The following is a 72,089-nucleotide window of genomic DNA, read 5'->3' on the forward strand; positions in this document are numbered from 1 at the left end:
GCAAATACTTAAAAATATATTTTAAGATGCAATTCAACTAACGAGGCCAGAAAAATTGTTCTGTTTACTGGCTGACCAGTAAGAATCTACACTTTTATTCACTGCACCAAATCTTTCACAGTGCAGGAAAATAACACATAACAAGGTGATGTGATTTACAAATTGAACATTATCTGCATCTCCAGGTTGGTATAGCAGGCTGGATGTATCAGACATGCTGTGATAAAAACTTCCTAATTACCACTGACATCTGTCAGGCTGTCAACTACCTTTTAAAAATCCTTAGGATTCAGGCTTTTTTTAATAACAGTTTGCAAGGGAATGTTTGCCTGACCAAAAGATATCACAGGATCATAAATGATGGCGTTGAAAGGGACATCTTGGATAATCTAATCCAAACACCTGCTTCAAGCAATTATAGTTTTATATTAGTCTCTTCATAAGTGTACTTAACCTTCCCTTAAAGACACCTAATTAATTATTTTGCCTCTACTCTGGTGACAAATTGTTATACTGTCTGATCAACCTCAGTGTTAGAAAAAAATGTCTATATACCCAGGCTAAATTAATTATTCTTCCAAGTACAGTACTGGCCATTACTTCTGTCTGCTACAAGTTCTTGCATTTTTGTCTTTCCTGGTTTCACACATCATGATGGATCCATCTCTTATAATTTCTCTGGTTTTATACTAAAAAATCTAGTCATGATTCTCACAGTGTCATTTAATGAACATGTTATTCTATAACTCTCTATGTTTTTCTATATTTCAAGAACAGGTACCCCACTACTCCTATATAAACTGACAGTGATACTCTTCCAGATCTTTGAAAAATGCCTTTGCTTAGATTTCTTTAAATGCACATGTATTCTTGTTTGTAACAGCTTAAGATAAGATTTCATTTTTGTTTGCATTAGTGACAGAGTCATGTCTTTCTTGAATGTATTTTATTTTATGCCTATAGTCCTCCAGTTTCTCAGCTTTTTATGCTGTGAAATAATAGGATGGAAAAAACTACTGGAAAAAAAAAAAGGTTTTGCTGTTGTCTTGCTTTGCTTTTTATGTATTATTTCTTGACCCTGTATTTTAATTGCTAAGTTCATGCATCTGACAGAAGACTCTGAATGTAGAATCTTTCTGAAAATTTCTACATTTAGGTCTACTTCCTTAAAATATCAAAGCAGAGCTAGACTATGATCTCAGGGATGGCAACATCTCTGACATTCCTCACACAGAGTAAGGGGAAAATCACATCTATTTTTTGATCAAGTTTGCTACAGACAGTAGAAACCTGCTGTAGTGATGGAAGTTTTGCCTCAGTCTTCAGAGCAGCCAAGATTTCATATAATATAGTTTCCAAAACAGCTGGCAGAATTCTCTGTGCTATAGTAATTGGGTGATAGATAGCACTGAGCTACTGCTTTGATAATAGTTAGAGAGGGAGGCTGTGAGGATTTTCAGTACTAGGCAAGGGAATGAACTTGGCTTTAACTCCTGTAAATTATTGCTGTGTATTTTAGCTCTACACATTTTGGCTACCAATCCAATGGGGAAAATTTACCATGCTAAAAATAATATATTTTGGCAATCTCTAGCTCACTGGTGATAGCTGCAACTTTTCTGTGCAGTGAAATCTATTCTGTGAAGAAAAACTTTCTGGTTTATACAGCCAGAACTGGACAAGGTGCCTGTCTCCCCACTGAGGTCTGCAGGCACTCACCTGTTGTCCTCTGTGAGTGCACAAACATGTTTTTGAGAAGGGTATGGTGACAGCAGGAATAATTTCATGTTTTTCTTGTCAGTCACCTGCCAGCTCAGCGCACTGAGTCAGCTCACTGAGGAGCCAGAGGCAGCACAAGTCGGGCTGGCATGGGGGCACAAATGCCACTGTGCATCTGGGACACGGCAGGGGCGAGAGGCAAAGGAGAGAGAGGATGCTCTGCTCAAACCCAGCTAGAGTGTGGGCTGGGTCAGCCCATCTGCTCCCAGCACACCTAAGGATAGGACAGCCTTACAGAAAGAGTGAAAAATAGTGCCTCAGGGCTCCAGCTGCATCTGATGAGCTTTGTTCTAATGGACAGCACTAGTCATTGAGTATAAACTTGTAAAATCAGGTAACAGAGCCTAGAACTTTATAGCTGTGCATATTCATGGCTGATGAGGTCACTTCAAGGGATGAAAGATGAACATCTCCACTGACAGAGTTTCTGATACAATAATTCACAAAGTGCCAGGCAGGTGGCACTGCCCTGTAATTGGTATTTTCCCCTTTCTCTTTGCAATATGTATAAGGGTAGTCCAAATTAATGAAACTTATTTCACCCTACCATGCAAGGTCTCATTTGTTTTATGGTTTGTGGCACTGCTGATAGCCTCAGATTCCAGCTAGCAGAGTTTTCAGGGACCCTCAGGAGCTGTAGTACCGATTAATTGCTTTGTGTTTCTTGTCACTGATGCAGATTCTCCAGACTCAGATTCTTGCAACAGTGAAATAAAAATGTGATTGTACTTCTCTCCAGTCAAAATATGTTAGAGTAGTAGGCAAACAGGATCTTGGGAGCACAGGAGCTCCTAGCAAGGCATAGCTTCAAGTATTTATTGTTGTTTCTGTATTTTCACACTTAGCAAAGCTCCTTGCACATTGCTGACCAGAAGGATGAAGAACTCTGTTTCTATGTTCAGTGTGCAAAAGGAAGTTCTTGCCAAGTTTAATTCTCAATCTCAATCTGCCTTTTCCATTATTTCAGTCCATGAACATGTTTCTTATTCCTGTGTAAGAATGAAGGATAGTTGTGTGCTATAAAATACAAGAAAATACATTTTCTTGTATTCTTTCAGTGCTTCTCAATCTGCACTCACCACTCAAGTATATTTAGGTGAAGAAATAAGTGCAGTCTTTATACCTTGGATGATCTCCATACCCAGACATCTATTGCACGAGATTCTTTCCTTTCCAATTTCTAATGGAAAGACACAAAAAGGTAAAAAAAAATTAAGGTTGTCCTGAGTAGAAATCACTAAGATCTGAAACATAGAACACAGTAACTGTAATTTTCAAGAAGTGTTATGGAGAAAATGGAGGTTTGGATCAGAGTGCTTTTGGCAGTAAACATGCCAAGTAAAAATGATTTTCAGCTTGGTTTACTCAGGTGGAAGGAGGGGAGAGAGGAGAATTAGCCTGGATTTACAGAATGCTGCATTTTTGTTCTGAAATTATTTTTGGATTAGTATCTGGACAGATTCTGTTCCAACAGAGAGACTCTAAAAGAAAAGGATTATGGCGTCTTAGAAATAAAATTAGCAAGATTTACTTAGATAACAGTTGAAGAAAGTAGAAGACATGGGAAAATTAATTTTTTTCCTATTTTCAGTAATCTGAGGCATCCCTGAGACACAGGAGAGTAAGAAGTAGAGTTGTTCTAAAAATTAGGTAGTTTTTGTTTAACAGTGTATCAATTAAAAAAAGCCTGAAAAGAGAGAAAAATACAAAAATTGACCTTTGCAATGGCCATTACAACATTGTACATAGCATTGTGAGAAACAGATTTTCCTGATGATCTTTTGTAAGATGTCAGTTTTGAAAAATACAGCAGGTATTCAGTAGTTATCTCAGAAAATAGAAGATGTGTCATCATATGTCAGAGCCCCTATTTACAATGCAAATTAGAGAAGATAATTTGACATTGATGAGTGTATGAATAAATCCTATGAATTCTACAGATTCTTTAATCTTGAGGTCTGAAGAAAGAATACAAGGAGAAATTTCTAGGATAGAAGGCAGAAGGATTAAAACCTTCCTTTACTAGTTGGTCATGGTAACACTGGAGTATCTCAGAAATGACAGAATGCTTGGAACCCTTTTAACTACCCAGGTTATCTCTCGGTCCAAAAATGCAAAAAGGTCTAACCTGGCAGGGCTTCTACATAAGCAAGCAGAGAATTTACCAATTCAGGGAAGAATAAGCAACCTTGGACCTATAACAACCTGAGTGTGAACAAATAACTAAAAATAAAAGCAAAGTGAACAGACAAAGAGCTGCTAATTTTTACCTACAGAAGCACAGCCTCACAGAAGGGCAGGGTAAAGTGTTAAGCAGTCATCATTAGCACTCCACATTCTCTGGGGTACCATTGCCAATACACCAGCAAGGCTTGGTCTGGTGAGCAACAGCAAAAGCTGTGAGGCACAGTAATCTTTTCAAAACATTAAATGTTTCAGTAAAAGGAAAGCAAGACAAGCAGAAAAGGCAGGGATGCAGTCTGTGCCTATGGAGTCAGATAGGCATGGCTTATCTCATGGCTTATGCCAAAGCTTCTGGACGATCTCAAAAAAGGAGTGTCTGCCTCTCACACCTCACTCCCCGAGTGGTCTCTTTTAACCCAATTTTCTACTCTTCCTTTTTCTGTCCTTCACTTTCTCCACTCTTGGTTAAAATAAAAGTTTGCTAGCAGCAAACTTTTTCAACCTACATGACATGACTGTCTTGAAATGCCACTACATGGACAATCTGAAGCTAATGAGCATTTTCCAGTGTGCATTTTCGAGCAGGTAATCTTGAATTAGCCCATTGTAGTTTTCTCACCATGGTATAAGGATGTCTAGTTGCTTCCCATGAAGGCAGGCAAATTAGTAAATAAGGTCTCAGGGAAGAAAGCACTGCATCAGCAGGCAAAAACAGGTCCCTCAGGAATCCTAAAAACCAGGCAGAACTTCTTTAAAGGAAAACAATGAACTAGAAGGAACACAAAGAATAAGAAATAGCCAATCTATTTCCTTAAGGGACAGCACAAAGGAAGAATAAAGAGATACAAAAGAGAAACGTACACTCACAGAATAAAATGCCGAATTTAAAGTGCCTTGTGGTAAAACTAATGCTTTTTCTTGATTTGTTCCGTGACTACTAAAGATACACTTAGGGGCGTTTTGGTGGGGTCTTTTTTTGAATTCTCAAGCCTCAGAACCAGAACAGTATTATACTTTCCCTGCCTTCACTGAGTTCTTTCCTGAAAGCGTTGGAGCTCTGATGGGAATGACTGAGAATTCAGACTTCTGAAGGCAAGCCCCAAATTCTGTCTTCGCGGACAGCCAGACTAAGTTTCAAGGAGACCAGGGGAGTGCTTAACACTCCCCCTCGCCCCGGACCTCCCTGGTCTTGCGCTCCTGCAGGATTCCTCCCCTCGCCCTCGGCAGGGGCTGAGCTGCTGGAGCTGCGGGAGGCGCTAAAGCTGCTGGAGGTGCTGGAGGCGCTAAAGCTGCTGGAGCAGCTGGAGGTGCTGGAGGTGTTGAAGCTGCGGGAGGTGCTGGAGCAGCTGGAAGTGCTGGAGCAGCTGGAGGTGCCGGGAGTGCTGGAGGTGCTGGGAGTGCTGAAGCAGCTGGAGCAGCTGGAGCAGCTGGAGGCGCTCGGCTCCCGTTCGGCGGCGCTGCCCGGGGCCCGCCCGGCCCGGTGCGCAGCTCCCCGCCCGCGGGTGGAGGCGGGCAGCCCTCCCCGCCCTCCGTCCCTCCCTCGCCGCTCCCGCCCCGTCCCCCGGAGCCGGGCGGGCGCTGCCGCCTTGCCGGGCCCGCCGAGCGCCGCGGGGAGCGCAGCGGCCCCGGCCCGGCCATGGGGCTGCGCGCCGCCGGCATCCTCGGCTGCTGCTGCTGCCTGCTGCCCCTCGTGCTGCCCGCAGCCCCAGGTAAGGACAGCGGCACCCTCTGCTCCGCCGCCGCGGGAAGGGAGGCGACTTGGGAAAGTTTGGGGAGTTTGCCGGGGCCGCGGGGCAGCGGCGGTGATGGGAGCCCTCCCGGAGCCCTCCCGGAGCCCCCGGGCGGCGAAGGTGTCCCCAGCCCTCGCTCCAGCTGGGGATGCCCGTGTGGTCGGGAAGCTTTTCCCTGGCGGCGGACGGAGCGCGTTTCTCTGGCGCCGGCGCAGGGTGTCCGTGCCTAGCGGGGATCTTCAGAGGGATGCTCGGTGCGAATGCTCAAGCAAGCAAACAAAACAAAAACTGCGACTGAGATCTCTTCTCCTTAACTTGCGTTATTTATGCATGATTTAATGGAAATGGTTGTTTTCATCCCGTGTAGGGTTGAAATGAGTTCAGCACTTTTATTGTAAGTAGTTTTAAATGGATTTATTTTTCTGGCTGAAAGTACTTCTGTGTTTCAAGTAGTTGTGAAACAATGCATTTGGAGTGGCATGTCGTGAAACAACATCCGTGAATCTGCTCTGGCATTACCCCTTTAAAATGGTGTGTAGGGATATTACATACACTTTTGGTGTGCTAAAGTAACTTTGTATTCTTTTGCCATTAATTCTCTATGTCATTTCACTTACGCTTTAGGAACATTCTATAACACGTTCCAGATTAGGTTAATTTAAAATTTTACAATGCAAAAATGTGTCTGAAAAAAAAAAGAAAAGGAACATTTCACAGTCTGGGATTTTTCAAAACATTGTAATGTGCATAGGATGAGATACACGCATATAGGGGGTTTTTGTGCTCATTTTTCTGGTTTGATGTTATAAATCTCTTCTTCCAGGCGTGATCTGTAAAGCTGGCTGCCATCCAGAGAATGGATTCTGTGAATTTCCCAGTGAATGCAGGTAAAAAGATCTGTCAGACTGGGGTATTAGCACAGGAGTGTTCAGCTTAAATAATTCGTAGTCCTGGTAAGAGAGATAGAAACTGAAATGGTTTGGTCTCTGAAAATATGGAACTGTAATGAAACAGCACTCTATTAGGATACAGTAACTGGAAAGCATGGATATTTAGATACCTGTTCAGTTTACTTCTTCCAGGATGAAGTATTTACATTGATTAGTTGGGGTTTTTTTCTTGCTGAATGAAATTATTTCCTTCACATAAACGGCTTCTAGTGTCCCAGAAGCACTGATGGTATGCTTTTGTTCAAATAGCAAAATTTCTAATTCAAAAGTTTATTTGTTGCACATTTGTGAACAAAAAAGGGGGGCATCCTTGTAATTATGTTTATTAAAAATAAACTCTGTTTCTGTCTTGTCTTTTATCTCTTTCAGGTGTCAGCCTGGCTGGCAGGGTGCACTCTGTAACCAGTGTGTTCCTTTCCCCGGGTGCTTGCACGGCAGCTGTGCCAAGCCCTGGCAGTGCATCTGCGAGGAGGGCTGGGTCGGCAGCCTCTGTGACATAGGTTTGCACATCCTTTTCTCTCCTTGAATAAGCGAGGGGAAGCAGCCCCACCTGGTGTTGGAGACACGCAAAATCCTTCTGGATAACTAATTTTAAAATATTGAATGTTAGCTCCAGATAATGAGGAGATTCTGGGCAGCAGCACATAAACCTCGAACTTCCATAATAATTTAGGCAGAAGCAATGCAGTATCTTTTGTAATTGGGCATATATGTGAGCCAAGTATAAATTCATTATATTTTAAACTGTAATTATCAGGGTCGAGGCCAACAAACAACTGGTCCCTTCTTGTCATGTAAGCTCTTCTAATCAAAATACAAGTTATTTTGTATATATTAAATAATTTTAAATATTTATGTAGCACATTATATATATTTTTATATATATATATATGTATATGTATATGTATATGCTATTTTCTTAGTACTTCTTGAAAGGAAAACATTGTGCTTATTTTTTCCTTTACTTAACCTGGTGATGATTCAGTGCGGTAACATTACTGTAACTGAGAAAAAGCTCTTCCTGAACAGAATGTCATTTCCCCCTCAGGTCTGAGGGAAAAGCACAGCTCTGTGTGCATTCCCTCACCCTTTGCCAGTCAGAATCAGCCAGCTTAGCATCAGCAATTGGCCTTTGCTGAGGTTGTTTATTTTGGCTGACAAAGGCAAATGTTCAGTCAGAGAGATCTGATGGGATGGAAACCACATGAGCATCCAGGAGGATGCACTGCTCAGCCCACACAGCTGCAGCTGGGACAGGACAGGTGTCCAGGGCCTCATTTCCTCTTCATGCCTTTCAGGCTTTTGTTGGTATATGGCTCATAATTTTTAGAGCATGCGTGAGATCTCCAATACATACCCAGAGTGGTGATTGATGACAGATTGAACAGCATAAGATTTTCAAGGTGACTAAAAGAATCAGAAGGTTTTAGGGAGGTCACATCCTTGCAGTGACATGGAATTTGGTGCAAGGTTCTCAGGTGTTCATTTACTCATTTACTCACCAGGTTTTGCCAGCCTCAACTCTCTGCCTGCATCCATGAGCAGAGAGAGGCTTCCTAAAGTCACTCCTGGTGTTTGCAGGAGCTGTGGTAGCAGTGCTGACATCTGTGGTGCAGATGTGACTCTAAACTCTCACATGTTGTTCTGGACACATCTCACAAATATGTTTGTACCTGAGACAGACACTAGATTCTCATCACAGTTAACAAGGAGGAATGAGTCTTTCTCTGATCTACAATCAGAGATTTCTAAAGCTGCACAGATCAGCCCCCCTCTGCCACCTTAGGAGGCTCAGTTCTGTTGCTTATCAGCAAATACAAAGTTCCACATTTTCAAAGGTAGCATCACCTGGTTTGATAATGCCACTGACTGGGTGGCTGTTTTTAATACAGGCAGCCTGGTTCTCAGTTCAGGCCAAGAATGACCTTCCTAGTAATTTAGAGACATGCAGGTTATGAGTTGGGCTTGATCCACTCTAAACACGTAGGGCAGAATCAGTGGTAGCATTTGTGACTATTATTGCAGTCACATGGACAGACAAGGCACTTGAAGAAAGACACCTGTGAGTTGGTCTTGGTGTTAATACTGCTGGTTAACCAATTTGGAATGGAGTCTGTCCAACTGGCTCCATGATGCCATGGCATCTTCTCATCTTATGGAAACACAGCCTTGAAATCCAGCGTGTGCACCCCTGGAACCAGGCTGCACAGCACAGATATACACTGCACAGCTGATACACACTGCGCAGTACAGGGACCACATCAAACACCGACCATAACAAAGGGAAAATCAATTGAGTCAATTTGTTTCCGGGGGAAAAATGAGAGCCCAGTCAGAGTGTTTGATCCAGCTTGCTAAATCAGATCTGTCAGCCTGTCACCCCAGGCTGTGCCCACACACTCGTGTTAGCAGGTGCATGACCTCCTGCTGGAATCCTGGCCTCAATTGGGCTGAAAAGCCAACATACAGTGTGAGCTAGGAGTAAATTGTCCTACTTGTCACCAGAGTGCTTTGCCAAGGCCACATGTTGGCAAACTCATCAGAGAGTACAGGTGGAGTCTGTAATGCCTGTGCTATGAATGCATGAGACAGAGCTTAAAAATTGTCCTGTGACAAACTACAACTGAGCATATCTTCCTCATAAAACACTCAATGATTGCTTTATGCACTGCAGCATGACAACTTAGTTTGATGGAACTATTGATTATGGGTAATATGATTGAGGCCATCATAATATATGTATAAATGTGACATCCTGGTTTTGCATTGTCATCTGTTCCCACTTGGTGGTTGTCCTTTTGAGACGTAAAATACAATAGAGAAAATGGGCTAATTGAGGCTAATTATGTATTATATTTTAAAAGAACCTGGTACAACACCCTTTTAAGATGTATTTTAAAATTAAATACCTGACATAAATTATTGACAGTAATGTATATATGTATATATACACACATACCTATTCATATATGTATTTCAGAGAGTTTCCGTGCTCCTGCATCAAAGTTCATGTTTTCTCCTCCATCAAAGTACATGTTTTATTAGCTGCCTTTAAAGTCTGTGAAAATAGCTGGCAAAACACACTGCTTCAAAAAACTTCCAAGATTATTTTGGTCCTTGTGAAAATTGTAGTTTATACTAAAAGTGCATGCTAAGTGGTCTTGCAATGAGAACAGGCTAATGCATTAGGAAATAGAACCTTTTGTCCAGGGAAGATTGTATTTGAAAGCTAAGGCTGGTGTTTTCTGTGGTTAAAACTTTGCAGTACCTCATGATATCATCTAAATTTCATGTTATGCTGTGGCATTATTTAAATGCCCTTAAATCCCTTTTCATCTTCGAAAGTGTGATATGTGTATGTGAGGCATCAGATACCTTCCAGTCAGCACTTCTCTGCAGCTGCTGCAGTAGCTTGCTAAAATATGCACTTGTTTGTTTATTTAGTTGTAATTATTTTAAAAATTCAGTAATCATTTGAGTGGGAAGTGGCTCAGCAGGGCAATTGCAGAGAAAATGAGATGTGTGACTTTGGGTCAAGACGTCATACAGTTCTGTATTCTGGTACAGTTATATAAGGGTTGAATGTAGCCCAGCCAAAAGATGATATTTTAAGATATTTTTTTTGCAAGTTGATGATCTCTGTTTTTATGAAACATTTGTTCATTAGCATATAATGATATGGGCAGGGAACAGGGAGAATTCCCAGTTCCTGATTGCTTTATCAGAATTCTGCTCATGGAGAAGCCAAAATTCTGAAAGTATGACTAAGACTATCTAGAAGTTCTTTGTTCCACACTAATATTTTATTTCTAATACTACTTACTTATAGAATGGAGCAATTCAAACACATTTTGCAAGCAGGAGCTAGAAAGAGCTAGAAATAAGCTGAAATTGCTTGCAATAGTCGAACAATCTGAATTCCATTTTTACAAAGGGGGGAATAGATCAGAATTTATAAAATGCAGGGTGAAGTATTGCTAAAGCTATATTTTATTTGAAGTATTGTATATCATTCACAAACTCTTTCTCATTAGATTAATCAAGGCCTGTTGGGTATTTTTTAACAGATATTCACCCATGTTCAGCAAAACCCTGCACCAATAATTCAACGTGTATAGAGACTGGTGATGGAGGATATATTTGTCTGTGTGCCCAGGGATTTACAGGAAAAAACTGCCATCTCAAGAAAGGACCCTGCATTATTAATGGGTAAATGTTGATTTCTGACATGCATTTAAAATCTACACTTCTATTATTCAGAATTCTTTGCTAAGTGGAATTATATCTGTGTCAAAATACACAATGCTTCTGATAGTTGCTGATATTATCAAACTTTACAAATCGGATCTATTAATATTTGAAAGATTTAAGAGATTATCAGTGTGGCTTTCTGTGCGCAATCTGAGTACTAAAAGTGCTATTTGCACATTTTATTGTGGTGAATTTATGATGCCTGCTCATGATTTTTGTAAAAAAACTTGAAGTGACTCCCATCCTGTGCTCTCACCTCTAATGAGGGCTAATTTATACACAGCCCAATAAGAGCAGTAGCTAGCACAGAAGCTGTCTGCATGAAAATACCTAGCCCACCAGCTTGCATTTTTTTCTTAACCAACATATGCTAATGTGCTCATAGTTAACTGAAGGAGACAATCTCACTTCCATCAGAGCAGGGAGACCATTACTCTCTGTTCTTTAAAAGAAATGGGACATTAGGAACAGCTGTGCAGTAGGTTGAGGGAGGTGATCCCTCCCCTCTGCTCACTCTTGCTGAGTGAGGCACATCTGGAGTGCTCAGTCCAGTTCTGGGCTACCCAATACAAAAAGGACACAGCCATCCTGGAGAAGTCCAGTGAAGGGCCATGGATATGATTAAAGAAGGGGAACATCTCTCCTATAAAGAGATGCTGAGAGCTGGGTCATTCAGCCTGGAGAAGAGCAGGCTCTGAGGAACTTGTCCATTGTGTGTGAGTACCTGATGGGGGGAAGCAAAGATGACAGAGCCAGACTTCTCATTGGGGTGCTCAATGAAAGCTCAAGAGGCACTGGGTACAGGCCAAAGAACTTCCACCAAAATCACTAGTAGAACTGCATGGGAAAAAAAAGAAGACTTTCAGTGCTAGAGAAAATGTGAATGTGGGTTTCTGTTCAAATCTAGAAGCATCTGCTGTCTTCTAGCTCATCAGAGTTCTGATCCCATAAACATGCAGAATGCCTTTATGGTGGATACAAACTTGGTAAAACTATCACCCTAAAATCACAGTTTTCTTTTAGGAGATTGCCTTCTTGCTCTCTAGCTCTATATGGATACCCTCTGGTTCTCTTTTTGCTCAGTGATAGATAATGATGAGTATTCAGATCTACCTTATGACTGAATCTTCCTGAAGACTTGTAAATTCTTGTTTAAGGAACATTAACATCTCTCACTCTCTCTGGCAAGAATTGCCATTCTTTCACAACTTCAGTAGAATTTTTTTGTCATCACTTTTATTTGGGGGATACTCTCACAGTTTTTTCTGGGTTTACTTTCAGCCTCTAAGATAGCTACTCTGATTTGCCTATTTTTCTTAATTGACAGCTGGGAAATTTAAGCTCCTTGAAAGAGCCATGGCTCAAATCCAAGCTACTTGCCTAGTATTGGAGATATGAATAGGTTTTTCTGATTTTCACCTGTAGACCAAATATTTCAGTAATTCAGTGTGGATGTATATGCTTATCCCATATGCTTGTGATTATCCCAAAAAACAGGTGAGTTCTAAAAATACAGCATCAACAAAATAATAAAGATTAGTTCCATGTAATTCCTTAAACACCTTATGGTTTTAAATTGCTGAAACTCCTTTTTTTGTGTTGGCACTCTCTTTTTGGACTGAATGATGATGAACTAGCCTGGAAATTGTGAACAATTTTTCTGAAGAAAGCAACATAAGTTGCTTTCTTTCTTGAAGCAGTGATTCTTTTTCTCTAGGAAGCTGTCTTTTTCCAGAAAATGAGCAGCAGGCTCTGCAAATCTGCATTTAGTTCAAAAAGACAACTGTTGTCAGCATAAGCACTCCGTGTCTGCTGATAATTCACATTCCACCAGAGAGTGCATCCCACATTGTAAAAAGAGACCTCATCAGATGGTGCCATTTCATTCACCTCTCATTTCCTCTTCACCTCAGTGGTAATGTTAAAAATGTTGATATTACTGAGCATTACTGCTGGCTTCTTAATATTCCCAGGTGGAACCAGAGCAATTCACAAATCAAAGTGGATTTTCTAGTCTGCTTACATGTATCTGCAGTAGTGACCTCTCTGTGATGTTTGGAGGTTTCTGCCCTGAAGCAGAGCAGTGAGTGGTACTTTCTAAAAGAAACCAGACTATCTGGGAAGCAAAGAATGGTATGGAATGCTTCCTACAACTAACCCTCAATGTACAACACCTTGCTGTATGCCAAAAATGCAAAGTAGAAGAATTTATTAAAGGAAATTAATATTAAGGCTTTATTTATTTTAACATATTTAAAATAGACAAATGCAACTCTGTTAGTAAAAAATGAAGAAAATTTTCATAATTCTGCATTTTTCTCCTTAACTGTTTTTTATTTCAATATTTTACATTTCTGAAAATTTCAGAAAACGGAAAAAATTCAGAACTTATGTTCTCCAACAGTTTCTTCCCATTTCCCTAGAAAGTACTGAGATTCTACCCGGCCATGAAGGTTCAAACTTCTACATATTTATGTTGGACAAACCAGCTTGTCCAATTTTCCATGGGACCTGTAAAGCTAAGGGAAAGTGCTAGGTTCTCCCAGACAGCCATAACCACTGAAGGACTGTATAACTCCAATTTCCATATTTTGATTAAAAAGACATAGTGACTGGTTAATATGTTGAAGTTCCTTACCTCAAGTTATCACTAACCATGTCTATGTCAAAGCCCAGTTTTGCTTTCCTAATACTGCTCCCAGACTTCCAATATGTTCTTTTAGTGCATTTTTACCAAGAACGGTACTAGAGGACAGAGCAGTTACTGTGGAAGCTGCAGAAAACAGACAGATGATTCCTCTGCCAGAATGTTCAGACTCTCCTGATGGGTGGCTGCTGAGTGTTTCGGTCCCCAGTGAAGCCAGAGGTGCTTGGAGCAATCTCTACCAAAGGTAGTCCCAGAGCAGTGGTGACAAACCCAGCCTTGTTGTGATCAGGGACCGTTTGTAGACAGGAGCTTACAGCCCTTTCACAGTCATCTCAGCCAGACATCAACAGATCTTGTAAATCTCTGTGTGCCACCATGGAATTCCACAACAGCCTGTTGCTACTGACTGCTGCACATGTGAAATGTCTGCATCTGAAGCTGTGGTCTTCATCACCCCTGGGACTTTGCCCTGGAATTGGGGGGCCTGAAATAACAGCTTGGACTTTTCAACTCTCAGGCAGTACTGTGCTGTATGTCTTCAGGGATACATAAGTATTAAGAAAAGTTTTGTTGTCAATGAGGCTTGTCCTAAACTTTGCCAAGTATTTTTCATATTTTACAAAGTGAGTTTTAAAAGCTTGGCTGATGTGTGATGAACTGCCGTGAAAGTTTGAGGGTTTGAGGTTCATTTGTAAACCTGGGACTCAGGGACCCTTGTCAGCCAGCAGGGACAGCTAAAGGAGCAAGAGCACTTAGCACAGATCCCCTGAATTAACACATTTGTGCCAGTCAGTGGTGGCCTCATCTTTTGGCATTACACTCAGTAAGGCACAGTTGCATTGTAAATATAGAAAAGATCTATCAGTTAATTTATGTCACCTAAAACATATTATCAGGCTGCTAGATGGGAAGTATTAAAGAGTTTGTAGAAATACTTGGTTTCATATGGTCCTGCTCTCACATTACAGCTGTCTTTGCCCAGGCTGAAATTCTCTCATTGATATTTTTTTGTTATAATTGTATCGATCAAAAATTTCCTCTGAACAGCTGTTTATAGGAAAGTATCTATTTGCTTCTGAATTGTTTGTGTCATGGAACAGACAGGCAGAATAAAAACAATCAGCTTTATGCCTAGCTGCTGTGACACTGTTTTTTTCTGCCAATACAATATATAGATTATTTTAGGAATAATCAGCTAGAAAGGAAGCAGCCATGGCTTTTCGTGTCTTTGTTCTATCTTGTGTGAATAGTTGCTTAGCTAAATAGCTCCAAGCATATAAAAATATATAAAAATAGTGAGAAGCTTAATTTGAATAAATGTTTGAAATAATTTAAAATCCCTTCACAGCTCATTGGGTTGAATCTATATACTGGTGTACTAATCCTGCCCAAAGGGTCAGCAGAAGATATTATAATCTGTATTGACAATGATGTTGAACAAACTCATTTTTTATTCAGCTTCACTGACTTCAGTGGATTTGCATTTGGAATTGGCTCTTCTAAAGAAAAATAGCTCTTTTTATTGTATAAATTGTTTCCTAATAGTTTCTTCCTTTGGACTTCAATTTTGTCTCTCTGTTTGTCATGCGTCCTAGTTCTCCCTGCCAGAATGGAGGAACATGCATTGATGACAATGGTTTTGCACCCCATGCTTCCTGTCTGTGCCCTTCTGGTTTCGCTGGCAACTTCTGTGAGATAGACAGAGACGACTGCGAATCCAGCCCGTGTGAGAATGGAGGAACCTGCACAGATGTCGGAGTGGGTTTCAGCTGTTCTTGTCCCCATGGCTATACAGGGAAGCTCTGCAGCAGCCGTGTCACTTTCTGTGCAAGTGGCCCGTGTGAGAACGGGGGCACTTGCAGTGAGCATCCCCAGGGAGGGTTCGAGTGCATCTGCAAACCAGAATTTGTTGGCGTGACCTGCAAACATCCCAGCAAAAACACAAGCCTCTCTGGAATGAATATGGAGACAAAGCATATGCAGAATTACAAGCCACCCTCAAAAGCTCACCACAGATCAGTGCACCAACAACAAGAAATCCTGAAAATAACAGTGAAAGAAACAATTCAAAATGCAGATCCCTTAATGAGTAGAAGCCAGGTGATATGTTTTGTTGTGCTGGGCTTGCTTACGTGTCTTGTTGTCTTGGGTACAACTGGGATTGTTTTCTTTTCAAAATGTGAAATGTGGCTTGCTAATGCCAAGTATAGTCATCTCCTGCGCAAGAAAAAGAACTTTTTTCTGAAGTCTAACAATGGGGAAAACCTCTCAGTTAATATTATCTTCCCAGAGAAGATCAAATTGACTAATTACACTAAGAACTACACTGCCATCTAGGCCCTTGAAAGCCAAGCAGCATCTTGCAACTTTTCATAGCAATATGTAAAATTTATTGCCTGTGTTTGGCCTCAGTATTTGTGTGTATATTTGCTGTAAATTGTTCTGAGTGACAATGAAGAAATGTAATGGATCTGTCTTGCTAAGGATTTTTTCATTCCCCAAAATAAAAGGTAAAAAAAAAAAAAAAAAAAGGATTAAAAAGTAAGGAATGTTATTTTAATTTCTCTTCAAGGCAGCTACTTTTTGTAAAATAAAAAATAACTTATCACTGCAACTGTATTGCAGCTTTCTTGTCTTGTGCATAGTTCATTTGGCAAGTACAGTACTTGCAAATTACTCAGTAATGTTTTTTTTTCTATTTAATAAACAGCAGTTAAGGGCTATACTGGTTTATTTATTCATTTCTAAACCTTACTCTACAGCAAGGTCTGCAACAAGTGTCCATGCTGAACTCATTTGATATCTGATAAAATCTTTAGAAATTGCAACCAGCAGGAGCAAATTCACACTGATATCTCACCTATTCAGTCAGTGTTGCTATTTTTACATGCTTATAAGAGAGATTCTGTAGAATCTTAGAGGTCTTTGGGATATTAACTTCAGGTTAAAGGTCTCTCACTTGAAAACCTGCATCTATAAATTGTTCTATTTATCTATTTTAAAATGTTAAAAAGGTGTTCGATGTCTTTCTTTTTAGAGACCTAGTAGAGATTAAAGGATCAGATTCTAATTTTTCTATAAATATTCCTTAAAGACCTCTGCTGAGTGAAGTATCCTTCATGACTGTGTCATGTGGAGAAAGGAAAAGATGTCACGTGTCACCTGAAATAGGACAGCTGCTTTTAATTCTTCACTCCTGCTTTTTCTGTCACTTTTCAAGGAGAGGGCAAGGTTTTCAAGAATCAAAAGCAGCAGTGGCAAACAGGCAAGGGGTCATGAAAGCCATAAAATTGTCAGGGGCCTGGGGGCAATGATAACTCTTAACCTCCCTGAGGGGCCTCGCATGGAGCTCTCACCCACCTCCTGCCCGTGGGACCATTTTGGGTCAGCCCAGCGCTGCTGGTTCTGTCTGAGCTGGGCTGAAACTGTGCCTGCACTTGGTGCTTGGACTACCTCCTGTAGGTAGCCCAGCTGCTGAAAGGACCCTTTGGACCTGTGCTCCAGCCCCGTCTCTGGCCCTGTCTGCTTTTGCTGCTGCCAGGAGCCCTCGGGTGGCCCCTGGAGCTGGTTCATCACCTGCTGTGTCTGGAACTGCCAATGGGCCCCGTTACCAGCTCCAGCTCCCGCGAGCCTGTGGGGCTGGTGAGGCCACGGGTCTGTCTGTCCCACCCTGGGCATGACCCTCCTGGCCCTCCCAGCTTTTTTCCTAAATGGCCAACCTGACACTGACTGCTTCCCGTAAGAAAAAAAAAAAAAATAAAAATACCCCCCAAAAAACCCCCCATGAAAACCCAAAAAACCCCACCAAAACAACCAAACCAGTCACTTCCCACAGCAGTGCCTAAAGGTGTCTTTAACTGCAGTTTTGTAACAATTTATTTCCCCAGCCACCCTCAATAGGATTGATTAGCAGCTTCTCAGCTCTCATAACTGTGCTATTCCCAAATCCATTAACAGCTGCTCAATTTTAAAAAAGCCTTGAAGCATATACATGGCATTACAGTAAGATTTTTTTTTGCTAATATCTCTCTGAATTGCTACAAGTATGTAGCAATATTGTTGATAATATTTGCACATATCATAGTATTATGATGTAGTGCTAAGAGGAAAAATGGTACTCAGGTATTACTGTGGAAAGTGGTGAATTCCAGATAACTGAATTTAAATGAAGAAGATGCTCCTTCTCAAAGCTCTTGTTAGAAAGACAAACATTTATCAAACCTAGCAACTTTTCAGTCAGCTGTAGGGAAGTTTGAAGACTGAGAAACCCAGATGAATGTAAAACTGGGTAAGCAGAGTTGAATTTCAAGCCATAAAACATGAGTCTTAGGAGCTGACACACTTCTTTTAAAACAATATGTTTTAAACATATAATTCAGTATTGTTCATTTTAGCTTTATTAGAAATATGTTAGGGTTAATTTGGAGATAACCAGAAACATGCATAACTCCATTGGGTATCTTGCAGCTTTGATGTAAAACCAGTTACAACTTTAGGTACCTGCTGGGAGTCAGTGGTTAAATTCTTGAGCTGCCTGTACACCTTCCCCACACCTTTGAGCAGAGGCTTCCTTATCCCTTACAGCTCAGTCTGCTCCAGAACAGAACAAGGCTTTAAGTAATAAAGCTTTGTATTTTAAACATACAAAACTTAGGAAGTTGTAATTCATATTTATAAACTATCATAATTTTTATTTGGCCATGGTGACCCAATGGGCAGTTCCTCCATCGCAGTGAATTTCTTCATATGTAGACAGAAGAGCATTTTTGAGAAAAGATCATTTGCACAGCATGGAAAAAGAGTAGATTTCAGCTCTTAGTATCCTTCCTATCGTTGGTGGTCTATTCTCCTGCTACCTTCTCCAAAGAGAAAAAGGTTACCTTAAGCATGAAAGTCTGGAGAAAATAATATCTTTCTTTAGCTCCTTCGTTCCAGGAAAGAATTAAACATGTATGTTTGTATCTCATATTTGTGTTGTTGGTGTAGTGAATAGCTCCAAAGCTTTATCACCACACAAGTGACAGACAACTAGGATGATAAAACATATTATGGATAAATAGCCTGCAAGAGGTCTCCAAAGCAAGAAGTTTAAAATAAGCATTGTGCATAAACACTGATGTAAGAGCAAAGAGAAGATAGAACATTGACACCAGGTCAATTCTATGTTAATTCCACATATTTTTCATCAGTGGACAGAAAACAACATATCTATGATACCCATTGCCATGGTACCAACCTATGTTCCCATGTCTCACATTTTGATTTCTGAATGTTCTCCTTTAATCAAGCAACGATGCCTCTGAAATTCAAACTCACCTCCCTGCCTTTTTGCCTGTGTAAACCAAGAAATAAATGAGGACAGCTAGGCTGAGGGATGAGTAAGGACAGTGGGACACTTTGTTAAGGGCATTAGCTCCTTCTTGTCCCCAACACATGAGGGAATGTATTATTATAATTTCTTTTATTTTAACCACCTCCCTTTGAGCCATCTTAATCTCTGTGTTAACAACAACAACAACAAAACAACAACAACAACGACAAAACAAAACAAAAAAAAGATGTTCCACAAATATCTGTTTTTTTGAGATAGGCCATGGATGCTTTTTGCTTTTCCAGTTTGGTTTGATTGTTTTGAACTTGTTTGGGTGAGTTTTGGTTTTGGGTTTTTTGAGGAGAGGAATGTTGGTTTGGTTTTCTTCCGGGGAGGGGGGAAAAACACCATGATGGGGGAGAGGTCTGTCTGCTGCAAAAGTAGAACATATGAAGAAACAATCACTGAATTCTCAAGAAGAATACGTACGGTTTTTTTTTCCTTTTACTGCCATTCTTGATGTTGGCCCATAAACCAACAATTGCTTTGGATCAATGAGGATTACATCTGTAAGTGCTAAACCATCTGCTGATGATACTTCCACAGCAGCCCAGCTAGTTGGCTCTTCTAGGTTGATAACATGAGGGTTTGTTTCAAAGAAATATTTAGATCCAGGTGGACCACAGTGTTCCTATTTAAAACAGACCTTCAGCTTTTGAGAGTGAAACAGTGTTAAGGACCTGGCTGCAGGGATATGTACAAACCATCCCTGAAAATAACAGGGCAGTTTGCACTGGGCCAGTACAATACTTTTCACAGCTATGTCATTTCCTCTCTAAGTTCTCAAATTTGCCTTGGCAAATTTATTTACTATCACAGCCTGAAGGGCAAAACAATTTGCTATAGATATGGCATGCTCTTTGTTTTTATAAATACAAAAGCTTCCTGGCAGAACTACATGTGTATGCATCCAGAGAACATGAAATCATTGCGCATGTACTATACATACATTGTGAATTTTCCAAAACACATCTCATTTACTATGCATTTCTTGTGAATAAGGCATGGACAAGTCCAGTGTTCCTGGAATTCACACAGCCTAGGAAAATATCCAGTTATGCCTGGCTTAGGTGGAAGAAATGTCTTAAGAGAAGACTTTTGTAGTTGCTCAATCCATATTGGAGTCAGCACTTGAGGTCCGCAAAACAGGGCAGCTTTGTTGCATCTCTGTGGCCATTAAATGAGAGAAACCCAGAAAAATTTACTGGGATTTTGTCCTTTTCAACATCATGTAATATTTTGAAGTTTCTCCAAATTTTCTTATAGGAGATGAAGGTGCCTTTTAAAATTATTATAGTGAAGGTTGTTGTAAAACTTTGCAAGAGGAGGACTAAGACTTCATGTAAAGGGGATTATTTCAGTTTCAAATATAAACTGAACTGTTGATCTGGGATTTGAAGAACCATTGAATTGATTAATATTTGGTTATTACCTCTAAGACTCAAAATGATAACTTTTCTTGCATTTCAGTCCCCTGTAGGTCCCTGAGATGGGGTGTGCTGAAGCTCATATCTGGGGGTCTCAGAGTGGGTACACAGTGAAGAATGTGATCCTTGTCCCTAGCAATTGAGACAAATTGTACAGGCACAGAGTAGCCTTCTTATATTTTCATGGTCTCTCAAAGTCAAGTCTGAGCAACTTCAAAGAGGCTAAAATATGAAAGTGGGAGAGGAAGAAAAAATAGAAGAGGGAATTAGCCAGGATTAGTGAGAAATTTTTATTAGACCAGAAATGTTTTTATAATATGAAGCTTGGAGCAAAAATATTGTTTTATTCTTTGTCTTTCCATCCACTTTCCTCTCTCAAAACAATGTCCTTACTATTTGTTCCAGTCTTCTACTGTGTCTGCCCGCTTGATGGCAGCATGTGAACGCAGAACCGTTTGACTCTCCTCGAACCGCTCCCTTCGCGTTCCACACCGGAAAGTTTGTAACCCGCTCCTGGTGACTGGCTATGGGAAAATGGCAAAAACAAAGAACCAGAACATGCCAGTAGTCCTTCGCCTCTAGGTAACCACTGCTTCTGACATGGTGAGCTACAGCAAAACCACATCTGCATCAGCAGAGACAGACAGCAGTGATCCTCCAGAGAGAATTGCTGTTCTCCTTTGGAATTAAACTGAAAGTAGAATTTGGCCGTCCTTCTAACGTGTCCATGGCTTTTGGTAGCCCAAAGGCAGACACTGTGTACTTTTAAAGGGTTCAAGGGCACTGTTGGCAAGTGCTGGATGGGGCTTTGAGCAACCTATTTGTGTCCCTGACCACAGTACAGGAGGTAGAACTAGATGATCTTTAACGTCCTCCTCAATCCAAACCATTCTAGGATTCTGTGATTTATAAAGAACACTACATTTATGAAAGTAGCTTAAATTAAAAGTCACTGAGAGGAAATTAGGAATAATGAATGAATAACCAAGAAATTATTTTATATAAATTCAGCTAAATGAAAATATTTTGGTGTACTGGTATGCTCCTAGACTCTCTCATTTTGCTTGAATATTTTTTTAACCCAAAAGGGCATGCACAACAACTTCATCAATATTCTAATACCCATTCTTATGCTTCTCACACTGTATGGTGAGATATTTATTCACATGTCTCTGCTTTTTTGGCTTTCTAAGGTGCTCAAATTGGAAATGAGAAAATATGTGCTTTAATTTTTAAAAATCTTTTTGTACCAAATTGAAAGACAGAACTTCACTCATATTTCCAGAGCAGATGCAGGCACATCACAACTTGCTGGGAGCTGTGCATCTACAATATTTCCAGCAAGAAATAGTTAATATTTTAAAAGGCTAAATAAACCTGGAGTTATTCCATTCTACTTTCCAGTGTTTAAATTACTGGAAGTATTACATGAGTCCTGCATTTTATCATGGGCAAATGTGAGCTTTGAAGGGATTCAGGCCTCTACTCTCACCTGTGCCTGTTTTTCTTCCTAACTAATGGGACTTGGAGGACAAAGGAGATCTGACTGATGTGATGGCTGGGAGCCTGGATTGCTGGGAGATATGAAAGGCAGCCTGTTTCCAGGGAGTGTTGGAGTAGTCCCTGTAGTTTTGAGCCCAAGAAAGTTTTTGATGCCTCCTTGCTGAGAGAGAACAAAGATTGCCTGGAAGCCAGAGATGAAAGCGAAAGGATCACGTGTGGGCTTACTGTTGGGAAAGAGCCATAAAGGGACCAAGTCTGATGTGGAGCCCTGTCTGAGGCAGTTTTTCTTTAGACAACTGCAGGGCTGTTATATTCTAAGAGATTAGCTCAGCAGGGGAGATCTTAGTTTGTGCTTTATAGAGCACGTGTGAGGTTGAGGGAGCTGAGAGGGAGAAGCTGCAGCTTTATCAGGTTTGCTGTGCACAGATGCCTGCAGGCCCAGCCCTGTTCTCCCCTTCAGAAAGATGGAATTGTCCAATAGTTTCAATGAAACTGCTGCTGGTACCTTGGGGTGTCGTCTTCCTTTTGAATATCAGTCCTTTTGATATTTTGCTCATTACTGCACAGATTCTGCATTGATCTTGGCTGGAGATTTTCATTTTTCTATCCTACGGTTATGATCTTCATTAAAAAAAAATAAAATAGTACTGATGAGTGAAAAAGGGTGCAAAAAATTCAGGCTGCTCCCCAGCCTCAAGACTTTTCCTCTCCAGAGAAAAGGTTAGAGATTGTTAGCCCTGTTGGCCAAGTTACAAAATTGTGGCATGCAAATGGCTTTCCAGTAGCTCCCTCCAGTTCCTAAGCAGGTGATCATATCCATTGATATCATTTCCAGAAGCATGGATCTGGGGAAAGAGAGCTTCTTTAACATTATGCACACAAGTGTCTCAAATCCATCTGTCTTTGAGAGCAAATGTGGCATGAATAAAAGCAAACAAACAGAATGGTGGTAGAGCATTTAGAGTGGAAGATCATGCCCAAATTGATGCAGCCATAATCCACTAACAACTTTAGCAAAGGGCTTCATGTTCTACTTAGCAGAGGCACACAAAAAAGGGAGAAGAAAATGGAGAAATAGCCAAGTTTAAAGGGACAATGGAATGGTGAGTCCAAGCATTTGCTTTGAGGATGTGAAGTAAAACAGTGGGATGGTCTCCACAGAATCCCAAGACAGAAGAGGAATGAAGGCCACCCAGTTAACCTGGAAACAATGAAAGTCCTCAAAGTTCTTGTTGTTCTAGCAGGCGCGACTAGCTTCAGGCAGGGGAGTAAATCTAAGTAGGTGGCATAGCTACAAGAAGCAGGGAGTTCAGGCTTTGTTCCTTTCTTCTGTTCCCCCTGAGATGTGCTGTTTAGATTTGCCATACTCTACCCAATTGCTTACAGGCGGCAGGGCATGTGTGACCACTACAAGATGGTGAGGAATTGGGCATCCTGGTATGGATGAGTGAACACCATCCATTGCACAGTTTAAACAGAGGCAAGAAGTGAGGAGGCTGAAATGGGATTGATGGTATTCATCAAATATGATATTCAGCCTGCCTGAGGTCCTTGCGCATGAAAAGGTCAACTTGGAAGAAAACATATTTGCAGTTTAATTCAATGATATTCAGCAAAAACTAACCTAAGTAGTTGAAGAGCTGTCTGTTTGTATCCTGATGGTGCCTGTACTTGGGCAAAAATAGTGTCATTCCTTTGGGTAGGACCATGATGTAAGTCTTCCAAAAAAGCAATTGTAGCTGAAAAGGACTCCTTGCTGTTCTTTCTTCTCTCCAGTCTTTGGAAGGACTTGATGTAGAGGAGACAAAATGTTATTGAAGCCTGTGGTACAAATGTTGGAGCATTAAACTATCAGCTTAAATAGGTCTTCAGATGTATTCACATAATAAACACTTACATATGTTCTGTCTCTTGTGGGCAATGCTGAGTTTGCAAATTAGTGAGTTTCCACTGAGAAGTTCCAGCTAAGGCTGCCCACAAGCTTCTGCCCAATCAATACTCATGTTTTTTCTACAGAAATACATTTGTCCTAAAGTTCCAGTGAACCCAACTGATTGTACATTAAAAAAAAAAAAAAAAAAAAAAAAAAAAAAAAAAAGGAACATTTTGAACATGGACAGTGTTTGCTTGAATGTTTGCAAGGTGCTTTAGCAGACTATGGCTGTGGCAGTGAGCAATGCTGTGACTAGATGGTGCACTTGCCATATTATACATAGAAACCATGAATAGAGTGGTGATAGCTGCTTCTTGCACAGGTGTTTGTGAAAGCTCTGATAGTGATTACTGTGTGCATGTCTGTCTTTGGGGGAGGATAATTACAGCTATGGGATAAGGGGGAACTCTGGATTTTGAGAACATATATTAAGTATATACTGAGTATATATTCAGTATAATAAGTGCAAACAACCTGCAGAAAAAAAAAAAAAAGAAAAAAAAAATAACACAATGACTAACAATGCATTCACAACACACTATAGTATTTCCATCCAGTCATCCAGCAAGTCTTATTCACTGGTGTTTATGCTGTCTTGTTGACATTTATACTGTAAATCCTGCCTGCACTGAAACACGTCTGACAATCCTTTCAATGAGCCTGGGCTAGGGCTGAAATAGCAATGCCTGATGAATATCATCAGCATTCAGTTTTCCCATGCTTAGTCTCTGGCTCAGACTAATGTTGTTTTAAGTCTCAGCAAAAAAACAGCTTGGTTTCCAAGGATGAGAAGATATAGTCTCTTCTACTTGTTATTTAAAAATAATAATCTGACAGTCATGTTGAAGCATAACAGCACTATTCTGAGGGCTGCACATACAGACTTGATGTCCTTTTGACATGAGTTTATTGGGCTGTCATAAATTTCTAGTTATTAATGCAATAGTTAAAACAACAAGCATGAGGGAAGAAAATACCATCTTTATTAGAAACAACGATTCCATGTAAATGTGAAGCTTTTTAAAAGCAGAACACCTCCTGCAGGTCCGAGATCAACCTTTGAAACATCTTGAGTTCTAGCGGAAATACATTCCCTCACAGCTAACTTGTTGTGCCTCAATTGCCCTGGTTACAGGCTGCATGAAGATACCCAAGCCGGAGAAAATAAAAACATAATTGGAGTTGTTTTGTCTTCCACTTTCAGTGAAGTCAGATTGCCTTGTGTTGGTTGTGAGCTGCCAGTTGCACATGGTTACAGGATGCAGCTGGCTGCAGTGTCCTGTCATCCTGCAGGAGCATGTGGTTCCCTGAGTCTGAGGGGTGATGGACATCAGAACCTTACTCTGAATTAGTTCCAGTGTCAGAAATGGGGATTGTAAGATTGTTAGAGTGAAAAGCTTCATAATGTATATTCAAAGCCTGCCTGAGATCTTGCTCGTGAAAAGGGCAAGCAGTGAGAAAATACATTTGCAGTTTGATTCAATTTTTGTATGTATGTGTGTGTGTCTGAATAAAGATTTCAAGATAAATCTATTCTGAAATTAGAACTGAAATGGGAGCCACAGGGGGCCAAGGGTTGCATTCTCATTTCACTGGCTGCATTCTTCTCAAAGTACAGTGAGGATGTCTTATGGTTGCTGGGATAGGAATGTATAGTTCTCCCACAAAGCACTGTGCATCACCCATATAAAACTTGTCTTGCCTTGGCACACCGCTGCTGGTGCAGCTCCAAAAGTTCAGCTGGAGAAGGGCTCCAGCAGTTCTTTCATTCTATCCATTCTAATCCAATTGTCAAGGATTTTTCAACAGGTTCACTCTGCAGAATCAATCTGCACTTTGTGATAGCATTTTGACATGAGGGAACACCAAAGGAGGGGTGAATTACACTCTTTTGTACATGCTAAAAAGTGGAAAAGAAAAAGAAAGAAAGAAAGAAAGAAAGAAAGAAAGAAAGAAAGAAAGAAAGAAAGAAAGAAAGAAAGAAAGAAAGAAAGAAAGAAAGAAAGAAAGAAAGAAAGAAAGAAAGAAAGAAAGAAAGAAAGAAAGAAAGAAAGAAAGAAAGAAAGAAAGAAAGAAAGAAAGAAAGAAAGAAAGAAAGAAAGAAAGAAAGAAAGAAAGAAAGAAAGAAAGAAAGAAAGAAAGAAAGAAAGAAAGAAAGAAAGAAAGAAAGAAAGAAAGAAAGAAAGAAAGAAAGAAAGAAAGAAAGAAAGAGAAGCCAGAGAAGGATCCTTCATCAGGAGCTGTAGTTAAAGGAAAAGGAGTAATGAGTTCAAACTGAAAGAGAGGAAATCTTTAGTTTAGATACAAGGAAGAAATTCTTCCCTGTGAGGATAGAGAGGCACTGGACCAGGTTGCCCGGAGAAGCTGTGGATTCCCCTACCCAGGAGTGTTCAAGGCCAGGTTGGATGGGACATTGAGCAATCTGGTGTTTGCTGTCGCGGGAGATGTCCCTGCCCATGGCAAACCATTCTATGGATCTTTCCAGAACAGCTAAGTTGCTTGACTGGAAGAAGGCTGAAGGTTTTTCACCAGTCACAACAAAGCTGGATTGTTGCACAGGTTTAGGTTTTGATCTCTTTCTATGAAAAATACAGACATTGTTTTCGGTTGTAGCAATTAGAAACATATATGGTCTAGGCAAAGATTGACATGTAAACCACATTTTAGTGTGCACTCCAGTTTTGACTCTCATTCTGAATTCAGGTCTGAGTTCCTTCTTTCATTAATATCACTGAAATATTTTTAGAATAAAAGCTTCAATTAACAAATTTCACCTCATTCTTTTGGAAGTTCTGTGAGAGGCAATCATTTTTATTTTCCTCAAAATTAAAGAAATTATGCCTTGCCAAGGCCCTGCCTTCTGGCTCTAATTTCTGCCATCAGGTCCCAGACTTATAGGTCCTTATAGGTCCATCTTTTCCATGGGCTTGGTTAGCTCCATGAATGATACAGCACTTGCAAGGCAACTATTAGCTGTCTTCAGTGGAAAAAAAGTCACTCTTGACCTCTCTGTGTACTATCTTAAAAGTGCTCTTCTCCTTAGTGCTTACTGACCTATTGAATGACATTTGTTCCGGAGTGAAGATTTTAAATTTCTGAAGTTTAATTCCTGTTTTTCTCTTTTGTGTACTCCTTTGGTGTCTGTGGTCAGATGGTAAAGCACACTGCACAACAACCACTGGTATTGCTTACAGCTGAGTAAACCCTCTCTAAGCTTACTAAACCAAATGAAATTTTGCTATGTTTTCCAGCAGAGACATAGACTCTGTTAGCATAAAATAGTCAAAGGGTAGTTGATGATATGTATTTACCAGTGCAGGAGTGAGTTTGAGTTGGTAAAGCATATGTGCTGAGGAGGCTGAAGAAACAGAAGGTTTCACAGGAGCAGGGAGGTGACTTTAACTGTCATGTTATGACAGCATGTGTTCATTACTTTTCTGGGCATGGCCCTTTGTTCTAGTGCCTTGCTGGATGTGTTAAATCCTACGTAGCACTGAAGCTCTGGGGACTTAGAGTAAAGAAATAAAAAATAAAATAAAATAACATAACATAATATAACATAACAAAAAAATGAAATGAAATGAAATGAAATGAAATGAAATGAAATGAAATAAAATAAAATAAAATAAAATAAAATAAAATAAAATAAAATAAAATAAAATAAAATAAAATAAAATAAAATAAAATAAAATAATACACTATGTAGTGCAGGCTGGATGTTACGCTGTGTCTTCAGAAGAGCATGAATAGGAAGAGCAGGGTAGCTGTGTCAGCTCAGCACTGCCCCTGTGGCTGTGCACTCATTCCCTAGCTGGGTTTTTAGGTCAGGACAGCAGTGCTTTGATGGAGCTGTGCTATTTCTGCTGCCACAGCCTGTGCAGTCAGCACTGGTGCTGCTCCACTCCTGCAGGTACTGCAGCCTGCCCAGACTGCCTGACTGAGGGAAACAGAGTCATTCAGCTTCCTTGAAAACCTCCTCCCTAAAACTGCCCTACTGAGGGGACAGGCAGCCCCAAGGGACAGGCAGCAAAAGGCCAGAGAAATAACTCAGTTCTTTCTCATATTCACATTCAGTTATCCTTTTCTCTTTTCCCACAACTTATCATTTAAAGTAAACTAAGCCAGTAGTAGTTAAATCTGAAAATCTGTGAAGTTTCTGTTCACAGGTATTGGTATCATGAAAAATGCAAAGTAAGACATGTCTGTTTTGACTGCCAATAGACTGCTTCTACCTACGTGATAAGACTTAAACTGTGCAAGCTGGGAGAAAAGTGTATTTCTCACTGCGTGGAAGCAGCAAATGTTGATGGAACAGAGCACTACTGAAGAAAAAGCACTCTTCATTGCTTAACAGCTCTGTAGAAGGTCATTGAAGGAACAAAAGAGGAGGTGAGCTCAGGTACAGCATCTCTATGAAAACATGTCATGGTAATGAATAGTAAATGGATGAAAATACGGTAGAAATACATCTGCATCTCTGGATATGCACATGACCACTGCACAATCAGAACTCAGTTCTGCACCTGTCTTTTGTCCACTCATTAATTTCAGTTCCTTATATAGGATCAAGTCCAGATAGTGCTTCCTTTCTTCTAGAATAAGTCTATAAAATTACACAAAAAAATAAATTTCTTTTACTTATAGGTAAAATCTTAACAATGCTACCAAGAAAGGAAGGTCAGTAACAAAACTGCATTCGTTCAGATGAGAGTAGAATAACAACTACTCTCATTCTCTTGGGACTCTGTCTTGCAAACCTTTGTGCTGATGTTATTTATAGAAAAGATTATGAGAGACATCAGTTGCATTTACCACCTGTAGGGAGAGGATGCCAGTTTGGATATCCACAAACTGAACTGAAACTTTCCTTTGAACTCAGACTGATTTTGGTTCTCTTGAATTATTATGTTTTCTTGCAGTGCCAAATGCAAGAGATAGTGCAGGAGAAAATTAAAAACACAACCTGATTTTTTTAGATCTCCATCCTGTTCTCGTGGACCAGAGATTTGGCTGACTATCCAAGCATCTGGAAGCTCCATAAAAGCATCTTCAGAGGTTTTAAAGTCAGCTTTTTTACAAGATGGTTTCTAATGGGCTGTGAACCCTTCTATAAATACCAGCATCATCTGTGTGTACATCTGCGCACATAACAGTTGCACTGAATCTACCTAGAAACAGGTGTCATTGATCCAAACACAGTGATAGTTGTGTAATTTTTTTTCATTTGCAATAAGTCTCTGATTGGCAGTGTTCCCAAAGAATGATTTATTTTGCCTTCTAAAGAAATAAAAATTTTCTTTTGCTATAACTTTGGGCTTGAGTCCCTGATGGTTTTTTGAGAAAGGGGCAATAGTACTGGGAATTTTATTTAGAAAATGTACATATGCAATGAACAAAAATACTCTGTGCTAATGACAACCACTCTTATAAGAAGAATTTGAAGTACATGTGGCTGTTTCAGCACTCCCCATCTTTCATTCTATTTAAAAGTCCCTGGCAATATGTTCGTCCCCTGGACAGAGGGAGAGGACAGACATTATTTAGCGAAGGGGCGGTTATCTGATTTCACTGACATTTAGAGAACATCAGAATCACAACAAAGCTGGGGTGAGAAATCTTTTGGCAATTACTGCAGACATACAAATTCAGTGCCTAATACTGATGACACAGAACAGATTTCCCTGTTTGTGTTGTTGAAACTTCAAAACCAACTCAGAGCTGAGACTCTTTTTCATATATGCACATACCTGGAGAACAACTGTGACAAACTTAGCTGCAGCAAAAAGGGCACAAGTGTCCAGACTACAGACTTTATTTAAGGATATCTTGATTTTATTTATGAAGGGAAATTTTCTGGTTCTATCTTATCCCATCTTACTACTAACCAGCATGTAGGGTCTTTTACTTCTGTTCTGTTCTACAGGAAAATAAATATGATTTACAGCAATAAAATTTTGTTCTCTAACTAGTCAGGTGAGCAGAATTACATGCAGAAACCCCCAGAAAGGAGGATGCATGCAGATAAACTACATTCCTCTGTTACATTTGTGGATCTTCACTTGTAGCTGGTCACAGAAGTCTTCAGCCTTGACTCTCTCATCTTTTACTTAAGATTAGTTCAGTGCACCTTGTAAAGGGCCTAGTTTAAATATTCCTATTTGTTGCTGGAATTTGCATGAAATTAGAAACACCATTAACTGATGGCAAGATTAAAAAACAACATCCTGTGTCTTTTCCTGTGACCCAACCCATTTTACAGGATTGGCAGTTCAGCATTTTTGTTTTCAGGTCTGCCCTTGGTGGTATCAGGAACTCACATGTGTCAGAAAATGATACAAGGAGAAACAGCCACCAAGGTAAGCCCTAAGCAGTTCCATCACCTCCTGAGGAGATGCTGTGAGGACTGCAGGAGCTGGGAGAGGGGACTGAAGGGTAGTAATGTGGCACTCAGAATGCACTGAAGCAAGGGATTAAAGCTGATGGCCAGAAATTCCAGAGATAAAGAGTATTCCAGAGGAAGCTGAAAACCTTGTTCAGTCACCCTGATTTATACAATATATGAACTTTTAGGTGTACTTTCTGAAGGCTGAGCTCTTGCAAAACTGCAAGTCTTCTGTCATAAACTTATGTACTTGGTAATGTGGAGCTATCTGTGCCATCTGGCAGCTGTCAGCTTTCTCTATTCACTTCCCCCCTACTAATGCAAAACACAGAAACTGGACCTTTTACATCTTGCTATGTGAAAAAGTTTGGTGTCTAGAGGCTTTTTGAGGCCAAACCATTGCACTGTTCTGGTGCCTGCTATTTGGGCATCCATTGCAAACATTAATAATAATTTATCCTGGCTGGCAACAACCATATATATTCCTTCTTCCTCTAAAATTCCTTTACAGCAGTGTGTTTTCCAAGAACTTTGCATATGTCCTCTTAAACACCTGAAATTCACCTCGTACATTGCTTCAGAAGGATTTAAAAAACAGCTGGTGTTTATCTCATTGCTATCTCCATTTTTAGCTGCAGTTTGCTGACCTCCATCATTTTATCAAGGATCACATTCTTCTTTTTTTTCCTTTTCGCCAGAACACTTACAGCCATTCTCAAATCTTTTTTAGTCAGCACTGACACTTTGCTACAAGACACCTGTGAAATTATTAATGTGCTTGTTTTCCTTTTGTGTTGTGTCCTGTGAGGAGAGGCACTGGGTCAGGGAGGCCCTTCATGTGCAAGTGGAGAGGTTGTGCCTGGAGGGGACAGGAGGGCAAGGCAAGGCAGCAGACAGGAGGAGCTGCAGCAAATAGCCAGGAGCTTGCCCTGCAAACAGACTGCTGAGGAGGCAGTGAGAGACAGCAGCCAGACCTCCATGGGGAGAGAAAGACTGGAGTGGGCACTTTGGATTTGGAGTGGATGGGAACAGCTTGGAGAAAGGGTTGTGCCCCAAAGGAGATGGCGAGCAAAGGTCGTTTGGTTTAAAAATGCACTTAGTCTGTTCTGCAAGTAGATTTCTGTTTGTCAGAGTAATGGAACATTATAAACCTATGTTTTGCAGATTAGAGGTAATATTTTTCTCTTTTATTTGTTTGTTTTGTCATTGTGGGAGTGCAGATTATAAGGAAAGGAAGTCTAAACACGCTTGTCATCAAGCTGTGGTAGTTGTGGGGATGATCCTGCTCTGCAGTGATTTCTCTGGTGATATTGACAACTGCAGGCTGGATGTCAGCTACATAAAATGTTCAAGCACTTTCCTGAGGGTGGTGAGGCACTGGAACAGATTGCCCAGAGGAGCCCAGAATGTTCCACCCCTGGATGTGTTCGTGGCCAGGTTGAATGGGACTTTGAGCACCTGGTCTAGCAGAAGGTGTCTCTGCCCCTGGCAAAGGGTTTGGAACAAAATGATCTTTAAGGGCCATTCCAACCCAACCAATTCTACCATTCTATTTTTTTCACTAGATCAATAAAATAATAAAACAGTATGAGGAGCTGTGCAGAACAACATGCTCTGAATTGACATTTCAATTGACATTGCTGGGATCATCCCTGCCTAGAAAAGATGCTCTGGCTTTGCTCTCTAGAGGCTGCTGTAAAGTCAAAGGCTTATGATGTTCATAATGTAAATCAAAATCTCATGTATTTCACAGGCTGGCCTTACAGCACCTCTCTTTGCCCTGAGGTGCTCAGCTACCTGGAGAGACCAGCTAAATGCACAACTGAGCTCACTCTAATACCTGGCAGAAAAAAAAGGAATCTCACTGTAATTCTTCTCTGCAGCTACACATTTCAGATGAGAATAGTGTAGGGCAAACAATAGCAAACAAATCCCTGCTGCTTTTCAGCAGAAAGGTAAGATAGTGCATGAACCTTACTTTTGGGGAGTTTTGTGCCTTTAGATTGGAAGCAGTATTACTGAAGCACTCCAGAGTGGTGAGATTTTCTGTGTCAGGATGTCACAGTGCTGTGAGCATGCATCGTAGGCAATTGGTTGCCAATCCCCAAAACAGTGCCAACTTCAGAAATGAAAGATGTTGGTGGGGGTGCTGCTAACCACACATCTTAGGTTCCAAAAAAATAACATATTACCTGGGTGAAGTCCATCTGCTGAAGCTGTAAAATTCTGAGCTCTCAAAGGCCATAACAAACCTCACTGTGGAAACTTGATTCTCCGCTATTCAAAGAAATTTTCCCTGTTCAGCACCTTGCCAAACGTCTACAAAGTTCTGGCTTTACAAATTTCTCCTGAGCTCTTTCTTGGTTCCATTCCACTTTTATCCTACTCCTCCAAGGTCACCTCTACTTGTAGCATATCCCATTTTCCAATTTTTAAATTGATTTTTGAATAGCTGTCCTGTGACTGTTGCTTTTTAGTTGTAATGTAGCGTCATCTGTATTTCTGGACCAAGATCAGGGTCCCATTGTGACACAATGTGAGCAAACAGGGCAGGAGACAAATCACTGTCCCAAAATCATATAGCCATAACAGAGTAAAGGATAAGAAAAGGGGAAGATGAACCATGATAAGGTGGGTGAGATCTGGTTAACAGTTGTTGTGACTCACAAGTCTGAGCTGGATAATTGGAGCTGCTGTCTTGCACCCAGAGTCTGGAGGCACAACCCCAGCCCTGCCTGCTGACACGGTGTGGCAGGTTTGTAAGCATCCCCAGGGCTGGCTGCAGGCAGCATTGTTTGAACCAAGATTGTGAATATGTCAGCTCTGGTTCCAGGGCTCCTCTACAACACTCCTCTGTGATTGTTTCCTCAAAAGCAGAACTAAGAGAATTGAGCTCGATAGAAACTATTTTATTCCGTTTCATATGTTTGCAGCTCCTACCTCCCAAGAATCTGTTCAGCTTGCTAAAAAATGAAATTGCTACAGATGGATATTTCTTTCAATTACTGTAGAAACATGTAACAAAGCCTCTGGCATGCCAAGAACCAAGCATCAAAGCTCAAGAGCTTACATATTCTATTAAGTGGTTTAATATTGTAGAAAAGAACAGAAAAAATACAGTGTTTTGTCCCTTGTGGCCTTCTTTAGGAGACCTCAGGGAACCAAAAGGTTGCAGTTTTTCTGGTCTCCCTGCTCTAATATTAAAGCACTTAATAGAATATGTAAGCACTTGAGCTTTGATGCCTGGCTCTTGGCATGGCAAGTACAGTTCCTACTGGTTTGATGATTTGGGGTGGTCTGTGGGAGATTATTCCCCCTCCTGTTGAGATTCCACAGGAAGCACAGGACTGGTGCACAGACTCTTCCTTGTTGTCCTGGGTGTAGCTGCTACTTGCACTGCTACCCATATCCTCAAAAAACTTTTCACACAAAGGGAATAGTTGCAGCAAAGGTGAGAGGATGAGCTCACAGCTCCCATGCTACAAGATTTTCGATTGCTCAGACCCATTTGGGGCTGCAGACTGAGACACACACAGCACCAGGAATAGGAAAGAAGCTGAGCATTGTCATAGAACTGAGGTGTCCTGCAGCTCAGTAAACACAGATCATCTTATTTGTCACCATGGGCTGACCAAGAGGCTTTTTCATCACGTTCCCATCTACCAGCACTACACTCCTGTGCTAGCTGTGCATGCACTAGAACTGAAACAGCAAAAAAGTCACCCCAAAACCTTATTTTCACTTAATTTTCCAGGCACATATGATCCAAATTAGAACTGAGTAAGAGTAGGAAGTCCTGTTCCATGGGAAGTTGTTCCAGACTTCATTGGAAAAGATGAAATGCAAAAAAATTAGATTCATTTAGACAGTAAACTGTGTTTTGCAAATTACTTTGTTGGCTTGAAGGTCTGGTACACTGTGCTCAGTTAGCTCAGGACAGATCTCCAGCCATGCACCAGCCATGAGACTCCAGGTTGTGCCACAAGGTTCAGAAGTAATCTGGATATTTCCAACAGAAAGGAAACCTCTAACCTCTAATGAAGAATGAGCAGAAACCTGGATAGTAGGGCCAAACTGCACTTCAGCAGAGAAAATGATGTTGTGGTAAAGCACTTCTGATTAATACAGCAAAAAGATAAATAGAGCTGCAGCCCTTATGGGGAAATTGGCTTATAAGAAAATTAAATAAAATACCTTATTGGAATTAAGTATTGTGGAGCAGATTGAAGGTACCCAGGACAGGGGTGAGAAACAGGTTAATTTGGGTAAAAGAAATATTTAATTATCAGAATTTGAAACAGCTTCAAAAGTTCCTATTCAGATAACTTGAACTATTCTCACAGAAACATTTGTCTTACAGAAATCTCAGATAATTTTGACTGAAATTTGTTTTGCCTGTCTCTTATTTTTTCAACATGGTCTAAGAAGTTCTGATATGATTTCGATAGTGTATCTTTGATCCATCTCTCCTTTTAAATTTGGATCTTTCTCTCCCTCTTACTGTTTTTGTGTTGGTACAATTTCATGCATTTGGACACCTAACAAAGACACAAATTGGTCTGTGACCTGAAAATATGCCAAGATTTTCTAATTTTAGCAGCAGGAAAAAGGAACGAGTATTTCCTAAATTCTCTACTCCACCTCCATTAGCTCAACACTGGCCCAAATCACTCTCTCTTCAAATGTTTTGTGATTGCTATAATGAAATATTCTGGCTGTGTATTAGATGTGGAAACTGTTCTTAAGCCTTGTTTCTAATTTTAGAATGAGTATTATGAGGGATTTCTATTCCTTGCTCATTTAAAATCTGGTTTAAGAGCCACAGAAGAGGCTATTGAAGGAGATCACCAAAATGCTCAGCTGAGCTTTGGTAAACCTGCATTTCTCCCTTTAACATGAGGGGAATTCATTGTTTGCAAAGTTTCTTTCCTTCTTTCTCCTGTCTGCAGTTTCGGCAATTTCTTAGATTGAGGTTTTATTGGTTTGAAGGTTTTAGCTACATTATTGAGTATATCCAACAACAAACATTTAGAACTTCACACACCATTTCTAGAGCTCTTCAAAAGCTTGTTGACAAATTCTCATCTGTGCCAGAAAATCTGTATTAAAATCACAGATCAGAGATCACAGAATGGCTGAGGTTGGAAGGACCCTCTGGAGTTCATCTGGTTCAACCTCCCTGCTCAAGTAGGAATCCTATTAAACCATGTCCAAAGAGACTTTTAATACCTCCAAGATGGGAGAATCCTTAACTTCCTGTACCAGTGTGCAGCCATCCCACAGTAAAAATTGTTCTCTCTTTCTTATCTTGTCACTGGGCACCACAGAAAAGAGCTTGGCAGCATCTTCTCTGTACCATCCTTCAAGCATTTATATAGATTTATAAGATCCCCCTCAGACCTCCTCTTCTCCAGGCTGAACAGCCTTTCCTCATAACAGAGATGCTCTAAACTTTTAATCATCTTTGTGGGCCTTTCTTGACCTCTTTCCAGCATGTCCATGTCCCTCTTGTACTGAGGAACCCAGAACTGACACAGCACTCCAAGTGGGGCCTCACCAGTGCTGAGCAGAGGGATGTAGCCCCACATTTCTCTTCACAGAGAAAAGCAAGGCACAATACTTCTCAAGAATATTGCTATCTCATTTGCTGTGCCTGTGTTTGTGCAGAAGTAGAATGCAATATGGAGATTGTTTACCCAAAGTGATGGTGTTTTGTTTCCTGGGCCTATCAGGGCCAAGTGTGTGTGTGAGGCGGGTCTGTCAGCTGACAGTCATGAGATTCTGGGCTGTTGTGTGCAGAGTTGAGTGCTTGGCAGATTCAGTTTAGATGTAATGTATTATAGTGTAATATAGTATAGAATAACACAGTATAATAAGGTAATTAATTAGCCTTCTGATAAGATGGAGTCAGATGCATCATTTCCCCTCCTTTGTCAGGAGGCCCTGCAAATACTATAGAGGGGAAGGGTCACCTCCCTCAGCCTGGCACAGTAATGCAGCTCAGGATATTGTCAGCCTTTTCTGTGGCAAAGGCATGTTCAATTTAGTGTCCAGCAGGATGCTTGGTCCTTTTCACCTTATCCATGGGTGAGAGCTGTAGAAATAGAGCCTGTATCCCCAGGGCAGGGAAGATTTTTGTCCTCTTTCACAACCAGAGAGGTTGAGGTTGGCTCCCACCTGCTGCAGGATAACTAAGTTAATAGTATGCTGAATCCATGTGACTTTATCCTGCCCTCTGCAAGGGCTTGTTTTCTCAGGCCTACCAGCAGCTGCCATGGCTACAAGGCTGCAGAAACTGGCTCACATGATGTGGCAGAGAGGACACGGGGTGAGCTTCTGGGAACACAGGGCTATCTCAGAAGGTGTAGTGGCACAGTGGTGCTCAGTACTTGCATGAGGTGGTGGGCAGAAAAAGTCATAATTGCTCAGAAATTGGAAGATGAAGTCAGATAACACACAGGAATCTATTTTCATTTTCCTTGTAAATGAAGCAAGAAACCTCTGAAGCGAAGTTCCTAGTGCGGCAATGGATTTTTTTATCCCTGTAATTCTTCACACAAAGGTTAGCTACACAGTTAAAAGGACACTATAGCTTGTTTGCTTGCCACAATATATGTTTATATGGAGTCAAAGAAAGAGAGTCAAAGAAAGGAGTTTTGCAAAACGTGTCAGTTTGGTTTTTCAGCAAACTAACTAACACACAACTGATAAGCATAATAGCATCATATACAAATAATCTGCAATAAGAATTATCTATGTTGTAAAACAGGAACACAAAATAATAAGCTCTTACACTGGTGGCACCTTTTTTGCAAGTTTTAAATCTTATAAAGTAAATTATATTAATTATTTAAGACACAGGGTTTTGTATCTTTCAAGATAATTTAAAGTTCATCAGTGCTAAATACGATGATACTGTCGTAGAAGAATACTGGAAATGACACATTAAATAGAAAAGATATTCAGTATCTACACTGCTGAATGCATTGCATTTTAATAAACTTTCTAATTACTAAACTTTCTAATATTAAATTTCTAAGTACATATTTTAAAAAAGAAGAAAGTCTAGTGTGGTAAAGTGCTAGGGCTGGTTATGACTACAGACATCCATGTACACTAGTGCATTGTAACTACTGCTTCTGAATACTTTCAGCATAGTAATGAGTCTACATGGATGTTTTAAATCATAATTTTGCAGCTTTTATGTTTGCTTTACTTGCTTCTTAGACTTACTAAAACATTTTAATAAAGCTTTTCAATTCCAGATTATAGGACTTTCATGGAGAAGCCCTCAAAGCACTTCACAAATTCCATTCACAAAACCCTGTGGATAAAGATTATCCTCATTGTACAAGATCAGTAAATTAAGAAACAGAGTTTCCATAATCTGCTTAAAGTAACTGTGGAGTACAACTCTCAGTTCTTAATTTTATCCCTTGTTCTAATAATTTCCTTTTGTATCCCCATGTATTATTCCTAAAAATATGTTTCAAATGTCAAGTGATGTTAATTCATAAAATCCATAGAAGTGAGTTTGAAAGAAGAGCCCTGTGTAATATCTCTGTGTTCAGACCAGGCTTTCTACAACTGCAATTTAGGCTAAGAACAGCAATACCTTCACCAGTGCATCTCCCTGGGTACCTGCTCTCCCTGTCTCTGAGGAGGGTCTACATTGGTCAGGCTGTGCTGAGGAAATAAGGCTTTTATTCCAACCTAAATATATATTTTGGTTATAAGTCCCTGTCCTTCTTTGTTGTTTACTTGCTGTTTAGGTACAGATCTCAAACTTTTAACCTGCCAGCTACTGCCAATTTTTCCTGTCTCTCCTCTAAGAGTGTTGTTCTTAGTATGGTTTTATTCCATTCACTAGCATGTCTCCAGTTCTTTCCCATATCTCAATAAGATCAAAGCCCAGTGAAGTTTTACTGTCATTAGAAGGGGATTAGAGGATGGAATATTACCTTTTCTTCCCACAGTGGATCCCAGCCTATCATGTCTTTAAACTGACCAGAGCATAATCATCATTCAGTAATTACCAGAGTAAAACTTTATGCATGTGGGTGAATGAGCCATAACATGCTGATCATAACATGTTCAAAAGAGATGCAGTACTCATGCCTTGTATATGCTAATATTATACAGACCCCAGACATAACATCGGAGCTGTGGCCACTGTATCAATCTCTTAAAGCGCTGTAACTTTAAGGTGTCCTCAAATGACTTGCAAAATCAGCCTAGAAAGAATAAAGATCAGATAGAGAAAAAATTCTATTATGTAAGACATCAGTATTCTTTTAGTCTAGCCTTTTTTGTGGTTGAGCTGAAACAAAAGAATACATATTTCCAGAGAAAGGAATTAAAAGAGCAGATTTTAATGTAGAAATCCAGCAAGGCTAAGTAGCACTTTTGTTTAATTGCTGAAGTGAAGACTTGTACATGGGTTTTTGTAGCTAATAGCCCACATCCAGGAACTATCATGAACTAAAAGTCTTTAGGAATGTATACTTGAATATCGATGGATTGTTAAACATAGGATGGTACTGAGTAGTCCAAATCTTTATGAAAACCTGATACTGCTATTTTAGCTGTTATTAGACAAAATGCTGGTATTGAATGGAGTTCAAGACATGTCCTCTAAGGAAAGGATTCTTTTACCTGTGCTCCTGCGTAGTACTCTGGTCTTCGGGTACTCCTCCTAAATCAATTTAAGAGTCATATGGCCCTAGCTTGACAAAACACAAAGGCATTTTAAGACACCTATTTTGGTAAAGACACCATCTCCCAGGAAGGAATTTTGGTCACATGATCAGAAGAACAATTCTGTTTGATCTTAAAACACTCATTCATGCCAATTACCTCTGTGCTTGATTTCTCATACCATAACTCCCCCTCTGATAACTCTGGGATTATCACAATCAGCACAGTCTCATAGCTGTGGATTTTTCCTAGCTTTTTTTTTTTTTTGGACATAAGCATGTTTAGGGCTGTGATTTGGAAAATGTGTCCTGTTGATGATTGAAAGTAAAGAACAATGCTTGGTTCTCCATGTACTTTAATTCATTAATTTGCTAATCTGATTTCCTTGACCTTGTACAAACATGTACAAGGCTGTCCTGAGTAAGGATTCTGACATGCTGAACTGTACAGAATACCAGGCATTTAAATGTTATAAACAAAATTTGGCTTTTTGGTGGTGGCACCATACATGGCAGAAAGATGACATTAGTATTTATAAGATCTGGGGAAACTGCTTCTCTAGCAGGTGATGAAATTGTTTGGCAGAAAGCAAATAAAGAAAGAAAATACCTTCTTTAATTTGAGAAAAACTTGAGAGTTGGGAAGGAGCTGAATAAAGAGACTCCCTAAACTACACCAAACTTCTCTATTGTAATTCTTCCATCCTCTAAGATTAGCTGTTTGAAAATCCAATTAGTCCCTCAATAATCATGACTGTTATCTAATGATGAACAAACCATCTGCAGAAAATATTGCAATCACAGGCACAGCTGTTACCATATGCTGAAATTTTCTTCCATGACCTTGGTTGCTACAGTACCTACCAGCTGAAATAAGACGTGGAAATATTGCCAGCTTCAATTAGAAAAGCAAGCTGTTCCTTTCCCAAGGCTGTTGAGGCACTTCAGCCATTAACATGAAACACAAACCAAGGCATTATTACAAATTTTGATTACTCGTTCCTAAGCTGAAGAGGTGAAATTCTGGAAAGAATTTCAGTTCATCCTTATTAGCGTGGCTAAAAATAGAAAACTCAATAGTTGATTTCAAAAGATTCCCAATTATCTCTTGCTTCTAGAAATGGAATCTTAAGCCTGGAGTGGGAGGGGGTGCAGGAAGCAGAGGCTCTGGCAATGAGCTGCCTTGGGTTTATTCAGAACAAAGGCACAAAAAGGGATTTTTGGCAAAGAAATCTGGCATGCTTTTCCCTATTCAACAGGTAGGAAGTATGTGACCTTGTTTACTGTTTGTCTACCATGAGGTCTATTTCTAGCAACCCGAGATATTTTAATAAAAGTAATCCTTTAAAACCTATCCAAACCTAAACTTTCAAACATGCATTTGTAGTAAGGAGGTGCCAGCTTGATTATGTATGCCTTTGTCAAGTAGTAAACATTTTAATCTTTTGGAGATTTCATGTTAGCCCTTCTAATCCATTGTAACCCCTTCTGTATTACACTAATACCAGAATTTTTATATAAAACTTAACAAGCCTAATGAAACCAATGTAATTTCTTAGGCCAGGAAAATTATTTTGCCTTTTAATTGCTTAAATTATCCATTCAGTTTAATATATGCAATAAAAGAATAAAAGAGATGGAGAGAATGAAGAGTGTGGGTTGCATTACAGTGCCTGCAAGCATTCCCAGACCTATTTTGTTTTATAGATTGCTCACTAATGGTTTAGTGTGTGATATCAGTATTTAAAATCCAGTTTCTTCAGTAATTTTGGTAGGATGACTAAGTCACATGGCCTTTTTTTTCTCTCAGAAAGCTGAAACTAATTCTGTAAGGGGGTCTGTGGTGAAGATAATGACTCTTCTGACTCATTTTCCATGGACATTTTCTAATACCTACTAAAAAAGAAATGTTTCTGCAAACAGTCCAGTTGCTGAAATTATTCGTTGCAATAGGGATACTAGAATTGCTCATGAGATACTTGCTCATTATTTGTAACTTTTCATTCCTTCTTCTATCTGCAAATAGTATCACCTGAAGTGAAAAGTACATTAAATGTACAGCTGCAATAATTTAAACGACACAAATGCTTTTTACACAGCTCTGAAGGACAGAAAATATGATTTATACTGAGATATGGGCCAGCTTCTCAGTAGGTAGGGAGGAGACAGAAAAACAGAAGTAGCCAGTCAGATACATTGCCTGGCTTCTACCTACACCACAATCTCCTTTGTCATTCACCACATTTGTAATTCTCTGCTTTTTCTCACCTACACAATGAACTCCCATTTTCTATTTCAGTATCCTTTTAAAGCATGTTCCAAGGGTCACATTAAAGAAGCAGAAAATGTCTGTCCTGTTGCCAGACTAAGAGCTCATTCACACAATGTGGTATCTGACCTATAGTTTCCAGGTCTGTGCTCCAGGAATACACCAAAAGCATTGAAGGAGCTTTAACTGTGTTTCCTGTTAAACTAAACAGTCCCACTTAATAGATAGAAAACAATTACTAGCTCGTTGCTAATAATTTTTATAGTAAGGCAAACTCTAGCTTAGAGATGGCATTGGGAATTTTGCTACTGCCTTTGCAAAAGATGAGACTTTCCCCTCTAAGATTACAATGGAATTATGCTAGCATGCGCTTTAGAATGCTTGCAATTCTAAAGCTGCAATTCTAAAGACTGGTTCTGATGATTAAAAAGCTCAATGCATGAATCAATTCTTTACAGTTAGAAGAGTGTGTGTGTGTTTGCACATAAATCCATGTATAACCAAGTGTACTCACATTGGAATATTCACTAAACCATATATTAACCTTAAAGCCTTAAGAACTGATTGCAATCTCTTAGTAATGTAACAAACTCAAACTGCAGCTACTTTGTGATTGCAGTTTAAGAATTCTGTATCCCTTTTGCCAAGTCCACCTATCCTGCTTGTTAGGCTACTGCAGAAATCAGTCTGCATCTTCCTCAATAGATGCAAAAAACTTTTGAATCAATTATCACCTGAGGCAACCATGATTTTTAATTAAAAGGGAATATTATTTTGTGTAATTCATACATATATCCTAATGCTGTCAAAAAGCAGAAAAAAAGTCCCAAACTATTTTCTAGATGTAGGTACACCAGATTTTGGCACCATTTAAGATATGGCTCTTGGATTATCACAGGGACAATATCTAAGACCAGTAAGACTTTCTCAGTCTTCCATTTCTAAGTGTAATTAGTGAATTTGTGTTCACAGTTGACAAAAATTGTGTTTGCAGTGGTTTTACAGATGAGCACCTTATCATATTCCTTTCACCAGTCTTATGATAGAGGAAGAAAACAAGATTGATCTATTTAAAATATCATTTAAAGAGCTAGGAGCCTTCCCATGTCTGGATATCACTTACTTCAATAGACATAATTTTAACCCTTCAAACAGTCTGTAGTTTTTCAGGGATCATACATATTTTAGGGTGATAAGTGATTTATGTTCTCTCTGTCCTGCTTATGAGAGTATGGTATGCTCACCCCTAGCATTTGTTTGAAACATAGTGCACTAGAAATTGAATGCAAGGTTATTTTGAGTGAAGAAATTAGAGATATGTGCTACAAAACTTTTTGTAATGCTTGTTTCTTTAAAAAACCTTAATTATCTTTCTTAATAGTGTGCTGCCATCATGATGTCACCTAATTGTTTACTGCCTGAACCTGGCCTCTGTGCTGCTGCCTCAGCAAACTTTTTGTATTTGGCTGCTTCACAAAATTATTTCTATTTGGGTGAAAAATGGTTTCAAAGTATGTTCAGGATCTATCTTTTCTTTCTGCATATTCCCTCCAATTCAACCATCTGTGCAAATTAGCAACGCTGAAATGCTTATTAGAGCTTTCCCCCCCCTTCTTGATTAACACTTCTTGCATTTAATGAAGTCTCTTGTAAATTGTGGATCAAATGTTCAGACTGCTTATGTCACCTGACACAAGTCTAAGAAGAAACAAGATGATGCATCCCTTCCAATCTGGAGCTCTGAAGCCCCCAAAAGAGTGAGCAAATGGCAGAGGTGCAATGCCAGTTTGTGACCCGGCAGAGAGGATAAACCAGCCTGTCTGGAAAAGGTGAGACATCTGCAGCTGTGTCAAACCCTGTCTGTCTCATGGGCTTAGGCTTTTAAATGTTAGTATAGGTTGGATGACACCATGAAACTTGGATTCACAAACCTGAGGGTTTTAGGAATGCAGGCAGGCATGCAGAGATTTAGCCTGAGGAGAGCTGTGATGGTACAGAAGCCTCTTTATGTGGTTCCACCTTCATCAGGAGCACCAACCATCAGGGCTGAGTGTGGAGGGGGACCAGCACTCGTGGCACATGGAAGGGAGCTACAAGATGAAGGTGTCCATCAGGAATGTGCTCTGGAGAAGGAGGACTGAGGGCTCAGAATCAGGGATGGGGGAGCAAGGGTCAGGGTCCAGTACTGTCTGATAGAATAGCCCCGAATATTTTTTCAATCAAAAAATTTTTTCAATTGGATATGTTCTCACACTTTGAGAAGATTCATTTACCTCCTTAAATTATCTAGTGAAATCAAACTTCTATCAGGTCAAATTGTGAAAATTAAAGTTCAAGGAAAATGGGATTAAATCTCGAGTTGCCAGATGCTTGAAATAGCCCTGAATTTTTCTTCCTCTCTTCTCTCTTTGCCAATATTGTGAAGAGAGAAGGAAGGAATGAATTCAGAATTGGGTTTACCTCTGAGCTTGGAACATAATCCCAACAAAAAGTTTGGGGGGGAGCCGCTGTCAGAAGACAGGAAAGACATGTTTCATGTTTTATATAAAATCTCTTTATCCTCATTTTTCATCTGTGAATCCAACACTGCAGACAGTCTGACCTAGAAACATACATCTTTTATTTCCAGGTGTTGTAATTCCTGCTGACAGTTTGATTTTAAAGATCCACTCTGTAGGCCAGTGTTTCTTAACTTCATTTAATTGAATTACTGTAAGGATGTTTTCAGGAAAAGAAAAAACACAGACCATGTCTACAGTGTTCCCACAATTGTCTTCATTTACAAGCAACTTAAAATTAGGCTAAAGTTTGAATGTTCATTTATTACGAAATGAAAGTCTGTTTTCTTAGAAGTACAGGGAATATGTGTGGTTTCTTTCAAATTTCACAGGCTGATGTATTAAACTCTACCAGTGATGCATAAAGCACAGTTTGAGAAACACAACCCCCAGGAGCTTTGGAGATACTGCAGACTGAGCAATATCCTGGTTCTTAGCATGGTTGTCTAATGTATTAATGTGTTGATGACCACGTTTAGTCCTTTGATTGCTCTCCCTGATGCATCTGCTAAAAAATTAACCCAAGTGAATTGTATCAGGTAAGCAGCTTGTTGCTGTTGCATGCATGAAATTTGGCTCTCAATTGTCTTATATCAACGAGCAACTGCAACCAATACTGGGTTTGGCAAGGCTGTCACTGTCACCTTTGCGGACAGAGGGAGACAGTTTTGCAGCAACCATGTGAGGGATTTCACAGATTAATTTATCTTTTGCCACACTGCACAATTCTTTGAGGGAAAAAAAGGCTCTTCACAGAAAAACGAAAAAAAAAGTCGTGGTCCAGTACCAGCATAAACCAAAAATGCAACAGAAACTCTATATCTTTCTGAATCCAGAGACCTTTAAAATTTAGTCAGATACACCAGGAAAAGCATTTGACAGATGAAGAAACTCCCATGTTGAGCCTGGAAAAGCTATTGCATTGACATAATTCCTCCTTAAATTTCTAAGGTTCAAATGCTTCCCTCTTGGAAGAAAATACCAACCCAGTTCTATCTTCCCTTGCTCCCTTGTTTTACTGGCTTTCTTTTATACTGCTCATTCAGAAACTGATTAGCTTTGCAATTTTCCTTCCCTTGCTCAGGAAATACATAGCCAGAATTGTAACCCTCCACTTTCTGTTTCAGTCTTGTCAATGAATCTCAATCAATTTTATATTTTAGAAATACTGGTAAGGCACTAATTGTGCATATTATTAGAACCTATTTAAAATCATTGGGACAGCTGTTTTAGAACACATTTCCTTGAAAATAATTTTCAGCCTGAAAAGCAAGATTAATTAGCTTTGCAATGACCTACATAGATTGTTCAAAGTGCCTGATTGCTATCAGCCATCCAAGGAAAAAGCTAAGCAAATTGCACTATGAATTGATCTCATACAGGGAGCATTGAAAGAGAGAGAACATTATTTACAAGGTACAAAAAATAACTTGGTAACAACATCAAACAATATACTAATATCATCTGGAAAGTCATTTGAATTTATATTCAAAGAAGATCTTTTAGAATCTGAGGGACAAGGCAATTGAATAAAATAAGATCAGTGCCATTATTATGAAAAATGAACTGTCAACAGTCTCTGATAATTTTTCTGTTGTCTGTCTGTCTGCCAAAAGAAGTAAATGTGTGTTTAGTACATCTCTTTCTTGGAATATAGCATCTCTTATTTTTTTGTCTGACATTTTGTAACCCTCTAAGTAGTCTAAAATTCATCTTTTTTGGTGTGCTTTTATGTTATGTTGTACTCTGCATAGACACTTGACTGGCTTTAGGGCTCTGCAATAATATTTATAAGGGAAGATGAATCAACCCAGTATGTATAACACTTGTGCATTCTCCTGCAAAAAGAAATTATAATGGTAAAACTGCACAGTGTGGACATGGCAGGGTATGTGAGAAGATACATTTTTGTGTGGACTGGACTTCAATCTCTGGTGCTACAGCATCGCAGGAGGAAAGCCTGGATGGGGTCCCACTAGGACACTGACTGTCAGGGCAGCCCTGAGAGCTGCTCTCAGTGTTAAAGGGTGTTTACAGGGCCAGGAGAACCCGTCCTCCCATCACTCAGATCAGCAAGGCTGGCAGGGCAGCAGCAGGGAGCAAGGGTTCCGTGTGCCTGTTCAAAGCTCAGCATAATGTGGATGTGGACTAGACTGCTGCTCCTTTGATGCCTAACCCTGTGTTTGCAACACTGCTGAGTTGAAAACCACCTCCTCCTACCTCCCCTTTCTCTCTGTTTGGTGAGGTCTTTCTGATCTTCCTCACTACCAATGGGGTATCAGATGATCCAAAAAAAAGTTTAACATCAGGTGCAAACATGCAAATTTCCCTGGGCATGTCCTTGCTCAGATCACTGATGAAGATGCTGTACAAAACTAGTACCACTCTTTTATGAACTCTGTGCTTTTCAACAACATACATAAAAATAAGGCCTATGAAGTGGCACGTAAGGTGGACAATTCTAATGCAGCTAAATCATAAACTAGATATTTTATCTAATTCTTGTTGAATCTAGAATGTACACTCCATGTGCAGTAAACTGGTACAGTGCAGAAGACCTTTGTGAGCACTATAAAGAAGTCAAAGCTCATCTACCCAGACCACAGAGATTTTGCAGTACATCTCTCCTTCTCCCTCCTGGAGTCTGCATAACGTGCTAGAGGCTTTTTCAGATGACTAGAAGGTACTTACAGGGTGAAAGAGATACGCTTTGTCTAGTGATTAAATCAGCAGAGAGAGTCCAAGTTAAGATGGACTTTATCAATAAATTCTTTTCACTGCTTTATTCTTTACCTTCAATGTTCATAAAATTATGTTGCACCTCTTGGGGAAATAGGAAATCTTTGCTCCTTAAAATTTACAGAGTTCAGAGCTGAATATAAAAATGGTATTGAGTTACAAAGTAAAATCATAACAGTAACATTTCCCTGAGAAGCCAAGTCTAAACCAGTTCCAAAATATGTCATCTCCCTTGAGCCCTGTGTTACATCTGTAAGACCAGACACAAAAACCTGGGTAAAGTCCCGCTGAGTAACTAAGAGGCTGAAAAAGACAAGGCCAAAGGAGATATAAAAGCTATCCAGACAAACACATAGTCTGCTTTCAATAGCACAGAGACCAGAAGTACTAAGGTTCTTTTCAGAAACTGTCATAGACATGCAGCTTGGGCAAAATAATTAGGTGTTTGGCCCATTTTGGGACTTCTGTCCTAGCTGTATCTATCCCCTTTATGACTAAAGAGAACTTTACCTTCCTGAAATAAGGGAGAGGAGTTGCCAAGAGAAAGACTTTCTGTAGCACCAGGCTCAGAGCTGTGTCTGAAAGGCACCGGAGCTGGGATTCTGCAGCAAACACCAAGAACCTGTCGGGGCTCAGAGCAGCAAGCTTGTTCCTACAGGTAAGCAAAAGGAGCACCCAGGGGCTGCACACCAGCTCAGCTGTAGGAGGAAAGAGGTTCTGGTCTGCAGACGCTTGATTCCATTACAAAATCGGTGTGGGAGGGGGAAGTGATAATCGTAACAGCAATTTTTGTTTTTCAGGAAGACTGAACGCAGACAATGAATCAAATAAGGGCTGGCAGCAATTTATGCAAGCTGGGACGTCCCTATTCTTGTAGACAAGATCTGCAGATAAAGAAAAACTTTTAATAAATGGCAATATAAAACTTCCTCCTACTCAGTTTGTTACAGTCTTAGGAAAACAACAGCTCAGTCAGGTAGAACTCCTCTTGTCTTAGTGCAGAAGGATGATTCAGGACAAGATTTATTCCAGTCCCATTTTCCGTGGTAATAATTTAGAAGAGTTACGAAAGATCTTGAAAGTTCACTCATGAAACCTAAGTGTTTCTGTAGAATGTGATAAATTTCATAATAATTTGAGACACAAGAGGAAACAGCAGCTCTGTGTGGTAGAAGGAAGGCTCACTGAATGTTGTTCATTTGCAAATGTCCTAGAGGGAATGCTATTATATAAATTGGTTTATGGTATTAATAAGGAGAGAATTCAAAGGATGATTGTTGGCAGGGGAGAATTTAACCTGGCCCAAAACTTTGAAATTACCAAAAGTAATAGGAGCAGTACTGAAAAATTACAAGATATGTGAGTATAACTCAGAGACAATCAAACTGCTTTAGTAAACAAAATATGAAGCCAGTTGGAAGGAACTTGTTCTCCTGAGAGTTGTTTCCATGTGGAGGAGCTCATTTTCCATCAGGTTGTCAGCATAAAATGGTCCAATGTTGTAAGTGCCTGAATTTACAATGCAGGCCAGAAGATGCAATGGTGACTGTCAAGCAGCACTTCAAACTCAGGGTACAAAGTCCACCAAAGGATGAGGGGTAAGATGAGCAGGGGGGAAAGGTTTAGTGCTGATGGGAAGGCACACATTCCATCTCCTAGGTGGAGGGCTCTCTGCTTCCTCTGTGATTACATAAGTTTTGGTAGTCAGAAGTCCAAGGCTAAGTCTGTTAGGCAGTGAGCACACCAAAGAGCTAAAAGATAATCTCTCTCATTTTATGAGCACAAATCCGTGTTTCTTTAGATGCAGAACTGATCCAGCTGCATGTGGGTTAACAGTGGAAAACAGGTCCCTGTAAAAGGTCTGTGGGGAGGCAGCAACAGATCAATCAGTACTGACCATTATGTACTGGGGATGCTCCTGCTGGAAGAGGCTGTAACAGGCTACCCCAGCTAGATTCCAGAACAAGCCTTCTATGCAGGGAAGCAAACTGAATCAGATGGGAAACAAACTGAATTATGTAGGAAAGAAACTTAAGAGAAAACACACATTTAGATCAAAAACTACAGAAAAAAAGCAAAGAACAAGTCAAAATCAAGAGATTAAATGAACAAGAGGGTAAATGAAGCATCATTTTTATTCAAGGAATGAAATCTCCCTTTTTGGCAAAACATGGTTGAAGACAAGTAGGAAGGAAAGGGTGAAAGACAGGAAAGCCATCAGTTTACCTAATTTACCTTCCAACATTCCAATCTTGGCAACATCATAAAAATTCTGCATAGACACCAAAATTGTTAGTGATGTGTGTATTGAACAACAAATATACAGGAGAACATAAGTGTTGATCACTAAATGTTCTGTTGTTGTTAAGGATAAAGAAATGGACAATTTGATAAGGAGCATCAAAGGTGGTTTTAGAGACTGTTTCAGCTATTAACATACTCTGGTTTTTGTATTTCCCCTGCTATACTTCCCCTACTTCTTTAAGTTCATGGACATCCTGAACTGATGTTTTGATGCAGACTGGCATGTTTCATTAGTAGAGATTCTACCCTGTGAATCTGTTTACTTCTTAGCCAATTTTGTTTGCTTGTTTTTGAACTTACATGGAATTGTTGTCTCCTCAGTATGATCTACCAACCATTGAGTTATGTACATATTTAAGTTTGGGAAAGGTACTTTTAAAAACTATTTATTTTTATTGCTTTGAAACTTCCACATCTCCACACTTGTATATAGAGAGAAAAGCTCGACAGTTTTCCTTTTTATTACTTCATTGTTCATACTTTTATAGATCTTTCCTTTCCAAGTTGAAAAGTCCTTTGTTTTTGCTTTACATGGTTTCAAATTTTTGCTTTACAATTGTTTCAAATTTCTGGTTGTCCTTGTTCATCTCTATACCTTTCCTAGATCTACTTTACCTACTTCAGTTCCAGTTCTACTGTAAGGAAAGACCAGATCTAGACACTGTTCAAAATATGTATCATTCAAAGCACCATGTTGATGTCTTGTCTGCTCTCATCAATTATCCAAAACAGTCCCTTTATCATGGAAGATAATGCCAAGATTTCAGATTACTTTCCTTTAAGCTGCTTAACAATTCCTTAGGAATTCCTGATGCATCTTGATAATTTGTGAACAAAATAAATTCTCTGACAGTTGCCTCTTCACAGCTTCCCAAAATTCTACAACTTTTTTCCATATTTAGTGTTCTTTGCTCTTCCTTTTGTAGCTTTTATGCCCTATTTCCCCCAACTATATATGACTTCCATCTATTTGGGAAGATGTATTTTTAAGAGCTACTTTCGTCTTTAATTTGGCTGTTTCATGAAGCTGAATCCTTTTTATTTTGTGGTTGGATTTTCATTGAATGGTTCTGTTTTCATTGAATGGTTCTGTTTAATTAGCACTGTTCATTAGCTGCAATCCTCAGATGTGGTGGTTTTAAACTTTCTCCATGTGAGCTATAAAAATTTGTCTTCTAGTTGCTCCTTTTTAACTTCCTGTTAACTAGTTTTCTCATTATATGTAGCTCTATTTAAGAAAGAAATGCTATTGTACTTCATCTGCCTTTCCATCAATTCAGTTTAACACACTTATATGAAACTTTATCACAGTCAAATTGCAGTGTTCCTTACATAAAATGTATTTGGTGGGGGATCATGTTTGTTTGTGGGTTTTGTTAGGTTTGGGTTGTGTTTGTTAGGTTTGGGCGTGTACATTTTTTTTAAATGTAGATAAAAATCAGTTTGCTATAAAAAGAAGAATTTCAAGACCTTTTCAGAAGCAAAATCCTTTCTGGATAAAGCCAAGGCCTGCCTTTTTATAGAGAAGATGTAGATTTTTCTCCATAGCAAAGATGCAGTTGCTTCTCTCTGCTGTCATTATTTACATTGGGTTGACCTTACAGGACAAGAAGGTATCCAGCTTCCTTTAAAAAGTATAAAGATGTAGGAAAGGTAGAAAGGCAGATGGTGATTGCAGAGAACCACTGCTGCCCCTAGGCAGTGGCCAGGGAGCATGAAAAGGCATGGTATACACCAGTGGCTCTGGCTGTTAGTCAGGAACCCTGGTGGAATGACCAATGTGAGCTATCTTATCAAATGTAACACTTTTGAAATGGAATAGAGGAGTTAGCTATGTTTACAGAAAAGAAGAAAAAATATCCCAATTATTTATTATGTGATTGCTATAAAGGGGAAAAACACTGGCTTTCTCACACTCCCGCAATCTTTTCTGGATTTTTTGAATCGTTTAGTCTTCTGCCATTACCTTTAAATTACATTTAATTGGTACTAAAGTAAAATTTTGTGGCACACTCCCTGTCCTGGTTTGAGATTTGTCACATAATATTATGTACTTAAATTTTGCTGAAGTGTCCCTATTTTACAGCCCAAAATAAACCCTCAGGCTGCTCTGAGTACATGTTGTCCCTCACTCATATTTTCTTCTTGAGTTCTGATTTTGCCATTTTGGAAAACACTGGCAGCAAAGACCATAATAAGTGGAAATAATGTCTGAGTCAAAACTGCAGGAGCACAACTTTTCCACAAGTTATATCATATATTCATTGTTCATTGTTTCTCCATATAAAATGTTTCCTGACAACCTATAACATCAGGGCCAAAACTAACTTGTTTTATGGCAGCAACTGATGCATATAATTTAAATTAAAATCAGAACACTTGCAGGGATTGTCTGTTTGGAAGGAGAAATAGACCAAGAGGTATTTGAAGATCTCTTCAGAATCCTACAATGCACATCTGTGATGAAGTAAACACAGCAAGGAGCTTTTGCTAGTGACATAAATAGGATCAGATACGAAAGCTCTGGATGTTCTTGGTACTTGAAAACATAAGCCAGGGAAAGACTCACGCCACAGCTCGTAAGATTTGAATTTAAAACATAAACTTGAAGTAAATTAAAGAACACACAATTTTAAAAAATCCAACATATACTTTATTTAATAATTACACTGAAAATTTGGTTTATCTATAATCATCTAAGAAATTTTTAGGATAAATGTCAGGTATTCACTTCGTACAGTCAACACAAGATACATACATTAAAATGAGTTAAGATATGTATCCTAGCTAAGTGGGATGAAAATAACTTAAAGGTGATATCTCTCTGAGCTTGTACTTCTTAGAGCAAAATCAGCAAAACCTGCAAGATTACCAGGGTAAACATTATGATCAGTGTGAACAGCATGCGCACTTCTTGACATATTTCAATTTTTTTCACTTGTTCTCTTGTGCACCATGGTAGAGAGTCAAAGATAATCACTCTTTGCTCTGTGCCACAGAATGGTTTGCATGGTCTCATTACCTCATCTTCTCTCCAGGCTCCTCACCTGTGTATAAGAAAAACAAGATGTCAGCAACTTGGTCAGCAGGGATTGAAGTTAACTTAGATGCCCAAGTGGGAATCAAAATCCTTCTTTGCTACTCAAAGACCTGATATTTGTCTAGGCTTTGCAGTTCACCCAGCATACAGGATTGTACCTGCAAACATGGTGAATAACTTTGGCACTGCACTTGAGAATTCTAGATCTCAGTCAGGTCTTGGTAGAAAAAAACCAGAAAAAATCCTCCTAAAATTTCAGTCCAAGTGGTAAAATCAAAGCATATCTAATATGCTGACTAGCTCCTTTTCTTCAGAAAATGTAGTTTGGGCTGCTACATTTTTGTAAGAGTAAGAGAAACATCCTTAAATATTGCTCTTCAGAATATTTATTCAGGAGATGGGAAATCTAGGAGGAAGAGGGAATAGAAAAGAATATGAAGAATGATCAAATGCAAAAATACAAGATGGGTTAATGAGGACCCATGCAGAAATCCTGTAGAATAAGAGCTAAGTCTCTAAGGCTGTTTTTTAATAACATCTGCCAGAGAGAAGAGTGAATGTGATCAAAGTGATTCGTTGTTGCATGTACTTCCTGGATTCTCACAAAATCAGTCTGCTTGGATAGCAGCTGGTGGAATGGGACCTGAAATCCTACCTCTGAGAACGATTCAATGGGCAGTTTTCACATTAACAAATATGTAGTTCACAAGACTAACCAGCAGAGAGCAACACTATTTAAATTTGAACTGAGCATGATATCTTGACAAACTAATTATTACATTACTGTGCATAAAACTGTATAATGCAGCACGTTAAATGTAATGCTCTGTTACATTAGTCACAGCCACTCACTGCCAATGCATTCCAATGGAATGTCTAACCCAGAAAAACATGTATGCAAATCATCTGCATACTTGCTTTTAATTTGCATGATCTTGAGGGGTTCTTCTGAGGTTATGATGTATGGCAAACTTGCAAAATTAAACACAGATGTACTTTTATTTCACACACAAAATTTGACTGCAAAGCTTTAACAAGGAATTTGCACAATGAAATTATTCCCTCTAGCCACCAAAAGGGGTCAGATGGTTCAGATTGAACTCAGTTTGTGCAGGGTATATTGGGCAAATAAAAACCTTCTGGTTTATCTGCAAGTTTTTCTGTACATGTTGGTGGGAAAAGTTTACCATCTGCTTTACATGGGAGTCCTTGAAAATTCCTAGTCTGGATATACTACAATCACTCACTTGTTGCAGCCACTGGACAACAGCTATAAAACTGTCTGCATAGTTCAGGTTGGGGCAGTGGTGAGGTGATCTGCTGAGCTCAGTCACCCTGAGAGATGCCCTTAAGCCTCGGCAATGATTTCTTTTTGCCCTTGTTTCTGTTTCTTTCAACTTCCTAAAGATATAGGGACCAGCTTAAAATCCAGCTGTCAAGAATGGCAGAGTAACAGGTTTTCCCAGATGGTGGGAAAGCCTCACGTCTATCCCAGTCCACAGATTTAAACTGGAAGATGATGTGTCTGCCAAAAAACATAGATTTTTTTTAATGCTGCCAGTGAGCAGAGCATCTCTACTCTTCTCAGCCTGGGAGATGTCTTGGAACAGTTCTCCAATTGATAGTAAGAGATACTGTAAGGTGGCAGTGGATTCCTTGGCAAATGTGAAATAGGCTCTGAAGGGAGAAATCCTGAACTGTCTCAGCCATATAGTATCTCTAATGATCTTTTCCCATCTGCATAATTCTCCACTGAGGCTAAACCAAAAGGTTATCAAAAGTCACAGAATTTCCCTTTCAATTATTTTAAGAAGAAATTAAAACTTTTTTTCCTTAAACATATTCTTAAAAAGAACAAAACTGGGGGAAAAGTGTTCAACTGTCGTGTAGCATTAAACTTGTAAAGTTAAGTGGCTTACTGAGCATCTTACAGCAACATGGTACATTCAGTATATTGTAGCAGAGGCAGGCAACCAACTTTCTATGAAAATCTTTCTGTTTTGCCAAATTAAATGATTCGGTCTGTTCTCATGCAGGTTCACCCACAAAGCATTCTTGTAGACTGTCTTGCAAAAATTTTAATTAAATATTGCTAAATATTTCCAGAAGGTGAATGCAAAATTAACATAGAGATTTCGCAGCAGCAGACTGATCCAAGAAATTGTACCCAGCTAATTAGGAAAAAGGAATTGTACCACATGTCAAGGCAAAATACTGGACATGTTACAAATTATGAGATTTCAAAACAAATAGTGGACAGAAGACATAGAGGTCAATCAGTAGTCATTTTGATTTTTTAGTAAGATTTACTTCCTAAAGTTCCTGGAAAAGTATGGAGATCTTTACAACACACAACCATGGAAATATCACTGAGTAAATAACCTGCTTCAATAGATCCTCCAAGCTTGCCTGTACTGCTGAAATCACAGTGGAGATGATGTAATATACAGATTTAAAACAAATTTAAAACAGATTTAAAACAAGAATATGGGACTTTCAATATCAAGAAGTGTAACAGCACTGAGAGGAGGTAAAGAGGTACTTTTTCATTGGTTGGTTCTGCTCCTTTTTGGTTGTTTCCTAGTCTGCTTGTCCCGGCATGGCTGAACAGTGGGAGCCAACTAAACTCAGTTGGTTTCCACTCTGATCTAAAGTGTAGCAGATGATGCTTTCAGTACAAAGGGTTAGTGATGTCTCACACATTTGCATTTATCAAATTGTTTCAAATATAGCAATTAATTGAAGTTTCATATAATGCCAGGAACCATCCTACCTTGTGTAAGCACAGTATAGAAGACTTTTAAAGCAGCTTTCTCTTAGAGCATTTAATGCAACATATCTTAAGTCATTCATTTCACTTGGACAGTACATTGCCAGTATATTGTCAGTGTTCTTCCCCTATTACTACATACCACAGGAATTTATGTCACTGATGTCTATGGGGCTGGATACTTATGGGGAAGATGACAAAGCTCCAACTGGAAACTCAAGTCAAAAGGAATGCTTCTCCGGGAGAACAGATGCAAGGGGACCCTCAGAAAGGAAGGTCTTCTTGCAAGAGAAGTTATGAATCCCATCTGAATTGGAAGGATTAGGACAAAGAGCTAAAAGAACATGAGTTCATGAATAGAGGGACTGCATAAGAGGCAAAATCCCCCTTTGTCTTCTGGAAAGGTTGCTCAATTCCATCATAAACTTTCTGGCACTACGGCCAGCTAGAGGAAAATGCAAACTGAAGAGCATCTTTGCCATCTCTTGTAATATCTCTTCTTATGCTTTTCTTCTAATTTTTCTCAAGAGCATTATTTAAAGTAAAGAAGCAGAGACAAGGCAGGCCAGAAATTCGTTTTTTGCCACATGGTGTGGTGTGCTTAGCACTCCCTCCTACTTGCGCCTGAGCACAGCCCTGTCCCGCTTGATAGCTGTGATGTGTTGGCTTAGAAGGTACAAATTGCTACAAGATCCAGTGGACTCAGTCTAGAGCGTATTTATTCCAACACCTTTGGGGCTGTCAAACATTAGGCTTGCATAACCACAAACAGGACAAAGGCAGAGCCTCTTCAGCAGCCTACCTGTCTGTGCAGAAACAGACAGCAAGGTACGGGAATTGTGAGCTCTATTCCTCACATATTAACCTGATACTGATACTGATTGGTCCTTTTCATGGTTTTTAACACCATCAGGATCTCCAGAACCATATTGGAGAAGATATTCTGGTCCCAACAGACACACACCAGTCTACAGAAGTTCTGGGTTTTTCTTTCACTAGGTATTTCTAGTATCTTGATGCTCCCTTTCAAAGACACCCACACATTAAACAGAAGGGCCATGACATGAAAATTAGACACGTAAAGAAGACTATAACGGTAAGACAAGCATACAGCAACACTTCCCAGCCTCTAGCAAGCAAGAACCCAAAGGTTTCCTGATCCTGATGCAGTATTGTTGTATAGCAATAAAGGAATTATTCTTCCACGAACCTGTCTGGAAATATTGCAAATGGATTTTCATGACTTGGAGGAGGCTCAGCTGTGTTTTGTTTTAGCAGCACTGCTGAGCATGAGAAGAAGACATTCTGTAGTCTAATCTTATCTTCCTTATCATCACGTTTCAAATTTCTGAGTTATAGATGAGTGAATTCTTTGGGAAAATATTCCCAGTTGCACATTAAAGACAGTTCTTTAGCTGTGAGCTTTGGTTTGGGAAAATCAATATTTAAGTGTCCATCATATGAACACATGCCTAGCAAGTTGCATGCAGAAGAGATACTAGGCACCACATGAATCCATAGAAGGGTTAGAGGGCTAGTCTTCTGGAATTATGACTTTAAGTTACAAAACAAAAGCATCAATTTAAAAAGTGTACTTTTAACTAACTCTTGCAGAGACTGGCTTTAGAAAATATGAGAGTTCTGAAAGCTTTCTTTGGAAGATGGCATAATCTTCAGAATCATCCCAGTGAGCACATTGCCAACAAGTTATTTCAACACAGCTGCTAATCCATCATGCGCATTTTATAGAAAGAGTTTCCTCGTATATCAGATCTGTTGGGCTGCAAGCTAGTCATAGTATGTTGTGTCTTCACCTGAATTTTTTGACTGGAATAAAGGATAAAAGCTATCAACCCTGTGTGTGCCAGCCTCTTGAATGACAGAGATACAAATACCGTTTGGAAGCTGTTTATTGCTACATTATGCAGTCACTTTTGAAATAGTTAAAACTCCAAAACCCCAAATAAATAAGTTGGAATATCATTTGCTGAACAAAAATTTCTAGATGTCTGCCCACAAGGGAGAGAGAAGACACTTTTTGTATTTGTTGAACAGAAAATGTGGCATTGCAAAGTCTATGAATTACATAGTGTTCTCCCTGAAAAATAGAATTGCATAATATGTTGTTTTACTACTGCACGTAGTAAAAAATCATTCTTAGGTCCCAAAGCCAGAAAAAACAACACATGAAAGGACAAACTGACTACAAGTTCACTGCTTTGGATATAAAAAGGTATCTGGCATGATGAAGTCTTTTTTAGTCCATGTGGTTTTCATTTGAATTGGTTCATGTAAGGTTCTTTCAAGAGGAGGAAAAAAATGCGATAAATCTCCTTAGGAATAGAGCCCTGCAAGCTTGGGAAACTCGCTGGGCAAGGCAGCTTCTTTTGTTCGCCAAATTCTAGGGGCACAAGAGCCTAATGAGAGCTTAATTAAAATTGATGTGAAAAAATTAAACACTTTAAAGTATTGTTTGGGGGCTTGCAGAGCTCATGCCAGTGAAAGTTGATAATTTTGTGGGTTTGGAATTTAATTAAATTAATTTTTTTTTCCATTTACAGAGCTCTGTTGCTATCTCTTTTCTTTCCATCTAAGAAAAAATCTAGAAAAACATTGGTAGGAAAGAGCCCATCTTTCTCTTTCCCTCAGTTTCCCTGGGTCCAGGAGAGTGAGTATTTTATTGTTCACATCAGAGTTGAGACCTTCTTCTCCTTTCAAGACATTTTTCTACGTGGTCCCTTGCAGGCAAGCATGAAATCATTCTGTTTGAGCTCTGAGCATATGTGCATTCATGCTAGGCATCCTTGGACAGAGCACTCTGCTGAGCACAAATTGATATTTTCTGTCTTTCAGCAGGGGCTTTAGCTTGGGCTCACACTGTAAATGCAGTAACATGGCTTCCAGTTCAAGGCTGTCATGCATCCAACTGGCTCAAGTCTTGGGCAGAAAAACCTGTATTCTGCCTGCAAAAGGCTATGCAGACATTCTCTGATACTCATTCACACTGAGCTTGATCTGATGCCTGCTGGAATCAGTGATAGTCTTTATACTTCAATAGGTTTTGCAATAAACTTCCTTCAATGCCTTGCAAGAAGTATTTATCACTTAGAACTTCTAGGGACTTCACTGGGCTCAGGATGCTCAATATCTAGATGTGTTAGATTTTGCCATTTCGGTTCAGACATCCCTTTCACACAAAAAATTGACACTTTTGTTCCAAGCAAATTTCCAGCTTGGTGACAGATTTAGTGAGCATGAGCAACATTCACCATTCCTCATCTCCAGCCTCTGCTTGGAGAACTTTGAACTCTGGCAAGTTTGTGGACAAGTCTGGAGCTCACTTTGCTTGTAGCATTGCCTGATTACAGCCTATTGTGCACCAGTGCAAAAAAGGGCTGGGAATCTGTGGTGTTACATCAACCCCATGAACTTGAATAGTCAGACTTTAAAACTACGGTTTTAAAGGCAATATATAAGTGTATAACACTTTATAAGGTTGCTTGAAAGAGGAGTGGCATCAGAAATGAATGTATTTTTTAATGGAACAAGCCCTTAGAAGTGACATTCTCCGTGGGTATCCTAACAAAGTTTCAATGTCAGGTAATTAATTCTCTGCTTATTTTTGCATCAAAAATATTTACTCAAACTAGAACAGAAAAGTTTAGTCTATTGGCAATTATTTTTTTGGGGTTGTTGATTTTTTTTTTTCATTTAGCAAGAGAAGCCAAAATAAACAGGTTCTTTTGGGTTTTTTTTAAATGTCATCTGGTTTTGGGAGGAAAACACCCACTTCCTGAAGTGGTTAATCTTGAAAACAGAATTTTGGGACCCCTCTCTTATAACTTTGTATTACAAACCAAGTAGAAAAACAACTATCTGAGTGGTGGAGCAACATGGTCAGCTGTTTTTTTGCTAAATTAAGCCTTTCTGTGAGCTAGGCCAGTGGATATCAGCTATCTCTGGATATGAATGCATTTGTGTCTCAAGGGAATATCATGGGTATTTTGATGAATAATCAAGCCTCTAGACAGCACAACAGAGACTATCTCTTACATATCGTTCCCAGGGAAACCAAACTGAAAGCAGAACTTTCCAAAGAGGAAGCAGCCGTCACAAAACACTGACCAGCTGTAGGTGGATGTGCTCCACAGAAATACTTCTGGATTTTTATCTCCTTTTATCTATTTCTTAACAGTAAATAGATATTTTAATGCCATTTCTCCTACAGGTTAATTCAATTCACTAATAAAGAGCATCCTTTTCCAGCCACATCAATTTTACATTTGTATAAAGTCCAATGCAATCTGTTCAGTAAACACAAAATTCTTTCCCTGGGTCTGAGAGGTATCAGGACAAAGAACAGAAAGCCCAGTAGGAAGAATTTGCCTGACTTAACTTTTGCAATGAAAAAATGTCTTCAAACCACCTGTAACTAAGCAATAAAGCTCAAGCACTGTAAATTCATGTATAAATTTGTTCTGTACTACCATCCATACTCTATACCAAAGCTAGCTTCTTATATTATATGCACTCTTATCTGTGATATTTTCTTTTAGTAGACTCATCAATACAAAGAACTTTTAAAGCCAAGTTATGGCACTATCAGAGTCAACCCAGAATCTTTTGATCAAATAATCAAATTAAATATCAAAAGGCAATTAAAATTAAAAAGATTTCAGCCTACCTCCAGTTTTCAGTCAAGCATGATGAAAGCATTATTATTATTATTTTATTACCTTCCATTTTCTTGAATCCTGCCATATGGCTTGGGTGATGTGGATCCACAATTATTGAAGAAGGTTTAAATTAGATCAAAGCATCATTGAATTCAAAATGTTACTACTTTCTTTGAATTTCAGCAATACTGTTCCATGGGTTTCTTTCTGTCCCATTGCCTTATAGTACAGCAAAGTCTCAGTTTACACAACAGTTCTTACATCTACAAAGGCATCAAGTACATCACAAAGAAATACTATTGCACTTAGATTTTTTCATATGCACCTATTTTTTTTTTCATATCCTGTCAATTCTTTCCTTCATCTTCAATTAAATGTTCTTAATAGGAAGAAAACAGATCTTCCCTTTTTTGTAACCACAGTACTTGGTATCCTGGGATATAATGTGAACAGTATGCTGCTCTGGCTATAATTATTAGTGATAGTCTTGTATTATGTAATTTATACCTTACGCGACATTAAAAATCAGCATATTCCTGTGCCCAGAATATTTCTGATTTAGGAGGACATGTGGCACCAGTTGCACCTGGATGAAGTACAATACGAAATAACAGAAGAGGTGGTTAAGAGCTCGGTTACTGGTGGGTTGAATATGCTTTCCTCTTTCAGCCAGCCAACTCAGCTGGCTGCAAAGCAAGCCAGCTCCATGAGCTCCCAGAATTGTTAGGATGACAAGAAGATTTCCATCCACTGACCCGAAGCTCATAGTGTACATTTAGATCAGCATCAGGAGGCTGAACTCCCCAACCTGTCCCCACATACAGAGCAAATGGAAAGAAACTGATTCTTTAAGAGGAATTCAAAGCAGAATATGTCCTGAAACACTACTTGAAAAGGTATTTTTGTGTCTCCAGTGATTTTTAGAGGAGTGAAGGAAGCCTCTTAACTTGAGCTTAGTAGTTAGATATTTTATGATGTGAGTACTGCGGTGGTACAGGGACAGGGTAGCTCCATTGTTTCTTTCAGGACTCAACCCATTTTTCTTCCATTAAACTTCCAAAATTTTTATAGCAAGAGCTGTGGTCTTTCTGCACCCTTTACATTTCCCAAAGTCCAGACATCCATCTGCAGAGCAGTAGAGAGATCAGACACCAAGAGAATACAGAAAAAGAAACCAAAGAGAAGCATGGAGAGACAAGTTGTGATGTTTGTGTGTGTGCCTGTGCCATGATGGTTTAAGTATGTTTTGGTGTTGGCATGTCTGTAGGAAGGAAAGGACAAAATAATTGCAAAAAAGCATAATACCAATAAGATGATTGTGAGGGAATGTAATTAAAGGGATATGAGGCTGTGAGTGCTGATACAACACAGTGGAAAGGGAAAGGAAATCAGAGGCATGGGAACATAATGGCTAATGAAGGATCTTAGAAGCTGAAGCCAAGAATTTAACTTCATAAAAAGTACATCAGGAGCCCAAGGATGTGCTCTCTTCAAGCAGACAAAAGCCAGACACAGTGGGGCTTGCTACGCAGCTTTGGGTCATTATTACATGTTGGTTCCATTATTTCTGTCTTCATCAAGTGTTATTAACTCATCATCACCACAGGCTGCCTTTTTGTCATGTAAAGCTTTGTACTCTGAGCAAAATGTCATTCACTGCTCATAGCTTCCTCCAAGCAGAGGAGCAATACCTTTGTGACTGGAAGGATAGTCCTGATATCAGAATTGCTGGAGCATGCTACAGAAGTGTGCCAGATCCTGCCAGGGAGCTGGTGCCTTGTGGAGGAAAATAGAGCAACAACTCCATGTGTTAAACCTCTAAGACGCCAAAGTGTGTATGGCCAAAATTTTCTTCATTGACAAAAACTGCTAGGGTTTGGGACCCAAATAAAAAGAAAGCTCATCAGAGCCTTAGTTTGGTTTAAAGTAAAAAGCCTATTTCATCCTTTATTTTTGAACAAAGTTATTACCAGGGTTTTTTTAACACTAAAAGGAGGTTTCAGTGTCAGCTATACAGCTATCTAAATATTTTAAAAATGTTACCAAATTCCATGGGTTGTCCTTCACAACAGTTTCTTCAACTTTTACAAGAGCTGTAACTGTTATTTTGATTGAGTTTCTATTCAGATGGACATTAGGAATGGTTTTAATAAAATTAACTAGGTGCCACTTATCAAATAAATATTTACAAATAGGTATTTTTTACCTGTGATGGGGGAGAAACATAGCAGGCATTCCTAGAAAAATTTCCTGGCTAACTCTTTCTAATGCTTTTGTTTCTGGCCTTCATGATTAAGCAACTATTCATTGCTCGATAAGCCTCTGATGTCAATTCAACCCTTTCATACTTCAAATGGCTCTGGGCTTTGGTTTAGCATGCAGCAGAATATTCTGTCTCTTGTATTGAATTTAGCTCTCTGTGACTTCCTTGTAAAAGCAGGTATTTTCTTTGTGAATAAATTTTTCTTCTCTGACATTCAGCTTTGTGCAAACTGGCACCGCTCAGAGGGGATGGTCTCTGGGTTTCTTCTCTCATCTGCTCTGTACCAAATACAGGCACCTTCTAGGACACTCATCTGTGCCCTGGGAAAGATGTGCAGTCCCTATCTGCTCAGTTCCTTCTCACTTTCAACAAAAGGCAAGGCAAGTTGCCTACTGCTGGTTGTAGTTCCTCTTTCCTTGACTTGTTGCCACACAAGCTTATCAGTATAGCAGAGTCCACTCTGAGACTCTGAGCTGGTGACTTGTTTCCCCTGTCACAGAGGTGTAGCACCAGTTCACCCCCAGAAGATGTATGCAGGAGTGTGATGTCCCTATTCCAATGAGCCAGAGACAAAAATCTGCACAGCACATGATCAAAATCAGCCATTCTGCTCTGTTGTGCACTGCAAGATCTCTCACACCAGCTGGATGGGCGCCACAGCTGCAAACTGAATGAGAAGTACCTGGGTTTGCCTCTGTCAGGGAACCAGACACAGAATCTGACACAATCCCACAGCCATGCCCAGCTCCCAAATGCATGGCTCCTATTAAAAGTCTCCATCCCTTTCCTGAAACCCATTTATTTTAGGGAACATCTGTTATGCTGGTGTAACTGGAGGGCACGTTATGCTGGTGTAAACAAGCACAGGGGAAGTTTCATGCTGTCTTCCCACCATGTCCTCTTTGTTCTGCTCCCTTCCCATCCCAGTGACAGCTGTGTCCTGGGCAAAGCTTACCATTTCTGTGGAAAAGTGTGGTATTTTTAGCCTGATTTCCTAATAATATGAGAATTGTGAGATCATGTCCTTCGTGTGTTTGTGGAAAGGGCAGTTGTAGAAGTACCCTACAGCCCTTGCCTTTCCTGGTAACTTTTTACACTGTTTATCAGTCTCAAACATGCCAGAAGGTTGATGGTATATCTCCTGTGAAAAAAGTGCCATGAAAAGGAAAGCATGGTAGTAGCAGCACACCAAAGATTAAGCCTCAGGGTTTCTTTTCTCTCTTCTTTGCATCCATTATACAAAAGTATAAGAAACCTAACTCCTTTAGTCCTGCTGCTAGTTTAAATACTTTTTTCTTTAAGGCACATTATAAACAGGGGTTATCTCACGGGACACTCTTTCCACTGGACACTTTTCCTCCATACTGTGAAGGCCCAAGGCTTACACCCTTGCTTATATTTGGGGTTTGCTTTTATTGTGTTTGCCTTGCTGTTTCCACACCCACTGATATTTGTGGTAGCAGAGGTGACCTGAGAGCAGTTTCATCTGTAGCTCTCTGTGTACAGCAGGTCATCAGGAAACCCGACTTCCACTGGGTTTTGCAGTTTCTATCTAGAAAATATTAGTAAGAAAGAGCATCTATCAGGCCAAACAGTTTTCACTGTTACATGCTAAATAAATAATATGCCAAAGAACAAGTAATGTTAATAATGAGTAATGGGCAATTCAGATATAATTAGGACACCCAGCTCATTGAGTCTGACATGTTAATCTGACACTACCTCTTCAGTCTGTGAAGTTGTGCCCTACTAAGTGGCTAAATTTCAGTAAACTAAGCGTGGCCTGGAAGTTAAATTAAATATTCAATTGTCCTGAAAGAAATGGCCTTGATGCACACTGTAAATTCTGAGAAATTCCATTAATGTGTGTAAACAAAATGCTTAGGCTTCACACTATGAAAAACCCCAAAACCAGACAAGGGCAGTGGGCAACTTGATCCCTTTGTAAAAATTTGTAATTTTCTAACCAATGCTTTTGCTTGTTGCAAAACTAAATTTACACTGAATTTAAATTTTAAAAGCATTGTAAAGACAATTTCCTGGATTTTTTCTCTTTGTCCTTAGTCTGAAGGTAACTTTAGGTTTGATCAACTCAGAGACTTATTTGCTAGAAGCTACTGGTAAGAGTGATAAAACATTGTCATGAATTTTCATCTTGTTCCATTACATTCTATCAAAAATACTGAAAAGGTTATCCTTTTGTATTATGCTAGGATTCCTCAGACAGGCTATAGCATCTGTGAAAGGTTCTCAGTAAATATTTGTTTTATTTCCAAGTACAGTTTTGGAAGATAACAGTTACACAACTTTCCAAAGAGCAACAGCATCCCAGCAGCACAAATTTACAGCTTTTGGACCAGAGTTATGGCATATGGATCAGAACTGTTTGTGACTCAAACCACAGAGTAAGCTGATGCTTTCCTAAAAAAAAAAAAAAAAAAAAAAAAAAAGAAGAAGGAGGAGAGTTAGAGTTCTGCTCTGCACTGCTGGTAGAAAGGGGGAAAGCTGGCTATAAAAATGATATTACCTTACTGCCTGACAGTAATGTAGACTCTGGGAATTCAGGTAAGTAGGGGAAAATGCATTTAATAGAACATGAGTAGATCTGTTTTTGAAGCATCAGTTTCAGCTGGGGAGATAATGGGCTATTGAAAATCCTCCTTGTGCTGGGCAGTTTAGACCTGCTAGGGAAGACATGATTATACCATTCCTCTCTTAGACATCTGAACATTCTTCCTGAAGTCTTTTCTATTTGTTTCTGACATGAAATTTTACTTTATTTGCCACAATAGGGTAGTCTATAGTCCACCTCCCATTAAGGTCCATAGGGAGACTTAACAGAAGTGGGGTTGGCAAACATCCCTTGTCCATACTGCATTGTTTGAAATGGTTGCTCAACTTCCCATCTTTGACATTGTTTTTGAACATACAAGCTTTTTAATGAAAGAAGCAAAGTCAAATGTCAGAACCATTAGATTTTCTTTCATCTTTCATGAGCACAAGTGAAACAGGATATAGCTCTAAAAAGTTGCATAGATCTGTTAAATAGGAAGACTTCTTTATAAGGAAAGCTACAGAAAGTAGACAATTGCAAAAAACTCAAGAGGGACAGTATCATATTTGTAGATAAGATGAGTACATGAAAGAAGGAATGCTAAGGAGAAAACACCAAAGATGTGTGGAGGTTTTATTAGTGAACAATCTCATTAGAATGATTCATAGTTGAGAAATTTTGCCTTAGAGGAGTTCCTTTGATTCATGGCAAGAAACTGGGAGGCTCTGGAACTGAGGAAAACCAAGAATTAGTCATGGAAAACACCAAAAGTTTAGAATTTCAAATGTAGGTGATTATTCCAAATGTTTTGAATCTTGTAGCATTGTAGTGTTTGATGTCAGGTTTCAAACTAATATTAGATGGGGACACTCTGTCCCAAGACCATTGAGATAATTTCTACAGTACTGGACCAGGATGAGTTTTAACTGATTGGTTTCTCAGAAATATTTTGTCTAACTTGTTCTCAAAAATTCATAAGGAAAAAAATAAAGTGCTATTCTTAATCTGCTCTTGTATTTTATTATTTGTTCTGATCACTGATAAACTGGAGGGATTCTGTTAACCAGCTGTACATCCACCTTAGAAGAAAAGATGCTGAATTTTCGTAACTTCCTTATGTGTCATTTTCCGATTTTGCAGTTCTTTACAATCACCTTTTCTGTGTAAAGAAGGTCTTCCTGTTTTCTCTGGGGTAAGATAAGGCTAACAAATGACCAATGAAAACTGTTATTGCTACTTTAATGGCAATGGCATTACTATTGCTATAATTAATGGCATTACTATTTTACTTTGTTTATATGAGGGATTGCTGACCAAAGGAAACGAAGAATTAATCAAAACTTTGGTAGACTAATATGTATACCTTTGGGAAGTGGGATTCTATCCGAAATGCAGGCAAACATGAAGAATAGAATGGGAAATGTAGTCAAAGCCATTTTCCTGATCCTGAGGGAAGTCAGACATCAAGGTACAGCAGGACTGGGCCACGTGTCAAGGGAATGTTGTGGGACAAAATGAGCATCTACCAGTCCAAAACATCTGCCTCCTCCCAACACATTTCTCATCAATATTCCAGACTCTGCAAAGAACTACCTCCAAGATGCCCTGACAGGTATAGTTAGTGACAAAGTGGGGAGTTAGCGCTGTGCTGCCACAAATGCAGGCCATGAGAAAATCCCTGCTGAATCGGCGTGGCATGCCCACCAACACCCAGGCCTGCAGATCTGTTTGTCATCTTTCCAGGAAAATGTTTCCAACACTTTAAAGTTTCCTGCGCTTATTGGAGATTTTGTTTTTTGTGGCATTTATGTCCATTTACGTAACTTCTGTAAATCTGTTGCTAATTGTTGTATTTGCTTCTTTATTTCATTTGTCCGATGCCCTTTGAGTGGTTTTAATAAAATCACATATTATGACTAATGGTCTCTGCCCCCCATCAGAGAACACTTTCATGTCTCAAATAAAGAAGGTTTGACAACCAGACCCCACGCCTTTATTCTTTACACATTTAAGTCCCCAGTCCCGCTCTTTGACATAATGGGAGTTCTTCAGGATGGGACAAGGTGACACTCACACTGTGCAGGCTGGGAGGGCATTGAATCCACATGGTAGGCAAGTTTCTCACTCAGCTCAGACAATAATGAAGCACTGAGATGTAGCCTTCAAGATCTGCAAAGGAAATTATAAGGGTGTGCTTCTCCTCTCCATTCCCATATATATCCATATACATCCCATTTTATATCCCATCATCTGCTCAGGTGGTAATCACCAGTGCTGGTTGCAATGGTGTATTTTGTCATTAGGGCTCTGTCTAACTCAAACTGGTTTTGGAGGAGACAGATAAGAACACAATAGCCAAAGGCTAATTTTAGCAATGCATCCACCTAACCACAGTGCTGGTCATTGTCTCAGTCAAGCCAGCTTTGGAAGAAACGTTTGCAGTTGATATGCAGACACAACTATGAGTCCATTATCTTACTCCTTAAACTGTGGGAAGCCCAGGACCCATTGAGGTCTACTACACACCAGTGGGCTGCATGCTAGGTTGTCCCCTGCAGTAGACAACAATTTGCACTCAAGTCAAAGAGAATCCTAATTGCATCTCTGTAAGTGGTTTGGGAAGAAACGTGTTGAAAATTTGAAATCTTAGCTAGGTGATATAAAAGGTAGAACATGCAAGTCTGGGAGTAAGTTGGATTCAGCTGCACCTATACTTCCTTCTGAGAAGGGGTTCAGAATACAGGAGGATCATTTCTAAACTTCCAAAATCACAGGGAGGGTCTCTCTGAAATTTTGTCTGACCCTATCAACTGTACCTTACCATCAAATCTTGTTAAACTACTGTCCTATTTACAATCAAAGTTTATTAAATCATGCTGCTTTATATCAGCTGACATACTGCTACTTCTCTTTTATGAAGTGCAACCCTCCACCTGTGACAGAAATGCACTTAGAGCACTCTCAGCAGCTGCAGTGTATTTGGTACATTCTATATAAATATCCCTGTGGATAGATTACTGTATAACTCAACTATGTCCAAAGATCTAACTCACAAAAAATTTGAATATAAGCATCTATAGTGCTAATTGTTACAAAAGCAATATTACTGAGCAGTGCTGGTTAGATGAGACCAGAAATGGCTCTGTTCTTAATAAGGCTGTTCCAGGGAAAGTTAATCCACAAGTAGCTACTCTTTTTCATTTCCTCCATTCTCCTCTGCCGGAAGCCAAATCTGCTCAGCACTACAGCAGCTGGTTTCCAAGATAAGGCTGTGAGATGCTGCAGAAACATGCTATGGTTTCTGTGTGTGCACAGATGTCAGCAGCATTCTGCAGCGCAGGGATCCCTCTGCAGTGGCTGATGGTGACTTGACACTCCTAGACCCACTCCTAATGCAAACCCAGGCTGATCACAGAAACTTCACAAAGAGAAATGTGGAAGTTTGAAAGGCCAATGCCGCGAAATTCCACAATTTCAATAGCTCCTAGCATAACCCTGAGCAGCAAGAATACATTGGCCCCAGAAACAAGTCTGGTATGCTGGTCCAGAAGAGAATATTAGGATTCCAAAGTGTCAGTGCAGTATTTATATACTGATTAAAAAGCAAATCAGTAACTTCAGTCAACAAATTAGCCTAAAATGTCTATTGCCAAAGTTTATGTGCAACATAATTCTACAGATTCATCTTCAGTGGCCCGTACCCATCTCACTTAACTAACATTTTAAAAATATCTCCATTCACAAAAGGCATTTTTATGTAGATATAAAATATTAAAGTGCTGAACAAACCCTTACAGTTCATAATATATTGGTGATTTCTTCCCAAAGTAACACAAATTATAATGTCAAAACACTCATTTTGATAATATAGAAAAAGCAGGGATTTTCATTTTAGTCTCTCAGTAAAATAATATCTACTTATCCTGGAATTTGTTTGAAAGTGGATGGTCTAAAACCCTAATCCTGACATTTTAACAATGTAATTTAAAAATAAATCTCTATGCTTCACCTTTGCAGAGATAAAAACTTCAAAACATGAATCAAATAGGGTCAAAAATCAAATAGGAAACTTTTATTTTTAAAATGAAAAAAAAACAAACCTATTGTTTTGGGGCCTGAATCTTTATCTGAATATCTGTCAACTTGGAAGAAGGAGATTCCTTTCAGAAGTAAGTTTGCATGCAGGTGTGTGTCTTTCTTTGAGTTCCTAGGCCCAATTTCACTGTAAATTACAGTATGTTTTACTTTAAAACAATGCTTGGAGGCACCTTTTGAAGTAGTTTGAAGCTGATCAAAGGTCTGTGCCTGAGATATTTCAGTTTCAGTATTTACTATATATTCAGTATATTCAGAAAAACATAACAGTAAAAATCAGTCCAAACTCAGAATTAGATAACTAGAATATAAGAAGAAATGTTAGTGAAAATAATATAATGAGAAAGGACAAAAGCAATAGTTTATTCCACAGAAAAATACCACTGAGATTTCCCAACACTCTGATAAATGAAGTTTGCTTTGTGCAAATAAGAAAGGAAGAAAAACAGCTCGTGTTGCTGGGATGGATAAGAGCATCACCCAGCACAAGCATTCTGCACAGGAAGGAAGAGTTTCCCTTGGTCTTGGCCTGAGGTAAGCTGCAGAGGCCGTTCAGTTAACCTGAAAAACTCATTTAGAAATTAGAACAGCTAAAATGCATCTGGAGTATGATCCTGTTGCTCTATTTTTTTCATAAACCTATTTAAATTCTGCCTTGTATGAAACCAATTTTGCATCGTATGACAGACACAGGTGAAGCAGTCTTTTATATCAAATGGTGCCACTTTCACTCTTGCAATGTCCTGGAACAGGTCCAGCATGGTAAGAGAGCAGGAGTGTGCCTCTGGCTGTGCTGTAAGGGCAGTAGAGACATTTGCAATGTGGGTGATTAGTGCTGGGGACATCAGGGCCACCAGTGAGTGTCTGGTGCCCATGAGTGCCCTTCACATCTGTTACCCAGTGGCTGCTCAAGGGCTCCTTGTGAACAGAAAATAGAAAGAATAGAGCAGTCATCCCACAAGAAGAAATGAAGGAATGGTGAAGAGGTACGGCCTGGAGTTACCAAAAATCTGCAAGATATCATGAGATGGTAGAGACAAAGAAGAGGAAGGGCAGAAGGAAGGACCAGCCTGCAGCCAGGCAGGCCTGCATGAAGACAAAGTGGAGGAAATTTCAGAGGGCAAGGGGCATGGTCTTGTAGGACCATGATATGAGATGGGAATATGAGGCTCATTGTCATACCATGAAACCGAGAAAGGCACGGAAAGAAATGAAGATCAGTTTATATGCAATGGAACTTTATTTCTTTGCAGAGCAAGATGTCAGCTCTCAGCAACCTCAGGTAGTTTGAGAAGCGACCAAAAGAAAGGTGTCAGTGATGAACTGTGGGATACCTTCTTGTAGAGAATTCTTACCTTACAGGGATTACCCTGTAATCTGTTGCCTGTGCAACAAGACACACAGTTTTCTGTGGCCCAGCATTGTAGCTCACAGGAACTTGTAACTAAAATCAAAAGGAGACAAATTGGACAAGTTCACGTAATTTCTTCACTTGATTTCAATGTACAGGGAAATTATGTAGAGAATACAATGAAAATTGTTTAAAAAAAAAACTATGGGGCAGCATAATATTTTCAGCAGAAATAAATCACCGATGAGAATGACTGTGCAAGCATGTAGTCTGCCACAGGAACTATATAATAAGAATTAATTTTAAAAAGCCCAGCTGAAGCAGTCACATAGTAAATGCAATCAGTTTGAACAACAAAATAGAAGAGCTTTAGTAGTAGCATGGGTTAAGAAATTGGATATTATAACAAAAACCAGTGGGCCTACACTCATGACTAGAATGCAGGTGGTGGAGAATATATTCAGTTCAGTCACCATATGATCAAATTGGTAAAAACAGTTGTGACCATCTTAAGTTAATTATGTGGTATTCTGCAGAATAAATGGTGAAACAGAATCCTTTTGGGTCTAAATCATCCAAGGGAAGAAGAATGAGCAAAATTATGTTGTTGCAGTCCTGGGAATCAGCCATGAGCCAGTACAGTGAGAGTGGGGAACAGAGCTCTTGTTAACATTATTAAAGACACAAATCTGACGAGGAACAGTCTCATTTGAGAAGACCTTAATTTCCAGATAGAGGTTGGAAAGCAGCTACAGCTTTCTGCCAGGTGCAGTAAAAAGGTCTGGAGTCAATTTCATGAGGCTGTAAAGAAATAAAACAAAAGAAAACACAACCCAAGCTTTAAATGACCTCAACTGAGCTCCCTCTCAGAAATTTGTGAAGTTAATTAGTCACTTGGGCACTTAAAAATGAGCAAGATTTCTTCACTCACGTACCCTGACCTGTGGAAAAAAAAATGTTTAAAGAAAATACATATAAAGGGAATCATTTTCTACAGGCAAAGAGCAGGTAAGAGCAGTAATGTTGACAACCAGGGTGAAACTGGGATGTGTGCGAATGAAAGAAGAAGCAAAATTCAGAGTTTAAAATAGTGTAGTTCAATATCACATGTTGAGGAGAGGAGAGGAGAGGAGAGGAGAGGAGAGGAGAGGAGAGGAGAGGAGAGGAGAGGAGAGGAGAGGAGAGGAGAGGAGAGGAGAGGAGAGGAGAGGAGAGGAGAGGAGAGGAGAGGAGAGGAGAGGAGAGGAGAGGAGAGGAGAGGAGAGGAGAGGAGAGGAGAGGAGAGGAGAGGAGAGGAGAGGAGAGGAGAGGAGAGGAGAGGAGAGGAGAGGAGAGGAGAGGAGAGGAGAGGAGAGGAGAGGAGAGGAGAGGAGAGGAGAGGAGAGGAGAGGAGAGGAGAGGAGAGGAGAGGAGAGGAGAGGAGAGACCAGTGCCAGGCAATTCAGATATGCCCGTTCTTTGATCACTCTTAGTGTTACGATGAGTGTGCAAAAAGCTCTGCAGGACACTGCATTACTACAACACAGAAGCTACAACCTCTCCTTAAAGGAGATCACAAAGACCCTTCAGGCATCCTGACATAAGATTATCTTTAATTCTTACCATTCCCAACAAATACTTCAACACAGTGAAAACATTAAAGAATGAAACTGCTATGCTCAGCGGTATACTCAGTTACTTTCAGTATACCCTTAATATACTGGGATGGAGGGTTATATTTTAAAATTAAACTCCTAACTTATCATTAAGGGACATCAACTCCTTGAAGTAAAGTGGAAGAAGATAAAAAAAATTAAATTAGAAGAACTAGAATTAAACCTAAAACAATTCTGGAAGACTATATTTCTTAAGAAAATCTTCACTTCATCACTGTGACTGCCCTTACAAACAATGTCTCCTCTATGGCCTCAAATTCGTGGGTCTCATCTTCAGTGTTTGGTCATTCACAAATTTTTTTCATGTGACTATCCAATTGCATCCATAGATTTTTATCTAGAAGACCTTCCTACACTATTTGTTGAAGTGTTTCTTGATCCTCATCACATGGCAAGTAACCATCCAAAAAAAATATCTGATGTTGGCTTTTGTGCCCACCAGATTCTACAAGTTCTTATTAGGCTGGAAAATAAGTTTATATAAGCCCGGAGTATGATCAATCATTGCAGAGCCTCAAAGTATCTATGAAACAATTTATCTCAATTTGGGCATTGTTTTTGTTTTTCTAAGAGTCTGTTCTCATAACAAATTAATTTCTAAAGAGTCTCAGGGACTCACAGACTTCTGAGACTGATGTTTAATTGCTATGTAATGAAGTTCGGAAGTAATATTGATATAGACACTAAAAAGAGTTCTTAAAAAAATTCAGTTAAACTGGATATTTTTTCCCACCAGAAAATTTGATCACTGTGCTAATGTGTTTGCTAGTCATGCAAAACTGGAATCTATTTTCTTATATGTTTACTGAGATTCTCTCAAAAATTTATCCCTTGGCATTTTCTTGCCTATGACTGAGTGTTTAAACCAGTAAGAGAAGGAAGAAATAACAGGTTTAATATTTGATACATGCCAAAAGACATTACCAAAGTACAGAACTAAATGAGACTCAGGTAGTGCAATG

General features: G+C 39.5%; 1 protein-coding gene across 1 annotated transcript; it reads left to right on the forward strand.

The window, feature by feature from the left end:
* The first annotated feature begins 5,572 nt into the window (after positions 1-5,572).
* Positions 5,573-16,262, forward strand: DLK1 (delta like non-canonical Notch ligand 1). The gene is made up of 5 exons (XM_058026301.1): positions 5,573-5,672; positions 6,517-6,580; positions 7,013-7,143; positions 10,711-10,852; positions 15,137-16,262. Exons 1-5 carry the CDS (start codon positions 5,600-5,602, stop codon positions 15,876-15,878), a joined length of 1,152 nt encoding a protein of 383 aa, XP_057882284.1. The 5' UTR covers positions 5,573-5,599; the 3' UTR covers positions 15,879-16,262.
* Positions 16,263-72,089: the final 55,827 nt, after the last annotated feature.

The sequence above is a fragment of the Melospiza georgiana genome, chromosome 6 (assembly GCF_028018845.1).
Source record: "Melospiza georgiana isolate bMelGeo1 chromosome 6, bMelGeo1.pri, whole genome shotgun sequence".
Lineage (NCBI taxonomy): Eukaryota > Metazoa > Chordata > Aves > Passeriformes > Passerellidae > Melospiza > Melospiza georgiana.

What these genes read in the sequence shown, in the direction of transcription:
- DLK1 (XM_058026301.1), top strand. Translation starts at nt 5,600, where the DNA reads ATGGGGCTGCGCGCCGCCGGCATCCTCGGCTGCTGCTGCTGCCTGCTG. An exon ending in CGTGCTGCCCGCAGCCCCAG is followed by an intron (nt 5,673 to 6,516) that starts GTAAGGACAGCG and finishes CTCTTCTTCCAG; the next exon opens with GCGTGATCTGTAAAGCTGGC. An exon ending in CGGCAGCCTCTGTGACATAG is followed by an intron (nt 7,144 to 10,710) that starts GTTTGCACATCC and finishes ATTTTTTAACAG; the next exon opens with ATATTCACCCATGTTCAGCA.